The 72,089-nt window shown below is 38.7% G+C and overlaps 1 protein-coding gene across 1 annotated transcript; it reads right to left on the bottom strand.

Annotated features, from left to right (window-relative positions):
* Window positions 1–15,685: 15,685 nt before the first annotated feature.
* On the bottom strand, window positions 15,686–41,045 carry RTL4 (retrotransposon Gag like 4). The gene is made up of 3 exons (XM_019426885.2): window positions 40,949–41,045; window positions 29,211–29,259; window positions 15,686–19,763 (listed from the first exon to the last, which is right to left on the bottom strand). Exon 3 carries the CDS (start codon window positions 19,505–19,507, stop codon window positions 18,620–18,622), a length of 888 nt encoding a protein of 295 aa, XP_019282430.1. The 5' UTR covers window positions 19,508–19,763; window positions 29,211–29,259; window positions 40,949–41,045; the 3' UTR covers window positions 15,686–18,619.
* Window positions 41,046–72,089: the final 31,044 nt, after the last annotated feature.

Consider the following 72,089-nt stretch of genomic DNA (forward strand, 5'->3'; position numbering starts at 1 on the left):
TAACTAGAATCATACAGTTTTTGTCTTTTTGTGGCTCACTTATTTCACTTAGCATAACGTCCTCAAGATTGATGTGGATTGTATTTTTAAATCTTTGAAAGCCCTTCTTGTAGGTATGAATGAGAGTTGTGACTTTTTTTATTATAGTGAAATACCTAAAACATAAAATTTACCATTAGTGACATTTTGTACATTGGCAGTGTAGTACAACCATCACCACTCTTTCCAGAACATTCTCATCATTCCAAAAAGAAACCCCGTACCCATTAAGCAGCCAGTCTTTATTTTCCCCTCACTCTAGCCCCTGGCAACCACTAATCAGCTTTCTGTCTGTATGGATTTATCTATTCAGGGTATTTCATATAAATGGAATCCTGTAATATGTGGCTTTTGGAGAGTCTGGCTTCTTTCACTTGGCATAATGTCTTCAACGTTCATCCATGTTGTAGCATGTGTCAGAACTGCATTTCTTTTGTGGTTAAATAATATTCCATTGTATGGATATAACACCCATTTTGTTTGTCCATCCATCATTTGATGGACATTGAGTTGTTTTCACCTTTTGGGATACTGTGAATAGTGTTGCTATGAACACGTGTACATGTTTTTGTTTGAATACCTTTTTTCAATTCTTTGGGGTATTTATCTAAGAGTTAGGACATTTTGTTAAGGGAAATTTTTCCTGTCTTACTTGTCAGGAAGTTGTATAACTTTCTGCACCCTTTCACCTTTGAGACAGTTGCCACTGTCCCCCCCCCCCCCCACACACCGTGGGACATTCCAGAACATCATTTTTAGGAGGTAAATCTATAAGCCACAATCTAGAGAAATATTAATACTATGATTATCAATACCTACCACCTTCTAAATACTACTCTAGTCTACCAATTCCATGAATCCTCCTCTTGTAGTATTAATAAAATTCCATGCATTCTTATCCCTAAGCATAATGTATCTTTTATTTATTTATTTATTTACTTACTTATTTAAAATGTTTATTTATTTTTGTCAGAGAGAGAGACAGAGCATGAGCGGGGGTGGGGCATAGAGAGAGAGGGAGACACAGAATCGTAAGCAGGTTCCAGGCTCCGAGCTGTCAGCACAGAGCCCGACGCCGGGCTTGAACTCACAGACCGCGAGATCATGACCTTAGACGAAGTCGGACGCTCGACCGACTGAGCCACCCAGGCGCCCCCATATTTTTATTTAAATATAGCATTTGTGAATTCCTAGCTTCTCAAACTAGAAACCAATTAATTCCTTCTAGGGCCAGAACTATCTTACTTCTCGGATATCCACAGATGCACATAGACTAGTGACTATACAAAATATCCGTAAGAGCATGAGTTCTCGTCCCCGTCCCCGTTTCATCACTTACCAGCTGTGTGACCTTCGACAAGTTTTGTGCTTGTCTGGGTCTTGGTTCCTTCATCTATGAACTGAAGGTCGTAGTAGCATCTATCTTCACTGGGGTTTTGTGAGGATAATGACTTAATGCATATGCAAGTACTTAGGATAACGTCTGGAACATGGGAAGTTCTTAGCAAATATTAGATGGTAGTGGTAGTAGTATTATTTAGGATCAGGTGGAGCTGAGTTCAAACCCCAGTTCTGTCAATGAATTAATATACTTGCATGCTGTGTCATTGTGAACTCGTTGCTTGCAGGATACACACCCGTACACACAGGTGCAGGCTTCTGTGTTATATCTCTGTGACAGGTGAATTTTTTACTACCAACTGCCATCTGTGTTCTCTCGTTTGGTGTCCAGTAAAACTGGACTGGTCCTCCTCCTATTCCTTTCCCCTTGGATGCTGGTTGGATGCAGAGGCTCTAGTAGAAAGCATCAAGGCCCTAGAAGAAGACGGGAGGAGACCGGGACCCAGAAGTACCTTGCAGGAGGCTGCTTGCCAAAGACTTCATTGGATCATGGAGTAAGTGAGAAATAAACCTTTTACTATGTTAAGTCCCTATGAGGTTGGCTTATGTGTTATAGGCATTAACCTTTAAGACTAATAGTTTGCTAATTTTGCGTGCTCAGTATTCAATTAGATGAAAATTGCAGCAGCCGCCATTGAAATACACAAATTTAGGTATGAAATTCATTTCTAGGCCTTTCCTGCAGTTCTGTACAAACTGATCCATCCACGCAGGCTGGGACGATGATGAGGCAAGTGAGGTGCCTAAAGGCACTTCAATGATTCCCTGCTTCCATGACTGCTTGGCTTCTTGTTCTTCTGGTCACCCCCTGGCATCTGTGTGTACTAGGACACATGGCCACGGATTCCTTAAATGGAAGAGTTATGGCTATAAGCCCAAAGAAACTTCATTTAGAAATCCAAGCCAGTTTCAGGCCTGGCCCTTACTTGCTAAGCAGACAAAGGGAGCCTGCCTGTACTACCTCTCCACCAGCTGCTTTCCTTTGCTGAGCTGACTAACCTGCCCCAACCTCTCCATAAAGACGATCTGCTCTGCTCTGCTTCCTTGGGGAATTAACTTGCCCTTTGCTTTGGCTTACTGGCTATCTCTACCCCCAGGAACATCTGTTCAATGGCCATATTTGGCCTTGGAATGGGCTGCAGGTGCAGCATTTTGTGGCTGGTGATGAAGCAAACACAGGGAGCTCTACCAGTCCAGCACTCTCCACCCACAATATGGCCCCAACGCATACACCTACATACATGCTTATTGTGCCTGTTGTTAAAATATAACCCTCTAAGGATTCCAGTAGAGGTAGCTCCTAGGCTGAGTGTTCCAATTCTCCGAATTCATATTAGTCTAGGGGATGGGGTTCCCCCCATTTTAATTTTGAATAAGAGAAATTGGGAAGAGGAATGGAAATATGGAGGATGGAGATGCTTTGCTGCTAAAAATAATGCTGCGAGAGAGGCCGAGAAGAGAGAGGAGGAAAAGGAAGAGGAGGGAAGGGGAAGGGAAAAGAAGAGACAGAGAGATGCCAGGGGATAGGAAATCTGAAATAGAAAGGAGTGGGGGATGCTACAGGGGATGAGAACAGAAATAAAAAAGAAAAGAAAGGAAGACAAACCAGAAAAGGAAAAACTTCAGGACACAAACACAAGGGAAAAACATAAATAGAGTTGTGAGAAGGAAACAGACTGAGAAGTAGCAGTAGGGGGGTGAAAACTCCAGAGCAACTGAGCAGGGGCGGGGGGCGGGGAAAGGGGGTGTGGGAGCAGGGCTTGTACCTGAAACAGCTCAGGCAAGGCCAGATAGTGCTGAAGGAGAAAGGCGAACCCTGCTGTGGCAAGCCCTAGGGTAAGCACATTAGACTGTGAACCTTCTGTAAGGCTCTGCTGACTCACCCAGGACCATTTCCAGAGTGTTTTCAGATATCTGAGAGGCCTCATCACAAGGTTGCTGCAGCTTTATTTCATTTGGTGTCTTTTATGAACACTGGATCAAATGAAGAAATAAGAGATAACTGTCCCTGGCCACTGCTTTTTCACAGTTTTTGCTTCAGGATCCTAGATTTGGGCTCTGCTCTCAGAACAATGGTGAAGGAAAGAAGGGAACTGTGAGGAAAGCTAACAGGTAGGTAAGGGGTACTGGGTCAAATTGCCATCCATCTCAAAGTCTCCCTTGTTTCTCCAAGGGAATCAGGTAACTGTGATCATTTAGGGCAAAGCAAGAGCGTGAAGAAAAGAAGAGGAAAGGTAGAGCTGGGATACCGCCGGGAGCCATGTTGTTAGCCACTCCTCCCGGGCCTCCTCTTGTGAATGCTGGCAGTGAGGAGGAAGTACACGCCAATTCGGCAAGCCTGAGAGACCCACTCCTTCCTTAGCCTCCCAGAGTTAATGCCAATCCCTCAAGGCACAAGGGCATCTCAGGAACATGAAGCCTGGCTGAGCTCGATAATCCACCTCTTGGGGTGACTGTATATGTGGGTAGGGTTAGTGAAGAGTTGTTGGAGGCCAAAGGTGAGTGGGGAGTTTTGTAAGTTAAGTGACTATTACTCCTAAATCTTCCCAATTCTCCAACCTTACCTCTGTCTCTCTCCCTACCCCTCTCCACCTCCTCTCTCTCTTCTTCATTTTTTATACTTGGTACACACAGTTGGATTATTTACATATTTATATACATGATATAAATATATCATGATATATAACAATATATCATATCAGATATATATTAAATTATATATTGCTATATATCATGATATATTGCCATCATTGGCCTATACATGGATTTATTTATGTGTTTGTTTGCTTGTTTATTTATGTATTTACAACAACAATATGATGAACACCCGTGAACCTACTTCCCGATGAAAAAAACTAAGACATCACCAACAAACTTACATCTTCTTATGTGCTCCTTGTCTACCGTATCCCTTTGTCCCTTTTGTTGGTACCAGAGGTAACAGTTATCCTGTCTTCTGTGTTTATTGTTCCTGTTCCTGTTTATTGTTCCTATTCTGAGTTTATTCACATCTCATTTTATCACATTTGTAAGTATACACTGGCATTTTGGCCACTCAGCCATTTACCTAAATGTGTGACCAAAGGCAAATTTCTTAGTGTTTTTGAGTCTTAGTTTCCTCTAATTAAAAAAAAAAAAAATGACAATAGGGGCACCTGGGTGGCTCAGTTGCTTAAGCGTCTCTTGATTTCAGCTCAGGTCGTGATCTCACGATTTTGTGAGCTCAAGCCCTGCATCGGGCTCTGTGCACTGAGCCTGCTTGAGATTCTCCCTCTCTCCCTCTCTCTCTGCCCCTCCCCCTACTCGCACTCTGTTTCTATCAAAATTATAAATAATAAATAAAATTTAGAAAAATATTTTTTATGTTTATTTATTTTTGAGACAGAGAGAAACACAGCATGAATGGGGAGGGGCAGGGAAAGAGAGAGAGAGAGAGAGACAGAATCGGAAGTAGGCTCCAGGCTCTGAGCTGTCAGCACAGAGCCCAACACGGGGCTCGAACCCATGAACCGGGAGATCATGCCCTGAGCTGAAGTTGGACGCTTAACCGACTGAGCCACCCAGGCGCCCTGAAAAATATTTTTTTAAATGACAATAATACCTGCCTCAGAGGGCTGTTTTGACCATTTGGTGCCTTAAGGCATTTAAAGCATCTAGACAAGAACTTTGCATGTAAGTATGGGTAGTGATAGCAGTAATGTGCTGATGTTGCCTGAACTGCCCTTTCCCCCCCTGTGCTAACTCGTGCCATCTCCTCCAGGAAAACTAACCTAATGACCTCAGTTGAAACTAGTTGTTTCTTTTCTCTACATTCCCACGGTACCTATTCACACCTTCATTCTGGCCCATGTTTTGTACTAGTGCTAATAACAAGTTGTCCTTTAAGCAGAGGTTCTTAATATTATCAGCACATTAAAATCATCTGGGATCTTTAAGCGTCCTGATTCAAGCCCTACCAGTTAAATGAGCATCTCTACCAGTTAAATGACCAGTTAAATGAGCATCTCTAGGAGTGAGATCCAGACAGCAGCATTTGCTAAAGCTCTACAGGTGGTTCTAATGTGCAGCCCAGGTTAAGAACCATGCCTTAGAAGAAGACTCAGAAAACTCCCGCCCACACACCAACTCTCGCCCACTGCCCAGTTTTGTAAATAAAATTCTATTGGCCCATTTGTTTATGTGTTTTCTGTGACTAATTTCACACTACAGTGGCAGAGTTGAGTAGTTGTAACAGATACTATCTGGCCCTCAAAGTCTAAATCATTCACTATCTGAATCATTACAGAAAGTTTGTTGACCCCTGTCCTAGAAAATAATCTGAGTATAGGGACCATGTCTTATTTATCTTTGCCTTTTACGAACATGACTAACACAATGTTTTGCCCATCGTTGCTTACTGGTTGTCCAAAGAGTGGATAGAAATGAGGTGGAAGGCCCTGTCCTCCAAATTCAAATCTCAAGTTTATTTTTACAGTAGTGCTGACATCAGCCAGTATTTTGACACACGTGACTTTCAGTCTCCTTGTCGGTTGGGAGAAGTTGACCTAGAGAGAGCACTGGAGACAGAAAGCTACGAAAGCTACCTTGCCTCGCTCCCTGCATCAATTCTCATCACTGCCATCTGCTTTTACGATCTCTAATTGGTTTCCAACTCTCCCAAGTTCCTCCAGTTGGAGAAACACTTGAATTGTTTGACTTTTGGAGATCTCTTCAAGATTTCTCTTATAGGTCATGTTGTAGTTTAATTATTTACATCACAGTGGTTAAAAACTGAGGCTGGGGGGGTGCCCGGGTGGCTCAGTCGGTTGAGTGTCTGACTTCGGCTCAGGTCATGATCTTACAGTTCGTGGGTTCGAGCCCCACACCAGGCTTGCTGCTGTCAGCCTAGAGCCCACTTCAGATCTTCTGTCCCTCTCTCTCTGCCCCTCCCCCATTCTTTCTCTCTCTCCCCCTCTCTCTCTCAAAAAATAAATTAACATTTAAAAACAATTGAGGCTGTGGTGGAGTCAGGCAAATCCAGGTGGGAATCTTGGTTGTGTGACCCTGGTCTCACTACTTACTGGCTTTAAATCTGTTTCTGATTCTGCTAAATGGGCATAGTAGTCCATACCTTATAGGGTTCTTGGAGTAAATGAGATAATGCCTAGAAAGTCCTGGGTAAACAGTAAGCACTCAGTTAAAGGCCACTCTGACCTTCTTCATTATACCTATCATCACCACCAGAGGTCTCATCTACTCTGCCATGTTATAAGCCCCTTAAAGGCAGAGGCCTTGTCTTAGCCATTTCTGCCTCCCTGTCATGCCCGGCACATAGTGGGATCTCAGTATGCATTAATTGCCTGAATTGTATCTGGTCACCCCAAATAAAGCTCATGACAAGGATGCAGATATCAGGCTCCACTTTACCTCTCACTTTCCAATGCCTGCATCCCTAGGCATCTGGGTGTTAATCAAGGCCATATATCAAAAATAGGCACTGACATATGTGGTAATTCTACCAGCCTTGGGGCCATCAAAAATTAATTTGTCCACATTCTCCAAATGAACAGTACCTTTATTAAAATTCCCACCTGTGACAAATACATAGTGCATTAATTTTTCCTGGGGAAAAGAACGGCCGCTGAGGTGGTATTTCCAAAACACTTGTCTCAACAAGTCCAAATTACTAAGATAGTGCTTAGATGCAAATCTCGAGAACATATAAAAGGCCAAGCCCTCAGTGCTTGATGGGAAAAAATATATAGAAAAGGCATTCAAAGGCTGGCAACCATTTTTCCAGCTTCAACACTGAATTGGGCTCAGGGACTGCTATGTTAGCCTGGGAATAATGCCCTGTGATTTGGAAATGTAATTGTTTGTATTAATAAAATGATACTGGACAGAAGCTGCCAGGCCAGCATGTCTGGACTTGGCCACTTCCATTGATTTTCTTAACACTGTCCTCAGGAGACTAAATGGGCTAGACACCTCAGCCAGGGAGAGATCACTGTGGGTCCGCATAGAAACCCTTGTCTGTTCCATAGCAATCAGCCCAAGAGTAAAGGTCAGGTCTCTGAGTACTCAAAGCCAATGACAAAATCCTCAGATGGGGAAGTTTACTTTCCCTAGATCCTGTTTCTTCTTTCTGTGCCCTTTGCCTGGCTACCACACCAATTCCACAGTGGGTGATACATTTCTTTACACTCAGTCTTCAATTAATGACAAAGCTTATTGTAGGCTCTTCCCAGGGAGGGTTCCATTTATATAGAGGTTACTGGGTTCAGAATAAAGGATTGACACACTACTAGTAGATAAATCTAAAGAGGTTCATGCCAAGACAACTGAACATAGTTGTCCTGGGATCAAGCTCTACATCAGGCTCCACGCTGAGTGTGGAGCCTGCTTGGGATTCTCTTTCTCCCTCCCTCTACCCCTCCCCCGATCTCTCTCTCTCTCGCTCTCTTTTTCTCTCTCTCTCTCTCAGAATGAATACGCTTAAAAAACAAAGATAGAAGAAAATATTGACAACTAAAAGGGAGAAATAAAACCTGGCCCAGAGTGGACCAAAAAAAAAAAAAAACAAAAACAGTTCAGATTTCAGCAGATTTCTCATCAGAAACCATGGAGGCCAGAAGGAAGTGGCACAAGATTGTTAAAGTGCTGAAAGAAAAGATCAACCACAAGTTCCACACCCAGGAAAAATATCCTTCAGGAATCAAAAAAAATTCTTAGATGAAGGCAAACTAAGAACATTTGTCGCCAGCACACCTCCCTCAAAAGATGGCTGAAGAGGTTCTTGAAAAAGAAAGGAAATGCTAAAAGAAAAAATCTTGGAACACCAATTAGGAAGAATGCTCATGTCACACTGGATGGGAAAACAAACAAAAACAAAGAGAAAAACCCACAATTTTTGAGTCCATAGTGAACAAGGAAACAGGGGGAGGGAAGAGTAGGCAGGAATGGAAGGTCCCCTTTATAGAAATGCTAGCTAATAAGTGTAGAAGGTAAGGTAGAATAAGTCACCATGTTACATCCCCTGGTGTATTAACAAGCACAAACATAGATGATCATTGGGAGCTAAAACCATCGGGTAAAAGTGTTTGGGAGCTGATAGTCCAAAGGTCTCAGGATAATACCATGCAATTAATTTTAACTGTAAAGGAAACAAAGGTATTATTTACAATGTGGAGAGCTGGTGGACCACCCATGTAACCATGGGATCAAACACAGCATCACCATTATAGGGACAAACCAACCTTGTAGGCCTACGTGATACGGTGGGAAGTTCACAGCATTACTTATGCAGTGGTTTTTTTCCAAAATAGTAAATCTGAATATAATCAGGGAAACTACAAGTCAATTCCTCCATGTGGGATACTCTACACGATAGAACTGACTGGACTGTTTGACACTATTAATGTCAGGAAAACAAGCTAGCAACAAAAATAGCCAGCGGCTATTCAAGATTGAAAGAAACTAAAGAGACTTCACAATGCAAATGTAAATGGAGGACCTTAACTCAATCCTGAATCATAAATAAAGCCGTAAAAGACAAATTTTAGGAGAAATGAAATAGTTATGGACTAGACAGTAGATGGTACTATTGAATTAATGTTAAATTTCCTAAATGTCATGTAGAATAAATTTTTATTCTTAGGGGATGCCTGCTAAAGTATTTAGAGCTGAAGTGCCATGATATTTACAACTTTCACACACATAGAGAGGGAGGGAGGGGAGGAGGGATGAGAGAGAGAGAGGGAGAGAGAGAGAAAGAGAAAGCAAAGCTGGCAAAATGTTTAAAATTGGCAAATCTATTAAAATGTGTTGTTTAAATGGTGCAGAGGCAGGGATTGGAGTTACTTCAAGACAAGGATCACCAGGAGCTACCAGAATCCAAAAGCAGCAAAGAAAGATTCTTCCATAGAAGTGCTTGGCTCTTAAATGAACAAATCAGGAGACTATAGATGCTGGCGAGGATGTGGAGAAATGGGAACCCTCTTGCACTGTTGGTGGGAATGCAAATTGGTGCAGCCACTCTGGAAAACAGTGTGGAGGTTCCTCACAAAATTAAAAATAGACCTACCCTATGACCCAGTAATAGCACTGCTGGGAATTTACCCAAGGGATACAGGAGTACTGATGCATAGGGACACTTGTACCCCAATGTTGATAGCAGCACTCTCAACAATAGCCAAATTATGGAAAGAGCCTAAATGTCCATCAACTGATGAATGGGTAAAGGAATTGTGGTCTATGTACACAATGGAATACTACGTGGCAATGAGAAAAAATGAAATATGGCCCTTTGTAGCAACGTGGATGGAACTGGAGAGTGTGATGCTAAGTGAAATAAGCCATACAGAGAAAGACAGATACCATATGGTTTCACTCTTATGTGGATCCTGAGAAACTTAACAGAAACCCATGGGGGAGGGGAAGGAAAAAAAAAAAAAACGTTAGAGTGGGAGAGAGCCAAAGCATAAGAGACTCTTAAAAACTGAGAACAAACTGAGGGTTGATGGGGGGTGGGAAGGAGGGGAGGGTGGGTGATGGGTATTGAGGAGGGCACCTGTTGGGATGAGCCCTGGGTGTTGTATGGAAACCAATTTGACAATAAACTTCACATATTGAAAAATAAATAAAATAAAATAAAATAAAATAAAATAAAATAAAATTTGGTAAATAAGTAAAAAAAAAAAAGAAGAAGAAGAAGAAGTGCTTGGCTCTTGTCAACACCTTGATTTCAGGTTTTTGGCCTCCAGAACTGTGAGAGATTAGGTTTCTGTTGTTTTAAGCCACCACATTTGTGGTAATTTGTTGTAGCACCCTCAGGAAGCTAATATGAGGGTACATCAGGTTTCCATCATACTTTCTTTTAGGTTTTCTGTAGGTTTAATTTGTCAAAATAAAAAAAAAATTGAGGAAAAAACCACTGTGACAGGTTAAGAGAAACTATATAAGAAACAAAACGTGTTATATTTTAATGCCTTTAATGGCACTTCCTTCCACTTTTTAAGTTTTTGTTTTATTTCTAGTTAGTTAACATACAGTGTAATAATAGTGTTAGGTGTACGATATAGGGATTCAATACTTCCGTACAATATCCGGTGCTCATCATGAGAAGTGCACTCCTTAATCCCCATCGCCTATTTCTCCCATTCCCCGCCCCCACCTCCCTTCTTTCCTACTTTTTATTTATTTTTTTTAAAGTTCATTTTATGGGGCACCTGGGTGGCTCAGTCAGTTAAGCATCTGACTTCAGCTCAGGTCATGATGTCACAGTCCATGAGTTTGAGCCCCAGGTCGGGCTCTGTGCTGACAGCTCAGAGCCTGGAGCCTGCTTCAGATTCTGCATCTCCCTCTCTGTTTGTCCCTCCCCTTCCCACGCTCTCTTTCTCTCTCAAAAGTAAATAAACATTAAAAAAATGTATGTATTTATTTTGATGGGGGAGGGGCAGAGAGAGAAGGAGAGAGAGAGAATCCCACGCAGGTTCCGTACTGTCAGCACAGATGCAGTCTCACAGTTTGTGGGATCGTGACCTGAGCCTAAATCAAGAGCTGGTGGCTCAGCCAGAGTCACCCAGGCTCCCCTCCTGCTTTTTAAACCAGAGGTTCCACATCCTCCTTTCACTCTGGTCTCCACAAATTACACAGCCAGCCGTGGTGTGGACCGAACTATGGTGTTAGGATGGACCCCCTTAAACCTCTCCACTCCGTGGTCGGTGTTGAGTAGCATAAGCCTGAATATGTGAGGGCGAGGGAATCCAGCAGGGAGAGGGCCAAGAGCTGCAGTGCCTGGGAACTGGGCAAGGCCTGACAAGCGACCTTGATGGCTTGTGAGAGTTTAAAACCAAATCAGATATACACTTGCATTGTTTTCTTTGTTTCCTGCTCATGTCTTCGACCATATTTTAAGATTTTGAAGTCTTAAGACCTTGCCTTCCATTTCTTTGAGTCTCTCACAGCTGATGGCATTGTGCTAAGCATAGAGTCAGTTTTTAATTACGACCTGAATTGGGGTTTGTGGTGGACTAGAGGGAGAGTAGGGAGTGTGGGAGACAGTAGAAGAAATTTGAGCACCTCTAACCTAGTCCTTTCTAGGTTGCCGAAACAAAACAAAAGCACATCTCTGAAATTGAGACCCATGTCATTTGAGGGATTAGGTAAAGAAAAAGAAGTAGAAATGCATCCTTGGTTGGAAAGGGGATAGACTGTTATGTTTAGTTCATCCATATGTAGCCTCCAAGCAAGCCACTTCTACAACGGTCCCAACGCCTAAAAGAAGAATCGATGATACAGGATTGAGAATTTGACAATAATAACTGATTCTGAATATAGAGTTAAATATCGTTTCTCATCCAAAGATATCTGTGCTGTTGTTTCCATCATGCGTTATATGGTTTAGGACCATGTGTATTCTAACAGACCCTTTTTATATATCTTTCAAATGTCTGTGATACTTTTTGCCATTTATTAATTTTTTTGTGGTTGTTTAACAAGTACTTCTATAACTTCTGACTTATTATATGTCAGACACTCTTTTAAGTTTTTAAAAAACATTCATAATAACCTTATATAGAATAGGAAATTAGGGCACAGAGAGGTTAAGGAAATTGCAAAAGTTTATCCAGTTAGTGACACCTAGAGCAAGCGGAAGCTTCAAATCCTTTTGGAAGGTCATTAGTCTGCACATGGTCTGTATCCATCCGGTAAGCCAAACAAAACTCATGAATCCAGTAGATCTACAAAGATTTGCCTGGCATAGAAGCTGGGAGTTTCTGTATTAGAGGGTTAAAAGTGGTGCAGAGTGCTTAAGATTGCCTAATACCCTTGGGGGGGCAATGTAAGAAAATCCCCCCCCCCCCCCGTTACTAGGCATTGATTACTCAAATTGATATATTGGGCTAAAAATAGTATAGTTTCAGTAGGGAAAATCATTTTATCAGGACTCTGGGTTTCAAAACACAGAAAACTCTACCTAATGTGCCTCAATAAAAGATTTTATTAGTTTACATGGCTAAACACGCTCAGGCATGGCTAGATTCAGCGCTTCAAAAACCATCAAAAGGAATTGGTTTCTCTCTACCCCCTCAGTTCTGCTTCCTCAGGATGTCTTATTCTTAAATTGGCTCTCCTCTCGTAGTCAGACATAGCTGTCAGCACAAATCCAGACTATATCTTTCTATATCCCATTCCAGCAGAAAACAAATTAATGAGAGGACTTGTCCAACATTTCCCAAAAAAGCCATAAAATTCACTCCGATTGGATAAGTTTAGGATACAAGCCCACACCTGGAATAGTCACAGTCACCAGGCAAATGCTGTGTGACCGTTGATTTAGGCCCGGGTCTTGGAGCTGGAGGTGGAATTTCATCCAGGAAGGTCGACTGAAGTGGGAAAGAAGTTGGATCTCTGTATGAAAATTAGGGTCCACTGGCAAAAGTAGAATACTTGCTGGGGAGGCAAATAGCAAACGGCCCCCCCAACCGCATCTGGCCAATGTCTTAGAGTTGTTTGATGCAGAAAGTATGCATGTTGATAAAAGGCACCAATAAAATTCATTTGTTTAGACTACTCAAAGCACCCTAAGCAAGCCTTTACAAAATCTCATTGTTTCATCATAAATATGGGATTAATTTAGAGGCAAGAAACAAAAAAACATAGGGATAAATAGGTCATTTGAAAGGAGAAATATAAACAGTGAGATGCCCCAAAGGCTGGTCTGATTTAATACTTCACTATATTGTGGATCAGGGGTCAGGACACTTTTTCTGTAAAGGACCAGATAGTAAGCATTTTTGGTTTGGCGGGCCATACATGTCCTAGCATAAAAGCACACATGGACGACATTTAAATAAATGAGTTAGGCCAAATGCCAATAAAATTTTATTCTTAAAACCGGTAGTAGGCTGGATTTAGCCCACAGGTGGTAGTTTGTTGACTCCTGTTATAGATGGATAGTAATGTTCTATGTAGGAATATGGGCTCTGTTGTTAGATGTGTCTGTATTTGAGTCTGGCCTCTTAATTACCAGCTCTATATCCATGGATAATTTCCTTAACTACTCTAAACCTCAGTTTCCTCATCTGCAGAAGTAATAATAAGAGACATATGTGAGTCATTAAGAGAATTAAAAGAGAAAATGCACATAAATCAAAAAGCGTAATGCATGTATGTAGTAAGTAGTCAGTAAATGGTAGCTCTTTTTATTATTATTAGGAATGTCCATAAGGAAAAACTATAGGAAAACATTGTGAGAGAGAAGAGAGATGAGCTTCAGTGTTGTTTTAAGGATACACATTTATTAAAACATTCCAACTAAAGTTTTAGAGTAGTGGGGTTTGTATCATCAATACAACTCAGGAAAGCGAATTGCATCTTTCAGGGAAGGGTCCACAATGACTCTTCTCTCAAGATTCTGATGAAACTCAAAAATGCCCCAGAACTACTGGATGCTATTTGTTTAAAAGGTTATTTATGTATTTTGAGAGAGAGAAAGAGACAGAGAGCAACCAGGGGAGGGGCAGAGAGAGACAGGGAGAGAAAGAATCCCAAGGAGGTTCCATGCTGTCAGCACAGAGCCCAACATGGGGCTCTAACTCACAAACTGAACCCATGAGATCATGACCTGAGCCGAAACCAATAGTCAGAGGCTTAACTGACTGAGCCACCCAGGTATATTCCCAGATGCCATTTTTAAAAGCATCAGTAATAAAAAAAAATATTGTTCAAATTTATTTTGTGCCCACACCTGGAATTCTGCATACACTTGTAATGATTGTCCTTCACTAAAGACAGAGTAGAGTTAGAGAAAATTTGGAAAGGGCCTGCTGGATAAATTACTGGTTTACGTGGGTGGACACAAGAGGGTCCACTACGTTTAAATTGAATTTATAACACTGACTTTACAAAGGTGTGGTGAGCATTAAATGCCATAAATGGATATTCCATTTTTTAGTAATGTGAACTTGAGTATCATTTACAAATTAATGCACTCAGCACAGAGCCTGGCATAAAGTAGGCATTCACCAAGTATTAGTTGCCTTTCTTCAGATGCACACAAAGCTAGACTTTATGCATAAAGGGATGAGTCTTCCATGCATAGGGAAAACTGAATTTCTATATGACTCTCCACTAGGTTACTATGAAGCAAATGGGATTGGTGAAATACAGTTACAACCTGCTTATCACTGAACTGGACCAATAAGAGAACTAGAACCATGTTAGATATGTACTAGAAATCAGTGTTCAGGAAGCAGTTTCAAGTAAACCCAAGAATCAAAGCCAATACCAGGAAGTAATACCAAGAATTTAGTGCATAAATGCTCAAAGTTATAGTGGCAATCAATGACTATACAGCATGGTCTAGGTACCAAGATATTTCTACTGACTCTACTAAATGGTGTAACTCACTTCTGGAACTTTTGTTTTTAAAATGTGCACAGTGAATCTTGCGTGGAGATGATACTGAGGATCCATGATGCTATACTCCCTTGAAGGCTTTTCCATTCTCTTGGCCAAGTGAGACCTGAAGCTTCATAGGGAGGCAATGAAACATACCCACCAATGTAGAAGGCTTTACAGATGTGACATAAGCTCCCAGAGCTCTTCCAAGGACGTGTGGTGTTAGATTTTTGCCAAGATGCTGGTATATCCTAAATGGTCCATTTTGTTTAAAAAAAAATGACTATTGTAGTTATAGGATAGATAGTGCTGGGTGGAAAAGATCTTCCAGAGTCCAGAAAAAGGTGATACCTCTTTTACCATCCTGGATAGAGGTAAAGGCAGTGACAGCAGGGGTCCTATGTGTTGCCATCTGGACAGAATAAAGATGGTGAGTGTTAGGACAATTATATACTCCTGCCTCTCTGTACATGCTTGTAAGGGGCTCATGTCTATAGTTATACGTTAGGTCTTCATCCATGATGATATATTCTAATGGTTAGACTGAACCGTGTATTATTGTAAGAAGCAATTACTTAATAGCAGGTATCATGGTTCTGGGTGTGAGTGAAGGTAACTGCAGGAATTAAAAACCACAGGCATTTTGGAATTTTATTACAGCTGTAGACAAAATGAGAGAGATAAAGAGGAAGGATGATTGTTGATGTGAAGCTCCCAGGGAGGACAATCTTCAGTGGACTCAATACGGTTCACACTGAGGTGCTGACTTTGCATAGTGAGAATCTTATTTTTTTCCCAATGTGCTCAGTAATGATTAGGAACTGGAGGATTGATGCCATTAAAACCCACAAAAAAGATGATGTATAAGCCAAAACCAATTTATTTATTTATAATGAGAATTAACTGCTAAGTATGCTATAATACTCATGTCAGCTGGCTAGCAAATTTTCTTCCCACAACAAAGTTTATATGGGAACATAATTACAATCATATTACTTCTTAGAGCATGGGGTCACAGCAAAGGGAGTTAGGTGGCAACCTTAATGGCTAATTACACAAATTGGAATGGCCTGATGCCTCCGCTCCACTGTACATAGACCTACGAAATCAGCTCTTGGTCGATATCCCCTCTCTTAGTCTAGAGAGATTACAGATACCATATGGCTCTTTAATCCCCCCCCTTTTCTAGACTCCCTGAAGACCATTCTCTTGTTAACCATTCTTTCTTCAGACTTATCATAAAATCATTAGATTTTATCTTGCTGGATGGCAATCATGTAGCAGATCTGCCTCCCTAAAACTACAATCTTGATTGGACCTGGGGGCTCCCCAAGCCTTTGTAGTTGCAGACTACATCTTTAAGTAGGTTATAGCTCATGTGTTCTCAGTAGATTTTAATTAGTTGCACTCTCAGAGAAGTTCACTTTGGTATAAGTTTGGGGGCAAACGTCTGTAGAACTCTATGCTAAATAAAGAGTTTATTCTAGTTGAAGTGAATGGTGTCATTATAACAAATATTGAAGGGGTAAATAAAATGGTTGCTAGCTAGTAGACAGTAAAGCATTATCCCAGTATCTTATTCATATGCTCAGTATGCCTGTTGGATTGTATCACATAGAGCATAAGAATTTCTTGTCTGAGAATTCCTCAACAAGGGGCTTCTAGAAATTAGAGGTTTTATAGCCCAGAATTAATGATCTGTTCTGAGAGGCTCTGAAAACTGAAGGTTTTTTGGAGAAGAAGGTGATGTTGCTGCAGAGGGAAGGTCCAAACAAGAAATAAGGTGATGCATCTTTGTGAGAGAGCACACAATGACAAATTGTATCCCTAATATAAAGAAAGATTGTGATGAAGCCAACTGAATGCTACCATCAGCATTCTGGGGCCATACTGGGGTCAGTAAGGAAAGTGACTGGAGGCTATTGGGTTAGTTCTTTATTACAGAATTGGTGGTGCTAGATCAGGATACCTCCAGGCAATTGCAAGACACTTAAAGTTCAAAAAGATCTATTTGTCAGAGGCTTTCATACAAGCCCAGTACCACATGGGAATTTCTTGGCACAACTGGTCTCCTTGTTATGAGAGCATATGGAGTAAGGTGGATGTATAGCAAACTGTTGATAAAGGAAACCTCTTGTGAATGCAAATAAGGATTGGCACGGTGGTTAGTGAGGCATTGATGGACAAAACGATCTATTTGTTAGTGCTACAGGATGAAAACAGTAAGGCCTTAGCTGGGTTTAAGTACTGTCAAAGTTAATATCATTCTTCAGGAACAAGGCCAAAGTACAATGACGCTTCATATTCTGAGAGGTCTTGATGGTTGCTAGGAATTACTGATTTTTCTTCAGGAAATCCATTATGGGGACATACATCAGCACCAAGAAGCAAGGAACAGAGGACTGATGATTACCAGCAAACATCAATTATCACTGCACATCCTTAACATTTTAGAAAATTGTGTCTCTCCAACATGGCACTACTTTTGTTCAGAAGCATTAGGAATCCATACACAGAGCTGCTGTGTGCTAAAACCACAACACTAGCAATCAAATCCTCACTTCTTCTTAAGTTTTATGTATGGATGGTGTTAATATATTTGCCCCAGGATTTTTCAGATGGGACGGTTCAGAGAATTGTCTACCATTAATTGCTTTTCAAGATTCTCAACTAGATGAGGCTCCCCAGAGGTGGTCCATAAGGGTATAGAACTCAACATTTGGGCAGTGATCCCAAATGGTGACCACACTAAGGCCTATGGAGTCAGAAACTACTACAGGGTCTGACTCTATGTCTTTAGTGAAGATTTATTTAGTTAGGTTCCCTTCCCTGCCAGGTATAATAGACATAGTAATTATGATAAGACTCCTTCCCCAACTCTCACTAAATATTTGTCAGAGGTCATTATCCTAGACCATTTTGACTTGGCTATTAGACATACTATAACCTAAAAAAGGTTATTGAGGTAGAGGGGAGGAATCTGGAATTAATAGGGCCTTGCTAAAACATGTACCTGCCTGAAAGGCTAGTTCTCAAGGAAGTGGACCAACAGTTCCAATCAGAGTGTTCAAAAGGCCATGCCATCTGGTTAGTCAATAGCCAAGAGATCCAGTTTTTTGGGTCAGCAGAAGTCTTTAAATGGCAACAAAATACATAGCTGTATTGAAAGGTAGTAGAGCTGTGTTTCCATGAGGGTTGGTTTGTGTTGAAGCTGGCCTCTCTTCAATAGGTGGAGCAGGTTCCAGCCTCCAGTAGAAAAATGTTGGTAGGATATGAAAAAAGAAAAGAAAAGAAAAATGTTGGTAGGATATGGGATGCAATTAGGAATTCAACCAAAGGTCTTAAACCAACAGGGAACTAGAATATAGACCAATGAGGGTGAAGGTGAAAGTCTTGGGCCTAATCTTAGTCCCAGAAGACTTAGGCCAACAAACTCAACCCAGATCTCATTCACTGGAGGGAATGGAGTTCCCAGTGTACTTTCAGGGATATTTTCATTGGCTTAGACTGGCCAGTTTTGCCTACAGAGTTTCAGTACTCTTGGGTTATTGGTTCCAAATGCAGAGAGTGCCTGCGAATTGTTTTCATCATTGTTGGGTTTGGTTTGGTTTGGTGATGGGTCACCAAATGAACAAGATCTGATTATTTAAACTCCCAGAATCACATAAGTTCTTGACTGTCCATGAAGTGGTATCACAGTTCCCCACCTGTATTTGAAATGTTAATGCGGGATATAAATTAATAAGGCTGGAGGTGAGAGGGATATAAGTTTACAAAGTGACCTGCCTGGGCTCTCTTACTGGCGAGTTGGGTTATTTATCCTTGCTGGGGCCCGAGAACGTTTGGCAAGGCAATCTCTTGTGAAGTGACCAGCCTGGCTGCAGTAGAGGCACAGCTGAGCTTCTTGCTGGCGGGCTCGTTTGGCTGGGGTGAGAGGTGGCTGGCTTCCACGCAACTGTATAGGCTCTTCCTTGGCTGATACATCTGTGGGGCTGGAAAAGGGTTGGTGTTGGATCAGGGAAGCCAACACTGGGAGCTGCGTCTCTGACTGTAGGAGCTCTGGCCTGTCACTACGTTTCTTGTCCAACTGAATACACTGAGTGATCAGGTCTGGAAGGTTGCCCATCATATCTGTGTCACTCACTTCATCCTGGATGGAGTCAGCTAGTTCCTCTTGGAAGTGGTCCCTCTGAGTGGTTTCATTACAGCTCAGATTTTGAGCAAGGAGATTGAAAGTAGAAGCATTCTGCTGAGAGGAGTTGTCCTCTTTGTTCATGGGGTCTGTTTCCTGTTTTGTAGGCTCACCAAATGATTGCTGGAACTCAAAAACAAACTTTTCATATTGTTTCAGCAAAGTGCTCTGGTTAGGCCCAGATATGACTCCACAACTTTCCATCTGCTGAGCTAGGTAGTTTAAAAAGAACTTGACTTGGACATCATCTGCAGGATTGGGGATCTTGACGGTCGTCAAGAGATTGTCAGGGTCACCATGAAACTGAGAGAGATGCTCAAGTGAGCAGGGTACAGACATCAACGGGGTTGCCAGGGCAGGCATGATTTGGCCCCTCAGTTCAGGGTTCTCTTCTGTCAGATGCTGTATTTGTGGCTGCAGAAACAGATTTTCTTCCTGAAGAGAGGAATGCTCTACCTGCAAGGTAGGTGGTGTTTCTGTGTACTTCTCCATTGTACCTTCTGGAATCAAGTGAGACTAAGGAGAACTGAGTGCCAGTATTTGAAACCAATGGGCAGACAGTAGGGTTTCCTCTGTTATCAGAAAGATAGTATCAGAAGCAAGTAGCCAAACCTGCTGGCTATGAAGCAGTCACAAGGGGACACTGAGAGCTGAACTGGAGAGATGCCAAAATTGTTGTCCACTACTCAATGTTGTCTCTTCTCATGGAGAATGTCAATGTTCTGCACATTCAGAAGTGACAAATTACCTTAAGACACATAGAGGATTTGGAATTAAGAAGACGAATACAAAAGTCACAGTAGATTTCTCTCCCCACCCACCCCTTGTATACAATATAAGGTAAATTTGCCCTCAAACTAAGCCTTTGATTCTCAAGTACCTCTTTTTTATCAGTGAATCAAAGAATTTTACAACACAAAGTGATCTTAGAGGTTATCCAGGGCAAACTCAGAATTTCATGAATGAGAAAACAGAGACCCAGAAAGGTAAAGATGTTTACCCAAGGTCACACAAGTACATAATATCAGAGCTGCATGCTCATCAGTACTGCTGTGTGAAACAGCACTTCCTCCAGGACCACAAATGTGTTCATTTGTACAAGCTACTTGGGCATGATGAGGGCTCATGCCCCTTGCTATATAAAATGTGATCTGGAAACCAGTACCATAAGCATCACCAGGGAGACCGTTAGAAATGCAGGCTCTTAGGTCCCACCCCAGACCTACTGAATTAGTATTCCACTTAAACCGATTTGCCAGGTGATTCAAATGTGCATTGAAATTTGAGAGAAAAGCTTCTCTAGAGAGGATTTAGTCCTCATTAGAATAATCACTGGTTGGACTTGAACCTCAACACCCCAATCCTGCATTGCTGTGGCGATCTGATTGCTGTGGCGATTTGATTGCTGCGGCGATCTGATTGCTGCAGTGGCAGTTAATCCATATTTTTCTAGATTCCTAGTCCTTATCTAAGGTCACATTTGGTTGTCATGGAGATGATTAAGCCACCACAGGCAAGATGAAGAGGTGAAGTTGGAAACTTAGTAAACAAGAACAGAGTATTCATAGAAGTATAAAGATCAAAATGTTTAGCAGTTATCCTTGCATTGATAATAAGAATAAAGCAACCCATTAAAGTTAAAAACTAACCCCAAACATATGGCATATCAGTTGAACTATTGTGCAGCATAATTCCTCTCATGGTCCTTCCCTTGTGTAGCACACCATTTAATTGTATCAAAATCGGCCACTAGAGGGCAAAAATGTGTATCCTTGAATGTAAAACTTGATTCTTTAGGCTTGATGGCTTCTCCTGTCTCGATCTATGGAAGAGATTATTGGAAGACTGAAATTGTGTAAGATTGGTGGCCAGAAACTTAAGCAAAGACTAGCATTAATCAGTTGGATGACACAGAAGAACTCATTTGGGTCTTCATTTCCTCTTTCATCTAATGAGGATGACTATCTTGTCTATTTCAGAAGGGTGTGGTGAATATCAATGAGACAGTAGATAGGTACTCTGAGTGGCAGAGAGAAAGAGAGAGACAGAGAGAGAGAGACAGATGCTCCCCCAATTTTTTCAATGCAGGTAACAATACCGTTGGTGAGGCTCTTCCTTTATCGCATATTGCAAAAGTAGGGAGATACTGTCATATTCTTTCCTTCTTTCTTTCCATAACTCAACAATCTAGTCTTTCTATTTTCCAGGTGCCCATCCATGAGTTTATTGCTGCCAGTCTAGCTAGGTGTCAATTGAAAGGTAAGATGTTAGTTAATTAATTAATGAGGGTTAATGATTGGCCTTTCTCAAGGCATTCCCTTTGTCCTCAAATTTTAATGTGCATAAGAATCAACTTGGTCTTAATCCCCAACAATTCCTATTCGATGGTCTTCTATTCAATAGGTCTGGGGTAGGTACCAGGAATCTGTACTTTAACAAGCTGTCCAGAGGATTTCTGGTGTTGGTAGTCCCTGTGAGAAAAGCCACCCAGATGAACCTCAAGGAATAAATCCATATTATAGCATCATAGAAGAGTAAGAATGGGGAGAGGACACATTTGGAAGTAGGAGGCATTCAAATGACATAGAATAGGTGGTAACCTATTGTACTTCTGCAAAAAGCCCATAGAGCTCACACTGTTCTTTACAACTGTTCCTCTCTCTCAGACAGTAGACTGCAAGAGTTTAGCATGTAGGTTCTAGAGTTAGACTGACCTGGGTCCAAATCCTGGCTTGGCCAAAAGTTGCGTGGCTCTGGAATGTTATTTAACCTCTCTGAGAATCCATTTCCAAACTTTAAAATGGAGGTGATTTTGGGGTGCCTGGGTGGCTCAGTCAGTTAAGTGGCTGACTTCGGCTCAGGTCATGATCTCACGGTCCGTGAGTTCGAGCCCCGCGTCGGGCTCTGTGCTGACAGCTCAGAGCCTGGAGCCTGTTTCAGATTCTGTGTCTCCCTCTCTCTGACCCTCCCCCGTTCATGCTCTGTCTCTCTCTGTCTCAAAAATAAATAAACGTTAAAAAAAATTAAAAAACTAAAATAAAATGGAGGTGATTTTAATACCTTCCTCACAGTGTTGTAAGTATTAAATGAGATGAAAAGAGATTAGCACAGCTTCGTGCAGATGGCACGGGCTTCATAAATGTTAGCTATCATTTTTCTAGGTCCGCAGTCTGTTATCTGACTGTGTTTTAGAATTTAATTTTTTTTGAATTTTTGAAAGGTAACACGGAATATGTACTGCTTATTATATAACACTCCCAGTTGTATCTGGGAAAACATCCCGTAATTAGGCAATTAACATTTCTGCAGGAAAATAAATGTCTAAATATTCATACTAAAAGAGATCAAGACTAGGTTTATGTCAGTTTAGGTCAGATTTGACACCAAATTAATGAAAAAATATCTTCCATTTTACAGAGCTTTTTGATTTCAGAATTGAAGATAAGGGATATGGCTCTCTCTACCAAGCTCCCCTGTTGGTTGGAAAGTATGACTATAACTTCTCTGTTCCTGCTTTCTGCCCTTTCCTTTGACCCTCAGCAGTTCCAGACTATCTGTCGAGCTCTCCTGTTTCTTTACAGAATTATGTATTCAAGGTGGCAGAGCATTAATTTTTCTAATTATGTAACATTGGTGAAACACTTGCTAAAATTGTAAGCATTTGCCCAATGCAAATTCTACAACGGCGCTGTTGTCAATGGCAATTGCTTAATCCCTCTAAGAAAATCTATCTTGTCTTATCATTTTGGAAATTGCTCTCCTTTTAGAGGTCAGTGGCCTTCTATTAGATTGTCCCAGCAGATCATGGGGTAAAGCATGCCAGTCTGGAGATAAAGCAGACTGAGCTGGGACCTCAAATGCACAGACTTCAGAAATCAGACTAGTGAGCCTGGACCAGATCTGACACAAAACTGCATACGTTTAAGCTTTTACTTGATTGGTATGTATTTCACCTACAAAAACAACAACACAAAAATAGGTCTAGTAAACTTCTACAGGCAGGCCATTTTGGTGTTTGTGTTCCATTTGGCTCAAAGACACGGTTGACAGTTTCCTTGCATATGAAACTATCCGTACTGGAGTCCCTTGAAACTCCATTTGGAGAAGAGCCTGAAGTACCTTGCTGCTTATAATAGAGCATTGTGACCTTACAATACCTTATTTTCAAGCTGTTCTACCCAATACTTTGGAGAAGTTTTGACCTATTGCCATACAACTACCCAGAGCACTTGCATTTTTCCCCTTGAACTCCAGACTTTATAAGTAAGGGAACTTGTGGCCATGCGAGCTAAACTGAGACATAAACAATCCTCAAGAGGTAACCACAGGGACATACTGTTTAGACTTGTCTGGAGACTTGGATGTGACCCTAGCTCTGCCACCATCTAGACTGACAACCTTGGGCAAGTCACTTCCTCTCTCTGGGCCAGTTCCTGTATCTGTACAATGAAGGAATTGGGTTTCTCAAATTTTATCACACATAAGAAATTCTGATTCAGAAGAGTTAAGAAGAGACCCAGAAATCTGAATTTTCTATAGGCACTTCAAATGATTCTGTGGTAAGAGGTCTTCAGATTTTACCTTGGGAATCTTGGGTGACTGACCACACAGAGCTCTGACATTTGTCAGAGGTTCTCAAGTTTCAGGGTACATAAAAATCTCTTGGGAGTTTAACATGCAGCTTCTTGGGCTTCACCCCTAGACAGTGTAATTAAGTGGGTCTGGGATGGGAACAGATAATCTGCATTTTAATCAAGCTCCACAGATGATGCTGATGCAGAAGTTTCTCTGGTAACACTTGAGAAACCCTAGGTTTAATACTCTCAAAAGATCCTTTCTGCTTGAGCACTATCTACACTTTTGAAGGTAGAAAATATTTGGCTGCAAAAGTGGCCCCTGAGGTGTGTGATATGTGGATTGCTTCCTTCCAAGGCTCTGCCTGAGTCTGTATGGTCACATGCAAACAGTGGGCTAGTGCGGGGCTGGCTCGGGCAAGGTGAAAAGTAACTGGCTTGGGGGCAAGAGAGAGGGTCACAATTGAGCTGACCCTGCTCTCAGTCTCTATGGTTCCTGCTGGGAGGTTTGTAATGCTCTGCTCTGCCTGGGGGTGGGGGCAGAAAAGCTGTCCATGTATCCCCATATTAGAGAGAGAGCAGCAGCCCAGCTGGGGTCAATCTGGCCATTGCTATGACTCAGACCTCATACCTTCCTTTAACCTTCAACCTTTCTTCTGGCTCTGCTGGACCCATGGCCTAGCTGCTTGTGAAGTTACACATGTCATGAACGCTCCCTACAAGTATCCCCTGTTAGTTTCCCAGTTTTCCTTTCTAATGGGCATAACTCCATTAAGGAGCCACACTTGCTCCAGCAGCCTTCCAGCTCCATGAGCCTATTTAACATTCCTCCTAAGATCATGTTTCCCTGTCTCCTCCTTCCCCCGCCTACTCCGCTTTGCCTACTGTCCCTGCTGGCAGCCATAACACATGGCTGAATGTCCCTGTTTAGTCACCGGCCAGAACTCTAACTGATCGTCCAAGCAGTACATGACCCATTTGCACCATTCATTTCTCTCAGTGCAGCAGAGAAGAAGACCTAGAAGGAACGGGTGAGTTTTTTTTTATATGAAGGAAAAGACCTGGAGGCTGGTGGAGGGCAAGATGAGCCACTGGGCAGGTATCATAACACTGTCACAGAGTATTACAAATAGTTATCAAAATATAAAAGAGCATTACATGGAGTCAAAGAAAAACCCCAAAGAGAGACTCCATTTTGCCTCTTTATTGTACTTGCCTGTTTAATTTGGCCCCTGAGTGGTACTGACATTATACGGGTGGTGAAATGATGACTTCAGTGGAAGTAGGAGGTTTGCAAACTCCTGAAGATCAAGTGCGCTTAGAACTTGCAGCTCACAAGAGATGTTACACATATGGCAGATAACCTCTACAGCAGGACTGGCTCTGAGTCTCATTCAAACCTTCATGGTGGGCCCCTGACATACCGGGAATGCAGAGGTTTTGCATTTGTATTTGATAGGAATGGAAAGGACAAGTTGTTTTTATCCGGTCGTACCGGACATTGTGTGGGTATTTGCGGTAATAATACGTGTCGTTTCTTCAGTGACTAATTCATGTCAGCTTATAGACTCTAATTGGTACTAGCTGTCTGGAGCCTTATTTAAAAGTGTCCTGGACCTGGGGCCGGGCTCACTGGTAGAATGCCGTAAAGCACTGCCAGTGTTCGCCACAGACAATGGAGGAATAAATGCAACATGCTGAACAGGTATTTGCCATCTCTCTACCAGACCACATAATCCTCACAGCAGTCTTGTGTAGTAGGTATAATGATTTGCGTTTTACACATAAGGAAATGAAGCCCCTACTTCCACTTCTAAACATGTAATCCTGCTCACTTCTGCTTTCAAGCTCTCTCCCCTCACCGGAAAGCCAATTACTTTCTTCTTCCTATGCCCAGCTCGCATTCAGCCTCCTTGATGCGGCTTCCTCTCACTACCCGGGTCCTTATTAATATCTCCCTTTCCTGAGCTGTGGAAGGACACATTGTTTGAGCCCTCCAGGAAGAAGTCTCTTTCCTGTGAACCCCCATACACTTTGCACAGTGCTGGGCCCGCGAGCCTTATATAAATGTGTGTTCATAGGTGGGGCTAGGAGAAAGACAAACAAAAGAATCTCTATGAGTAGTCTGACATGAAATTAGGATAAGAAAAATAAGATCGAATCTAGTCATGAAAATCTTGTCAAAACAAGAGGAGGCTGAATAAGCAAGCAGGGGCATCGAGTCTCAGTAGAAGTGGTCTGGACTTGAGAGAAGGGCCGGCAGGCCTTGCTATCACGAGTTCTTAGCTTTTCATTCCCCTATTTTCCCTTCTTCCTTAAGCCCCATACATTTGGTAATCTTGTTATTTTGCAATCAAAAATAAATGATGGGGACTGGTAAAGACTTCTCTGCTACTTCTAGGTTCAAGAAAGCAGTCTGAGGTGAAATAGGTAATGGGGATTAAGGAGGGCGCTTGTTGTGATGAGCACTGGGTGATGTATAGAATTGTTGAATCACTATATTGTACACCTGAAACTAATATAACATTTTATTCTAACTGTACTGGAATTAAAATAAAACATGGACAAGTGTTCAGGATGGTTTGGATTATTAAATATCACAGCTGTCACATAATGTAGGAATTAAGCTACTGTTGAAGCTCTGAAACTGAAATTCAGCAAGTATGTAATTATTATATTTTATATTTTATTTTGCTAAATATATATAACATAAAAGTTAAAAAAAAATAAAGCAGTCTGAGAGGATGTTTTGCATAACTGAATGTGCACCTTGCTATGTTTTACAAGAACAATGTGATAAAACATTTTAAATTGGGACAATCTCAATAAAGCTAGGTTGAGCTGTTATCATACCCATCTAAGCACCATCTAATCAATATGTGAAGATATTAAAAGAGCAACCAAAAAGGAATTATTAGTTTCCCAGTCCCATTCAGCTTCACTCTCTATGTGTACAAAGATTCAAATATCTTAACCACTTTACGTTCATTATTTCATTCAATATTGACTGCAATTCTGCCATTTTCCAGGTCAGAAAACCAAGGCACTAAGATACTAAGTTAAATCAAGGGGCAAGGAGGAAATGGGATACATGTATAACTGTCTCCGAAAGACTCTCATGTAGAATACTTATCCTCAAGGACAAGGAAGGAGCTAACTGAAAATGCACTTGGGAGGGTGGGGGTGGAGATGGGATGAGTGTCTCCATAAAGTAATTTATGAGTTCCACATCATTGGAGGAATGTAAGCAGAGTTAGGATTACCACCTGGTGAGGAGTTAGAGTGGGGAGAATAAGAAGGCATCGTAAGGATGATCTAGTCCTTTCAAAGCTATAGATTCTATAACTTGCTTGAGGACACAGCTGAAATGTGGGCAATGACACTAAGAGTTGTTTGCAATCTAGAATCTGATCCTCAAATTCACAGTCAACCTGAACCTAACCCATCTTGCCTATCTGCAAGCTCCTATTCCTGGAGAGGACTCAGTGGCTAACGTATGGTAGGACTTGTTTATCAATTTGAGGGATTAGCTCGGTTTCTCTGTCCATTCCCAATGCCCCCGTCATTTCAAATAGTACATGCCGTTTGAGTAAACAATTAGGGGAAGAGTGGAAAAATTCTGATCTGCAGATCTCAAATAGTCATAAAATTAGCCCTTTAAATTTGAAATGAAAGGTCTTCTCCTGCATTCGTGCTCCCTGCTGTCTCTTTCATCTTTAATTCATTAAATGCAATTCACTTAGTGCTGAATACCACTTACAACTGATGAGCTGACAGAGTTTAGCCCACTTAGATTTAAACATTTTTTGCATTTCCAGGTCCTTGTGGTGTGCATGCAAACTGCAGCCCTATTCAAGGTGGAGAAAACTTAATATAAGCAATTTAGTATATATCATGTTTTTGAATTACAAGAAGCCTCCTAATAGTCAATAGTTAGAGAAAAGTATCAACTTTAGAGATGAAGAATTTGAGTCTCAAGAAATGGAAAATGATTTGGGTCATGGTCATGTTTACGAGTCTTATCGCTAAGTTCCAATCCCAAACCCCAGTCAAGCTTTCTCTCCCTCCTAGCCTTGACGATGAGTAAACAAGAAATACAGGGATTATATAGTGCAGAGGCAACCTTTTAATGTCATTCAATAATCCATAACATCTAGGGGCACCTGGGTGGCTCAGTTAAGCATCCGACTTTAGCTAAGGTCATGATCTCACGGTTCGTGAGTTGAAGCCCCAAATGAGGCTCTGTGCTGAAAGCTCAGAGCCTGAAGCCTGCTTCGGATTCTGTGTCTCCTTATCTCTCTGCCCCTCCCCTGCTCATGCTCTGTCTCTCAAAAATAAATAAGCATTAAAAAATAATAATAATCGGTAATATCCCACATACAAGCAGAGAACTGTATGTGATCTAAGTATTCTTCTCCTATCTCATTGTCATTTTGATAAACTATGAAGTAAGCAAGGTGTGTATTTAACACCTCCTCCAACAGATAAGGAAAGAGTTGTCTAAGTACATACAACTGTTTAGTATTAGATCTTAGACTAGAATCCTCAACTCTTGCTCATAACATTATGTCCTGGAAATAGATTGAACCAATAGAAAAAAATCATTCACTCTGGATTTAGACAAAATTTAGATTAAAATCCCAATCTGAATTCAAAGCCAAAGATGTGAGACCTTGGGCAAGTTACCTCTTTGAGCCTCAGTTTCTACATCTGTAAAACCTGTATTGCAATGTAGCTGTGATGAGTTATCTTGCATACAGCAGACATTGGTGATAGAAGCCACCCAATATCATATTTTCTGCAAACACTGCCCCTAGATGTTATGGATATAACATGGGTACCGAATATCCTTCTTACCAGTTCCAGTTTCCAACTGGGTATTTTGCGGAAGGTAATTCTACCCAAGTCTCTTGGTGTGGAACAAATGGCTTAAGCTAAAGCTAACTCACTTAACATATAACTTGCCTTAGTGTTTCTTCTTTGCAACACTCATATCACTTGTAATTAATTGTTATATGCCTGTTTTCCTTACTAGACTATGAGCTAATTAAGATAGGAATTAACCAATTTCATTTCTGTGTCCACAAGTGCTAACATATTTCCTTACATATAGAGGTGCTCAGTAACCCTTTGTTGGATTTATAATATCTGCCTATGACAGCCATAGTTAAAACTAGATATTAGCAAAGGTAGTCTTACTTTTCCCCACTCCCTATATATCACTTCTATTATTTTTCTCTGATGTGAGTGCAAAACCCAGCCCTGCTCCAGTGTATCTCAGCATGTTTTTGCTGAGATGCTTGAGTTAACCAGATAGAAATATAGGCAAAGATTTATGTCTATGGGACTAATGCTCTGCAGGCAATACTTCAGTCCCAGTCCTGCACTTCAATGACCTTAGCCAGAGCACTGAGAAGACTGAGAGATCCTCGAGAATGTACTTTGCTTGGATGAATGGGTTGTTTAGTTTCTTAGAAGAGCTTCAGTTTAGCTCAGGCCCTAGGTCAAGACAATTATCTAGCAAACTTAGAAAGAAAACGGATGCAAAATAATCCAAACAAGAGTTGTTTAAAATATGATATTTTCAACCACTCTTATGTGAAGACAGGAGAATCACTTACCTCTCAGATGTTGGGCTCCAAGTGGAATCAGGCCACAGTGGGACAGATCCTAGGGGATGGGAAAAGGAAAGTAAGAAGAGATGGGATTCTTTAGCATCCCAAACAGCATAAGCAACCTTAATTCTGTGCTCTTACTGTTAGAGTGCTCTGTTTTCACTGGCTGACACTCTCCAACCCTCTGACACTGGAACAGACACAGTCTGGTAGAGCTTTGGACTCTGCCAGTTGAGAGCTGTATGACCTTAGGTGTACTCATCTCTTTGAGCTTCATTTTCTTTCTTTCTTTTTTTTTTTTAGCCTCCTTTTCTTTATCATAAGATGGGGCCAATGATATCTACCACCATTGGCTATTCATTTATTCATATAATAAATTTTGACTGAATGTCTATTATATGCCAGACACTCCGCTGTAGTAAGCCCACATAGGCATGGGGATTCAAGAATTACTAAAGTAAGGTATGAAAAGTGCTTGTTGCAGTACCTGGCTCATAACAATGATTTAATCAATGATAGCGATTGTTTTAAGAATATGAGTTAGAAGGGTTTGGCAGTTAACAGCCCAAGCTCTGGAGTCAGACCTGGGTTGTAGTTACAGTATCGAGTATTAGCTTCACGTATTAGGAGAACTTGGGCAAGTTTTTTAACCTCACATACTTAAATTTTCTCACCTGTAAAATAAGTAATAATGATCATAACTGTTTTATAAGCTTGGGAAGATCAAATAAACATGAATGTGAAACATCCAGCAAGTCTTCTTCCCTCTCAAGGCTAATGACTTGAGACCAAAACAAGTCTACTTGGATCAAAAATAAAAAGCTTTTCAAGGAGAGTGTCTCCCTAGCTGCCTGAAATTTGTCTAGAGCAAAAAAAAAAAAAAAAAAAAAAAAAAGTGAAAGGAAGAACTATTGTTAGAAGGGCTGACTTGGGAACACCCAAATATATAAATCAATTAATAACAAACATAAAGAAGCTCATTGATAATAATACCATAATAGTAGGGGACTTCAACATTCCATTTACAGCAATAGACAGATCATCAGAGCAGAAAATCAACAAGGAAACAATGGCTTTGAGTGACACACTGGACCAGATGGACTTAACAGATACATTCAGAACATTTCACCCTAAAGCAGCAGAATATACATTCTTCTTCAGTGCACATGGAACATTCTCCAGAATAGATCACATACAGGATCACAAATCAGCCCTAAATAGGTACAAAAAGATCAAGATCATACCATGAATGTTTTCAGAGCACCATGCTATGAAACTTGAAATCAACCACAAGAAAAAATTTGGAAAGTCCTTAAGTACATGGAGACTAAAGAACATCTTAATAAAGAATGAATGGGTTAACCAGGAAATTAAAGAAGAAATAAAAAATGAATGAAAGCCAATGAAAATGGAAACACGACAGTCCAAACTCTCTGGAGGCAAAAAAGGCAGTTCTAGGAGGAAAGTACATTGCAATTCAGGCCTATATTAAGAAGCAATAAGGGTCCCAAATACACAGCCTAACTTTACACCTAAAGGAGCTAGAAAAGGAGCAGCAAATAAAGCCTAAAGCCAGCAAAAGAGGGTAAATAATAAAGATAAGAGCAGAAATAAATGATATAGAAACCAAAAAAGGAAAAAAGAAAAGAAAACACACACACACACACACACACACAGAACAGATCAATGAAACTAAAAGCTGGTTTTTTGAAAGAATAAACAAAATTGATAACCCTCCTAGCCAGACTTATCAAAAAGAAAAGAGAAAGGACTCAAATAGACAAAATCGTGAATAAAAGAAGAGAGATCACAACCAACACCACGGATATACAAACAATTATAAGAGAATACTATGAAAAATTATGTGCCAACAAACTGGGCAATCTGGAAGAAATGGAAAAATTCCTAGAAACTCACACTCCACCAAAACTGAAACAGGAAGAAATAGAAATTTTGAACAATCCAATAACCAGCAAGGAAATTGAATCAGTTATCAAAAATCTCCCAACAAACAAGAGTCTTGGGCCAGATGACTTCCCAGGGTAATTCCACCAGACGTTTAAAGAAGAGTTAATATCTATTCTTATCAAACTGTTCCAAAAAAATAGAAATGGAAGGAAAGATTCCAAATTCATTCTTATGAAGCTAGCATTACCTTGGTTCCAAGATCAGACAAAGACCCAGTAAAAAGGAGAATTACAGGCCAATATCCCTGATGAACCTAGATGCAAAAGTTCTCAACAAGATAATAGAAAATTGAATTCAATAGTACATTAAAGGAATTATTCACCATAATCAAGTGGGATTTATTCCTGGGCTACAGAGCTGGTTCAATAGTCACAAATCAATCAATGTAATACACCACATTAGTGAAGGAAAGGATAACCATATGATCCTCTCAATAGGTGCAGAAAAAGCGTTTAACAAAATACAGCATCCTTTCTTGATAAAATCCCTCAAGAAAGTAGGGATAGAAGGAATATGCCTCGACAGCATAAAGGCCATATATAAAAGACCCACATCTAATATCATCCTCAATGGGGAAAAATAGAGCTTTCCCTCTAAGGTCAGGAACACGACAAGGATGCCCACTCTCACCACTGTTGTTAAACACAGCACTGGAAGTCCTAGACTCAGCAATCAGACAACAAAAAAAATAAAAAGGCATCCAAATGGGCAAAGAAGAAGTCAAATTTTCACTCTTCCCAGATGACATGATTCTCTATATGGAAACCCCAAAAGACTCCACCAAAAAACTGCTAGAACTGATATATGAATTCAGCAAAGTTGTAGGATATAAAATCCACATATAGAAACCAGTTGCATTTCTCTACACCAATAATGAAGCGGGAGGAAGAGAAATCAAGGAATTGATGCCATTCACAACTGCACCAAAAACCATAAGATACCTAGGAATAAATCTAACCAAAGGGGTAAAAGACCCAGGGGCACCTGGGTGACTCAGTTGGTTATGCACCCAACTTCAGCTCAGGTCATGATCCTGTGGTCCGTGAGTTCAAGCCCCGTGTTGGGCTCTGTGTTAACAGCTCGGAGCCTGGTGCCTGCTTTGGACTCTGTGTGTGTGTCTCTCTCTCTGCCCTTCCCCTGCTCATGCTCTGTCTCTGCCTCTCAAAATAATAAATAAACATTTAAAATTTTTCAAAAAAAGAGGTAAAACATCTGTATACTGAAAACTATAGAAAGCTTATGAAAGAAATTGAAGAAGACACAAAGAAATGGAAAAACATTCCATGCTCATAGATTGGGAGAACAAATATTGTTTGAAAGCAATCTACACATTCAATGAAATCCCTATCAAAATAACACCAACATTCTTCACAGAGCTAGAACAAACAATTCTAAAATTTACATGGAACCAGAAAAGATCCCAAATAGCCAAATAATGTTGAAAAACAAAGCCAAAGCTGGAGGCATCACAATTCTGGACTTCAAACTGTATTACTTAGCTATAATCTTCAAGACAGTATGGTACTGGCACAAAAAAAAGACACATAGATCAATGGAACAGAAAAGAGAACCCAGAAATGGACCCACAGATGTATGCCCAACTAATCTTCAACAAAGAAGGAAAAAATATCCAATGGATATTCAGCAAATGGTGTTGGGAAAACTGGACAGTGACATGCAGAAAAATGACCCTGGACCACTTTCTTACACCATACACAAAAATAAATTCAAAATGGATGAAGCCTAAATGTGAGACAGGAAATCATCAAAATCCTAGAGGAGAACACAGGCAGCAACCTCTTTGACCTCGGCCGCAGCCACTTCTTATTTGACATGCTTCCAGAGGCAAGGGAAATAAAAGCAAAAATGAACTATTGGGACCTCATCAAGATAAAAAAGATTCTGGGGTGCCTGGATGGCTCAGTCAGTTAAGCATCTGACTTTGGCTCAGGTCATTATCTCACAGTTTGTGGGTTTGAGCCCCACATTGGGCTCTGTACAGACCACTCAGAGCCTGGAGCCTGCTTTGGATTCTGTGTCTTCCTCTCTCTCTGCCCCTCCCCCTACCCATGCTTTGTCTTTCTCTCTCTCTTTCTCAAAAATAAATAAACATGAAAAAAAAGATAAAAAAAAAACCTCTTGCACAGTGAAGGAACAATCAGCAAAACTAAAAGGCAACCAACAGAATGGGAGAAGATATTTGCAAATGACATATTGGATAAAGGGTTAGTATCCAAAATCTATAAAGAACTTATCAAACTCAACACCCAAAAACAAATAATCCAGTGAAGAAATGGGCAGAAGACATGAATAGACACTTTTCCAACGAAGACATCCAGATGGCTAATAGACATATGAAAAGATGCTCAATATTACTCATCATCAGCGAGTGACAGATCAAACCACAATGAGACACTACCTCACACCTGTCAGAATGGCTAAAATGAACAACTCAGGCAACAACAGATGTTGGCAACGATGCAGAAAAAAGGGAACTTTCTTACACTGTTGGTGGGAATGCAAACTGGTGCAGTCACGCTGGAAAACAGTAAGGAGGTTCCTCAAAAAATTAAAAATAGAACTACGTTATGACCTAGCAATTGCACTACTAGGTATTTATCCAAAGGATACAAAAATGCTGATTCGAAGGGGCACATGCAGCCCAATGTTGATAGCAGCACTATCCACAATAGCCAAAGTATGGAAAGAGCCCAAATGTCCATCAGTGGATGAATGGATAAAGAAGATGTATATATATCACAATGAAATATTACTTGGTGATCAAAAAGAAAGAAATATTGCCATTTACCACAAAGTGGATAGAACGAGAGGTTATTATGCTGAGTGAAATAAGATAACAGAGAAGGAAGCAAACCATAAGAGACTCTTAAATATGGAGAACAAACTGCAGGTTGCTGGATGGGAGATGGGTGGGGGGATGGGCTAAATGGGTGATGGGCATTAAGGTTGGGATGGACACTGGGTGTCCTATGGAAGTGATGAATCATTGAGTTCTACTTCTGAAACCACTACTACACTGTATTTTAACTAACTTGTATTTAATTAAATACATTAAATTAATTAAGAAAAAAGAAGGGCTGATAACTCTGATGACATTCTAAGTACAGATATGGTAGGGAAATAGTTTATAGGTGACATAAACAATTCCCTTCTTCACATTCATCACAGGTGAGAACATACTCTCATTGTATGTGTGGCCCCTTCTTATAATACACTCAAAATAGCTCCTTTGCAAAGCCCTTCTGTCTTCAGTCCCAGATTTCAGCAAAGTCACGTCTACTTCTCTCATATTTCTAATAGGTCGTATTTCCAATAAGGCTTAGTTCTTTCCACTTGTGTTTCTGTGTTCTTGATGAACTCGGTATCTAAGATGCTGCTGCCATTGACACTTGGACTGACCAAAGAATAACTGGGGATGCAAAGGGACCAGAAGTCACATGACTTTGCAGAAATCTAGCCTCTGCTTGGCTTTAAAGAAAATCTGGGGGGATATTGGGGGTATAACTCATGCACGATAAAATTCATCAATTTAAAATATACAGCTAATGAGTTTTGATAAATACATACATCTGTGTAAACACCACAACATTTGAAATATATATAGTTTCAATATATATAGATTTGTCTTTTCTGGGTATTCCATATAAATGTAATAATACAATAAGTGGTCTTTTGTGATTGGCTTCTTTCACTTAGCATAGTTTTGAGGTTCATTCATGATCATGGATATATCAGTACTTCATTTCCTTTTATTTACTTTTTTATATTAAATATAATTTATTGTCAAATTGGTTTCCATACAACACCCAGTGCTCATCCCAGCAGGTGCCCTCCTCAGTGCCCATCACCCACTTTCCCCTCTCCCCCACCCCCCATCAACCCTCAGTTTGTTCTCAGCATTCAAGAGTGTCTTACGGTTTGTCTCTCTCCCTCTCTGTAACTTCCAAAAATATTTTATTGTATTGATCCACTACATCATGTCTCACTTTGCTGATGAACATTTGGGTTGTTTCCAGATTGGGAACATTACAAATAAAGCTGCTGTAAACATTAGTGTACAAGTTTGTGTGCATACATATATTTTCACTTTTTATTGGGTTACCTAGGAGTAAGTCATGTGGTAAGACTCTTTACAAGATACTGAAAACTATTTCCTAAAGTGGTTATACCATTTTACATTCCCATCAGCAGTGTATGAGTATTTCGGTAATGAACTTTTGCCAACACTTGACATTGTCAAGTGTTTTACATTTTATTTGTGTGGTTTTTTATGGGAGATTCTGAAGGGCCATGAGCCATTTGTTCTTTCTCCTGTTGGCTGCTCACTATTATCCCTATCCCTATTTCCTTTAAAGAATATCGTAATGGGAGAAGAAGTTGTATTAGGGGTAAGGCATCAAGAAAGCTACTGTTACCTTTCCAAAGAGCCTTCATGGGAATAAGGAAGCAGTGTAATTCTGTGAAGAACAAACATTAATAGTATGGAAGCTTGAGGCAGATCTGGGATTCTTACAGCACAGAACTTTCTACAATTTAGAACTGCCTAACAACAAAGTCAATTTCATTAAAAAAAAAAAAAAAAGAGCTTTCTATCGCTGGAGGTATTCAAGTGGTTGGACAAACTACTTGTAGGGGATGTTCTGAAACAGATTCATGTACCAGACAAAGGTTGGATGAATGTCCTCAAATGTTTCTATGAGAGTGTGAAGTAGACAATATTGAAATTTTGTGACTTCTGACTCTCTGCTTTCTGCCTTTTTACCTGGACTTCTGGCTGACCCACAATCCTTAATGCCCTGAAATCATAAATGTCTGAAAATCAATCCTCACTCAAATAAGCTGAAGGTTTTTCTTTCCCAGTGTCTGAGTTGTAGTACATTCTCCAAACAAGAAGTTCTAATGGTAGAATTTCAGGCAAAGTAACAACAGTGAGTAATATATTTTGGCTAGAATCTCCTGCCTGTCATCACTCACATTAGACATAGCACCCCTAGATCATGATCCAGTCTACCTACTGGCTAATAATGTGGGGCTTGAGAGAAGTCAAAGAGAAAGAAAGCTAATGCTTCCAAATATGATTTTCAAAGCAGGGCAATGGATGAAGACTAACAAACTCCTTCTCAGCTTGGTTTTCACATCCACATAGACCTATCAAAAATTGTCCATCTGCCAACTCTTTTTTTATATCCAACACCCTCTAGCACTGATATGGTACTGCATGTTTTTAGAATAGTGCTTACATCGACTGACAGCTTTTTTTTACATATATATACCCATCAGGAGTGATGTATCTTTTATTCATCTTCACACTTTAAGTGTCTGTCAGACTGTCAAGTCACCCTATCTTCTGTAAGGATATATCACCACAAAGGAAACTGGTTGTGACCTGCCACCAGGCCTCAGGGATTCACTCTTCAGGGAGACTTTGAAGATCCACACCACAGTAAAAGATCTCCAAGCTGCAGGATCCCCTTCTTCATAAAAACAAACCAAGAAAGAAATAGGATGAAATTGCATCAAGAAAATGTTTATTTAAAACTGAAGATGAAGTTGTGTATATGAGTAAGCAAAAACAATGGAATCAGTATACTCAGGGATGGCTAAAACACCAGCTCTGAAATGGATTTGAGTTGACCTATAGTGGAGGCAGGGCATTGGGCTAAGTGGCCTCAAGCGTATTTGTCATTGATAGTGGCAGCTGTATAGAGGACGCTTTGCGTTCCTCTTCCTTCCATCCTTTATTTTCTTTTCTGCTGCCCAGATGGCTTTTAATTATTCTCATATGTAAATATCATTTATAAGTGTATTGGCAGATTATTTTTCAAAATCAAAAGAGAATATACTGTGGGTAGCATCATCTTGAAATTTGAAGTCTCCCTCTTCTGGGTCATTCCAGGAAGCTAATTGAGACACAGAGAGGGAATATGATCAACTCTCAGTGTTTCTAGGAGAAAGAAATGGAACTCTTAACTTACCATATCCAACCAGGGCCCCAGAGAGAGGACTGAAAGCCTAAATATCAATAGTGGGGAAGCCATGGTTTTAACTCGGTCAACTTTGGCCATCATTGCAGAGGATAAAGGAATGTTTGGCCACTAACTTTACTATGGATATAGTGTTTTGAACTCAAGACTGCATTCCAGTTCTCCAAAAGCCTACCCTTGATTTGGTGGTATAGATGAGGGGTTAATCTGCTGAAAGCCCTCATGACCCTACCAGTATTGGCTCAAGAACCAGTGTGAGTTGAGGTCTACCAATAAAGCCTCTAAGAAGATGGAGCTATGGAAAGCTGGAGAAAGCTGATGGGTTAACTTCCCTGATTCTGGATTCTATATGGACATTGGCTCCCACACTGTTCATTATATTAAAGCTTCATAGCTTCCATGATCTCCCAAGCAACTGAACTTTGCTGAGTTCAGAACCCACACTTCATGTCACAGGTATTACTACTTAGTGAAAGATGGGCAACACAAGCTCAGTTCAATGTAATTGAATGGCTTCTCTGGCTCTATCAGCAGATTAGTCAGGAAGGAACCTTTGCTCAAAGTTCTGGGTAGTTAGTATGACAACCAGCTAATCATGACCTAAAATAAATCTATGTATTAAACCTCTGGGAAATCTATAAGATCCAGGGTCATGACTCCAAATCAACTTGTGTTCATAAAGATGAGTAGGAACTTTACAAAGACAAAAATCATTTTTGAAAAATAATGAAAATAGGCGTTTCGTTGCTGCAGACCCATAGCCTTTTGTACCAGCTTACACAATGGGCACTGGGCCCACCCCCAACAATGTTAAAAGAAATAAAACACGTGATGGATATGAGTTCCAAAGAGAGACAACCAATAACTCCGCCACCACCACCACCACCACTCAGAGAGTACTTATTTGGGGATGAATGCGGCATTCCTGTTCTATTACTAATTTCATTTAATCATGAAAATAAGCTAACAAAGGCATTCTTAGCCTCATTTCACTGATAAATTGAACCTGAAAGAATAGATGGCTTGCCTGAGACCCCACAGTAAGTAAGTGGAAGAGCCTAGATTCAAACCTAAATCTATCTGACACAAAAGCCTAGTTTTATAAACTAATCATGCTGAACTGCCTGGTAGAGATGATCTAGTAACAAATATGCTGGCATTGAGGGAAGAATCAATTTTTTAATTGGTGGAAACTCTGAAGTTCCTAATTTGTTCCCTCTCCATCCCTCCATTCATTATCTGCCATTCCACTTTTCCCAGGGAAAAGATACAGAAATCTGGGATAGCTGAGTTAGGAAAGCAGGCAGAAGCCAATGACCAACATAAGTTTGGAGGGATTTCTGTGGAATTTGTTCATAATTTCCATATATTATAATTAATATGTGAAAGAGACCATTTCTGTTTTATAGATGGTGAATCCAAAGGGTATAATATCTACTATGGGGCCCCAAAACCCTCAACACTAGTCCAATGTTTCTTATTTAATAGGCTATCCTGTGACTGTCATTAGGGCTTCCTACTGACTGCTGCCTTTTTCTGAGTGATGAGGAGATGACCCATGCAGCAGAATTAGTGTTTGGGGCCTGTTCTGTGTCTAGCCCAGAGGGACAGACTGAAAGTTATACTGAACAACAGAGCTTGGGTTATACTTCTTACATCTGGGGTGCTAGAGAAGCCAGTGGAAATTTACTCTGGAAGTTCTACAATGAGAAATAAATTCCTCCTTTCACAATTGGAGGAAAAGTGATTTATCAGGGACTGCAAAGGAATTCTCTGGTTATTCTACATCTCTCATCAATCTCTATAAATATACATATAGAACAGAGCAACAAATCATATTTTCTTTCAGAAACACTGTTCTGTGTTCATGAGGAGACTGGTAATTTTATGAGACCTATTGATTTTTCCTAAAATAATATGATTTAGTCTTGAACTCCCATGCTCACAGATGAGGAGACGAGGGGTTGGCACTTTCAAGTATCGAGAAGATTTTTTTTTCCATTGTGAGGCAGAGGTTAAGGTTTTTTTTCAAATATCTGTGGCTTCTCCATCCCGCTTTCACATTTTCCCCATGAAATATCCATAGCAAATCAGCTTTGCTAAAGAGGAAATGATGCCAAGTTAATTTAGAAGAAAAAACTCTAGTATCGTATTTATAATAAAATAACATACAAACCATGACATGTTTTTTGCACAGATATTAAATTTATTATATAATTCAAAGAAAATACATTTTTGAAATCAAGCTAATATTTTCAAAATTTGGGTGAAATAGCATGAAAAGGTTAAACCTGACTATCTGATCACTATCTTTCCTAAAGGGGTAAAAGAGAGAAATAAAGTGTGTGTATTTGGATTTAATAATCTAATGGATTATCATAGCCTTAAGAAATAAATGGGGGTGGGGGAATAGGTTAAACAGGCGTTAAGGATTAAGGAGGGCACTTTTTGCGAGCAGTGGGTGTTGTATGTAAGTGATGAATCACTAAATTCTATACCTGAAACTAATATTGCACCGTATGTTAACTAGCTGGAATTTAAATAAAACCTTGGGGGGGGGGGAAGAAATAAATGCTTAAAAAAGAAATTTTAAAAGTCTTTATTCATGCTTTGTCAATAGTTCTCAAGACAACATTGTTTGGCTCATTTTGGATTCTTTCTAGCTTCCTCCTCACATTGGGTTTTCTTCAGCCTCCTCTCTGGCACCTTCTAAACCTTCTGCTTTCCTTCCACCTCCATCTCTCCTACCAAAAATGAGCTCAAATCCAAAGGAAGCCAATTACTGGAGATGTGTCATGAGTGCATGGAGAGTTTGTTAGCAATCACTTCTTTCAAAATTGTTTCCTTTACAAAATATATTTTCCAAAAATGAAAAAAAATCTCCCCGAAGACTGTAATACGTTTTCATAAAACTCTCAAGGAGATCAGAATAGTAACTGCTTAAAGTTGTACATAAATTATAAACAATCACACAGAGGTGCCAAACACAAAAAAAATCAAATGGATACACAGCTGGTATTCAATCTGAGTATGTTCTGAAGAAGAACTCAAACGTGGGATTATGAGTATTATAGGATGCTTGGTAGTGTAGGTGGGGGGGTGAGTATTGGTGTGGATTTACCTATGGACTCAGCTGATACACGAGATATATGGTAGACCTGGAGGGGCCAAAAGACAACAATAATTTTGTATCTAAAATTTCCAGCTTTACTTCCAATTTCTGGTCTGGCATTTAAGGGATTTAGAAGTTCCCACTATATTTTAACTACAAGTAAAAAGCTGAACAAACTGAAGGAAAAAAAAAGCCTCTTTTTAGGTCTGGTAAAGAAGTGAGGTCACAGGGCAAATCACTGCCCCATCCCAAGTTGGAGAGATACATGGAGGATGCAGAGAATCACCATTTACTAAAGCAAAAACCTCCATGGGAGCCAGTTCTGGGTAAAAACAACAACAACAACAACAACAACAACAACAACAACAAAAAGCAACCCTGGATTATAACTGACAAATTGCTGGGAGTTCAGTGTATACAACTGAGAAGTAAAAATTCCAGTGGAACCAATCATAGGAGAGACCACATTTATCTCTAGGAGTTCAATTTGACTCTCACAGTGGATAAAGGAGGAAAATCCCACTATGCTCCCAGCTGGAGGGAAAAAGAAAGATTATGAAATATTTCAGAGCATTCTATTCTTCTTAACAAGTTCTGCACTCAAGAGGAACTATTTTACAGAACCCAATCTCTGGGGGTTTTATCAAAGTCTAACCTACCTGGGAACAGTGAAATAACCAATGTCAGCCCCTCTAGTTTTCCACACAGAGGAAGGGAAATACACAACTCCAGGTCCCTCCAGCCATTCTGTCCCACCTAAGAGAAGAAAAACAAACAAACAAACAAACAAACAAAACAAAACAAAACAAAAACCTGAAAAGCACTGGTAAATTTCACAGTCCAGACGCATAGGGCCTTCAAAACCATAGGACTAGAGAACACTTTCCTCCTCCTGACAGTTTACCACCACATTACTAAAATCCTATTTACTGCAGTTTCTTTTACCGAGTACATCATGTCTACTTTCAACAAAAAACTATAAACCATACTAAAGGGCAAACAAAACAAAACAAACAAAAAAAACACAGTTTGAAGACATTGAACAAGCATCATACCTAAAGTCAGATGGCAGGAAATTTAGAATTATCAGAACAAGAATTTTTAATTCTTCTGATTTCTACATTTAAATTTTTTAGGGGCACCCGGTGGCTCAGTTGGTTAAGCGTCACTCTTTGGCTGAGGTCATGATCTTGTGCTTTGTGGGCTTCAGCCCCACGTGGGGCTCTGTGCTGACAGCTCAGAGCCTGGAGCCCGCTTCTGATTCTGTGTGTGTCTCTCTCTCTCTCACTCCGCTACTCCCCCACTCACACTCTGTCTCTCTGTCTCAAAAATAAATAAATATTAAAAAATTTTAAATTTTAAATTTTAAATTCTTTAACTGCTAAGGACTTTAATTGAAAAAAGTAGATAACATACAAAAAACTGGATAGTGTAGGCAGAGAGATGGAAATTCTAAGAATCAAATAGAAATGTTAGAGATCAAAAGCACTGTAACAGAAATAAAGTATGTTTTTGATGGCCTCGTTAATAGGCTAAATGGGGCTACGGAAAGAGAATCCCTGAGATTGAGATTGAGATTATGGTGATAGAAACTTTCAAACTTCCAAAACTGAAAAGCAAAGAAAAAAACCTGAAAAAAAACCCAGAACAGAATGTCCAAGAACTGTGCAACAATTACAAAAGATGTAACATATGCATAATGGGAATATCAGGAGAAGAAAGAGAAAAAGGAAAAGAAGCAGTATTTGCAGCAGTACTGACTTAGAATTTCCCCCAAATTAATGTCAGACACCAAACTAAAGATCCAGAAAGCTCAGCAAACACTAGCCAAGATGAATGCAATGCCTTCCCCAAAATTCTACACCTAGACATACCATTTTCAAACATCAGAAGTCAGAGACAAGAAATTTTGAAAGAAGCCAGAGAAAAAAACACTTTACCTATAGAGGAACTAGGATAAGAATTACATCTGCCTTCTCAGAAACCATGCAAACAAGAAGAAAATACAGTGAAATATTTAAGTGTTGAGAGAAAAAAATCAACCTAGAATTTTGTATCCTGTGAAATTATTCTTCAAAAGTGAAGAAATAACGACTTTTTCAAAGAAAAACTGAGGGGATTTATGGCCAGCAGAACTGCCTTACAAGAAATGGTAAAAGAAGTTATTTAAAGAGAAGAAAAAGAATGATACAGGTCAGAAACTCAGATCTACATAAAGAATATCAGAAAATGAATGTGAGAGCAAAATGAAATTTTTAATTTTTCTGATCCTTAATTGTTCTAACAAATAACAACTTATTCAAAATAATAACAACAATGTATTCAACATTGCATGCTTACATATATTTGCATATACACTTGCATATATATATATATACATAAATGAATGACAACAATGACACAAGGGATGGGAGGAAGGAATTAGGAGTATTTGGTTATTATAAGGTACTTGCACTACCAATGAAGTGGTATAGTCTTATTTGAAAGTGGACTTGGATTTATTGTAAATGAATATTGCAAACTCTAGATAAATTGACATACTTAGAAAGGAAAGAAAATGCAGTCATATATAATACTCAAAACCACAAAATGCAGAAAAAGTGTGTGGAAGAAAATAAGAGCAAAGAACAAGGACAACAAATAGAAAACAATAACAAATGTGATAACTAATAATCTCAGTAGATTAATATAATAATATAGGTTAATATAATTAATATAGTTTAATATAACTTATTGTCACATTGGCTTCCATACAACACCCAGTGCTCATCCCAACAAGTGCCCTCCTCAGTGCCCATCACCCACTTTCCCCTCCCCCCCATCAGCCCTCAGTTTGTTCTCTGTATCCAAAAGTCTATTATGGTTTGCCTCCCTCCCTCTCTGTTTGTAACTTTTTTTCCTCTTCCTCTCCCCCATGGTCTTCTGTTAAGTTCCTCAAGATTCATGTATGAGTGAAAACATATGGTATCTGTCTTTCTCTGCCTGACATTTCACTTAGCATAATACCCTCCAGTTCCATCCATGTTGTTGCAAATGGCAGGATTTCATTCTTTCTCATTGCCAAGTAATATTCCATTGTGTATATAAACCACATCTTTATCCATTCATCGGTTGATGGACATTTAGACTCTTTCCATAATTTGGCTTTGTTGAAAGTGCTGCTATAAACATTGGGGTATAAGTGCCCCTACGCATCAGCACTCCTATATCCTTTGAGTAAATTCCTAGCAGTGCTATTGCTGGGTCATAGGGTAGTTCTATTTTTCATTTTTTGAGGAACCTCCACAGTTTTCCAGAGCGGCTGCACCTGTTTGCATTCCCACCAACAGTGCAAGAGGGTTCCCGTTTCTCCACATCCTCACCAGCATCTATAGCCTCCTGATTTGTTCATTTTAGCCACTCTGACTGGCGTGAGGTGGATTATATAAATGGTCACCTTAAAGGTCAATGGTCTAAATGTACCAATCAAAAGACAGAGATGGTCATAGTGTGTTAAAAAAAAACAAGACGTGGGGCGCCTGGGTGGCTCAGTCGGTTAAGCATCCTCCTTCAGCTCAGGTCATGATCTCACGGTTTGTTAGTTCGAGCCTCGCGTCAGGCTCTGGGCTGACAGCTCAGAGCCTGGAGCCTGCTTCAGATTCTGTGTCTCCCTCTCTCTCTGCCCCTCCCCCACTCACGCTCTCTCTCTGTCTCTCAAAAGTAAATAAATGTTAAAAAAAATTATAAAAAAAACCAAACAAGATGCAACTATCTGTTGTTTATAAGAAACTCAATTTAAATATAAAGGTTCATATAGATTAAAAGCAAATGGCCGGAGAAAGATATACATGCTAACCCTAATCAAAAGAATGCAGGAATAGCAATATTAATTTTGGTCAGAAAATTATCAAGGATAATTATGTAACAATAAAGAGGGCAATTCTCCAAGAAGACACAACAATCATTAACATGTGTGCACCTAAAAACTGAGCATCCAAATATGTGAGTCAAAAACTGATAGAAATATAAGGAGAAATAGATGAATCCACCATAAAGTTTGAAGGGTTCATTACTCCTCTATAAGAAATGGACTGATCCAGCAGATGGAAAATCAAAAAGACATAAGTGAACTCAGCCACACCATCAATTAGCTGGGTATAATGGACATCTATAGATTACTTTACTCAACAACAGCTGAGTACACATTCTCAAATGCACATGAAACATTCACCAAGGCAGACGACACTCTGGACCATAAAACACTAACAAATCTAAAAGAATAGAACTCAAATAATGTCTTCTTTCAGACCACAATGAAATTAAACTAAAAATCAATAATTAAAAGATAGTCAGAAAATCCCTTCCAAATACTTCGAAATTAAACAACACATTTCTAAATAACACATAGATTGAATTTAAAAATTGAAAGTAGCTGAGTGAAAATGAAAACACAATTTATCAAAATTTGTGGGATGCAAACAAAAAAAGTAGTGCTTAGAGGAAAACTTACAGCATCGAATGCATCCAAAATGCATCCAAAAAAACATCTAAACTCAATCATCTAAGCTTCTAGTTTAGACAAATAGAAACAGAAGAGAAAATTAAATCCAAAGTGAGTAAAAGAAAACAAATAGCAAGAATTAGAGCAGAAATCAATAAAATTAAAAACAGGAAATCAATACAAAAAATCAACAGAATGAAAAGTTGTATCTTTGACAAGATCAATAAAATCAATAACCTTCTAGGTAGGCTAACGAAGAAAGAAGAGAGCAAATACTAAGAGAACTAAAAGGAGAAATAAACAGCAATAAAATAGTAGTTGGAGACGTTAGTACTCTGCTCAACAATGGGCAGGTCATCCAGACAAAATCAATAAGAAAACAGTGGATTTGAACAACACGATAGACAAAGTACACCTAACATATATAGAACATTCCATTCAACAGAAGCAGAATACACAATCTTTTCAAGCACACAGGGTACCTTTTCTAGGATAGAGCACATGGGGCCACATAACAAGTGTTAGAAAATTAGGGAAGGTTGAAATCACATGGATTATCTTTTCTGACCACAGTGATATAAAATTAGAAATTAATAACAGGAGGAAAATTTACAAATACATAGAAGTTAAACAACACACTCTTGTATCACCAATGGATAAAAGAAAACAAAAGGGAAATTTTAAAAATGCCTGGAAACAAAAATGAAACAAAATATATCCAAATTTATGGGATACAGCAAAAGCAGTTCTAAGAAGGAATTTTATAGCAATAAATGCATATGTTAAGAAAATTAAAATATCTCAAATAAACAACCTAACTTTAAACCTTAAGGAACTAGAAAAAAAAGAAGAAACGGAAACCAGTTAGTGGAAGGAATGAAATAACAAAGATTAGAGAAAAAATGAATGGAACAGAAAAAAAACAATAGAAAAAGATTAATACAACTAAAAAATGATTTCTTGAAAAAATAAAATCGACAAACCTTTAGCTAGCCTAACCAAGAAAAAAAAAGAGAGGACCCAAATAAATAACATTATAAATGAAAGAGGAGATATTACAACTGATACCATAGAAATACAAAGGATCGTAAGAGACTATTATGAACAACTACCTGTACCTCAACAAAGTGGACAATGTAGAAAACTGGATAAATCCTAGAAACATATTACCTACCAAGATTAAATCATGAAGAAATAGAAAATCTTTACAGACAAATAATGAGTAAGTCAATTGAATCAGTAACCAGAAACCTCCCAACAAAGAAAAGCCTAAGACCAGATGGTTTCATTCAAATTTTACCAAACATTTAAAGGATAATTAATGCCAATCCTACTCAAACTCTTTCAAAAATTTCAAGAGGAGGGAACACTCCTAAATTCATTTTACAAGGCCAGCATTGCCCTGATACTAAAGGCAGATGAGGGCACTATAAGAAAAGAAAACTACAGACCAATATCACTGATGAATATAGAGGCAAAAATTCTTAACAATATACAGCAAAATGAATTCAACAGCACATTAAAAAGATCATACACCCACAATCAAATGGGATTCAACCCTGGGGTGCAAGGATAATTCAAAATATGCAAACAAATAAGTGTGATACATCACATTAATAGAATGACAGATAAAAATCATATCATCATCTCGATGGATGCAGAGACACCATTTGACAAAACTCAACATCCATCCATAATAAAAACTACCAACAAATTGGGTATAGAAGAAATAACCTTACCAGAATAAAGGCCATATGTGACAAGTCCAAAGCTAACATCATACTTCATGGTAAAAGACTAAAAGCTAAGATCAGAATCAAGACAAGGGTGCCCACTCTCACCACTCCTATTTAACACAGTACTGGAAGTCCTACTAGAGAAATGAAGCAGAAAAAGGAAATAAAAGTCATCTGAATCAGAACAAAAAGAAGCAAAATTATTGGTAGGTGACATGATTTTATACGTAGAAAATCCTAAAGACTCCACCTAAAAACTGTTGAATCTAATAAAAAATTCAGTTATGTTTCAGGATACAAAATTAACATACAAAAATCAGTTACATTTCTATACACTAACAATGAACTATCTTGAAAAGTTTTAGAAAAAACAATCCCACTTACAATAGCATCAAGAACAATAAAATACCAAGGAATAAATCTAACCAAGGAAGTTAAAGATTTGTACACTGAAAACTCTATGATATTGATGAAAAAATTGAAGAAGTCACAAATAAATGGAAATATATCTGGTGTTCATGGACTGGATGAATTAATATTGTCATAATGTCCACAAAACCCAAAGCCAACCAGAGATTCAATGCAATCCCTATCAAGAATCCAATGTCATTTTTTTTTACTGAAATAGAAGAAACAATCCTAAAATTGGTTTAGAATCACAAAAGATCCTGAAAAGTTAAATCAATCCTGAGAAAGAAGAACAAAACTGGAGGCATCACATTTTCTGATTTCAAACTATATTACAAAGCTATAGTAATCAAATAGTATGATACTGGCATAAAAACTGACAGATAGACCAAGGGAACATAAAAGATATCACTTTATACTGTTACAATGGCTATTATCAAAAAGATAGAGATAAATGCTGGTAAGGATGTGGATAAAAAGGAACACTTGTGCACTGTTGGTAGAAATATAAATTGGTATATTCATTATGGAAAACAGTATGGAGCTTCCTCAGAAAATTAAAAATAGAAGTACCATATGATCCAACAATCCCACTTTTGGGTATATATCCAAAGAAGATGAAATTGGGTATATATCCAAAGAAGATGAAATTATTAGTTCAAGGACATATCTGTGATCCCATGTTCATTGCAGCATTATTCACAATAGCTAAGGCATAGAAACAACTTAAGTGTCCACTGACAGATGAATGGATAAAGAAGATGTGGTATATACATAACACACACACACACACACACACACACACACACATATATATATATATATATATATATATATATATATATACATACATACATATATTAGATTCTTTTTCAGCCACAAAATAGAAGAAAATCCCTGCCATTTGCAACAACATGAACCGACCTTGAGGGCATTATGCTAAGTGAAATAAGTCGGACACACAAAAAAGCAAATACTGTATGATATCACTTATACGTGGAATCTAAAAACATCAGACTCATGCAAACAGAGCAGAATGATGGTTATCAGGGGCTTGGGAGCAGGAAAAATGGGGAGATGTTATTGATAAGGTACAGACATTCAATTATAAGATGAATAAGTTCCAGTGATCTAATGTATAATATGCTGTTACCAAAACTGTATTATATTCTTGAAAGTTTCTATGAATATAGTTCTTTAATGTGCTCACCATAACAACAACAAAATGATAATTATGTAATGTGAAGGATGTGTTAACTAACCTTATTATGGTGAACATTTCACAATATATACATGTATAAAATCATCACATTGCACACCTTAAACTTATACAGTGTTATATGTCGGGTATATCTCAATAAAACTGGAAGAAAAAACATAGCACCATTTACATTTGCTTCCCAAAATGAAATAGTTATACATTTTACAAAATATGTTCAAGATATATGTGAAGAAAACTCTGATGAAGGATATCAAGAAATAAATAAAGGTATTCCATGATAGGGAGACTAAGTATTTTCAAGTTGTCAGTTTTTTCCTAATTTTGTATGTAAAAATTTATTGAAATCCCAATCAAAATCCCATCAAGTTATTTTGTGTATATTGACAAACTGATCCTAAAGTTTATATGGAGGGAAAAAAGACCCAGAATATAGCCAAGTCAATATTGAAGGAGTAGAAAAAAGTTGAAGGTCTGACATTATTCAAATATAACATTTATTATAAAGCTACAGTAATCAAGATAGTATGGTACCAGTGAAAGAAGAGACAAACAGATTGATAGAACAGAATAGAAAGCCCAAAATAGACACACATATAGTCCACTGATCTTTGATAACAAGGAAATACAATACAATGGAGCAAAGTTAGTCTCTTCAACAACTAATGGTGGAATAACTGGACATCCATATGCAAAACAAATGAATATAAACTCTGACCTTTTTCCCCTTGCAAAATTTAACTCAAAATGGATCATAGACCTGAATACAAAACACAAAACTGAAAAACTCCTAGAAGATATCTAGGAGAAAAATCTAAATGACTTTGGGTACGGGGATTACTTTTTAGATAAAACACCAAAGGCATGGTCCATTGAAGAAATAATTGGTAGGCTGGATTTCATTATAACTAAAAATTTCTGCTCTATGAAAGAAAATGTCAAGAGAATAAGAAGACAAACCTCGGACTGGGAAAAATATTTGCAAAACACACATCTGATAAAGGACTCTTATCCAAGATATACAAAGAACCCTTAAACTCAACAGTGAGGACACAAACAATCTCATTTAAAAAATGGCCTAAAGATCTAAACAGATATCTCAACAATGGAAACATACACATAGCAAGTAAGTATGAAAAGATATTTAATGTCATGTATCATTAGGGAATTGTGAATTAAAACAAAAATTAGATATTACTCACACATCTATCAGAATAGCCCCAAATCCAAAACCCTGACAACACCAAATGCTAGCAAGGATGTGGAGCAACAGGAACTTTCTTTCATTGCCGGTAGAAATGCAAAATGGTATATAGCCACTTTGGAAGAGAATTTGGCAAGTTCTTATAAAACTAAATATAGTCTTACCATACAATCCAGCAAACATGCTGCTTAGTATTTACCCAAATGAATCGAAAACTTATGTCCATAAAAAGCTATACATGGATGTTTATAGCAGGTTTGCTCATAATTGTCCAAACTTGGAAGCAACCAAGATATCCTTCAGTAGGTGAATGGATAAATAAATTACGGTAAATCAGACAATGGAATATTATTCAGCACTGAAAAAGAAATGAGCTATCAAGCCATGAAAAGATATGGAAGAAGCTTAAATGCATATTACTAAGTAAAAAAAGCCAATGTGAAAAGGCAGCATATTATATGATTCTAGCCATGTGTAAAAGGCAAAACTATGGGGACAGTAAAAAGATTAGTGATTCCAGGGGTTAGGAGGTGAGAGAGATGAAAAGACAGGGGACAGAGCATTTCTAGGACAGTGAAATTATTCTTTATGATTCTCTAATGACGGATACATGTCATTTTACACTTGTCAAAACCCACAGAATATACAATACCAAGAGTAATCCCTGATGTAAACTGTGGATGTTGGGTGATAATAATGTATCAAGGTACATTCATACTGGAACAAATAAACCAGAGTGGTATGTTGATAGTGGGAGATGCAGTGTGTGTGTGTGTGTGTGTGTGTGTGTGTGTGTGTACAGGGGATATCTGGAAAATCTCTGTATATCCCATTCAATTTTGCTGTGAACCTAAAGCTGTTCTAAAAATAAAGTTTATTAATTAAAAAATCAGTAATATTTTTTAAATTACCAGCTTTATTTTTTCCCTATATGCCCCATACATCAGGGAAAAATCGCTAAGGCTGGTGAGAAGCTCTCTCCCAGGTAGACATGATGACACTAATGCTTTTAAACTGCCTCTCACACTGGGCCATTTTATTCGATTGCTAGCTTGCTTGCTTCAGACTGGTTGCAACCTTAGCAGAGCCATGCACAAGGTAGATTGGTGTCCTGGCACTGATCCAAAAAGGTCATTAACTGCAAGCCCAGATGTAGCAGTTGCCAAAAGATTTATTTTCAACCTCCTCACACAATGATAATCAACCTTTATGTTTTCAATGAGTGTTTTTGCAATGCCTGTGAACTTTTCTATAACTCAAAGTCCAGAAGATAAATCAGATTTAATGTAGCTAGACCAAAGAGAATTTCTAAATGGAAGTAATTCTGTCAAAGCAAGGCTCTCCAAAGATATTAACCAACTCCATGTATCTGCTCCATTATAAATGGCATATTTGTTAAATATTTTTTCGACACACTTCCTAGCATGTTGAAGTGTTGTTACATGTATAATTGAGCTAATTTGAGTATTTTTATTTATATTAAATCTAGAATTATCAAGCCCCAACTGGAAAGAACTCTCCTTTTGAATTTACAAGGCTGATTTTCATTAATTCATGAGTGGAGTTTACAAAATCATCCCAGATATTGTATTCATGAGTTACAGACAGGTTACAGCAATGGGTATTGAGTGAGCATCAAGATTTGAAAAAGGAACCTAGAAAAAGAGAGAAAAGATGGGAAAGTCAAAGCCAAGTAAGTTAAGTCATAGTTCTGGGTTTTAAGATATTAGATAATGGGAATATCAGATAACCACAGCCCCAGAGCCTGGGCAGGATGCCAATCAATGATTATACTAGTCTGAATCAAATAGGGATCTGAAAGCAGAGAAGGTTAGCCATGTACTATATTTTCCACATTTGGCATTCACTCATTCATAGCAAGATAGTTTTTTAAAAGCATATAAAGAAGCCCCTGAGGCATCCCTGTGCAGAACTAGGAAACTGAAAGCTGCAGTTGAAAACAACTGGGCTAGGGGTGCCTGGGTTGCTGTCGCTTAAGCATCCGACTTCAGCTCAGGTCATGATCTCAACGGTTTGTGGGTTCGAGCCTCACATCAGGCTCTGTGCTGACAGCTCAGAGCCTGGAGCCTGCTTCAGATTCTGTGTCTCCTCCTGTCTCTGCCCCTCCCATGCTCATGTTCTGTCTCTCTCTGTCTTTCTCTCTCTCTCTCTCTCTCAAAAATAAATAAACATTAAAAAATTAAATTAAAAAAAAAAAGGAAACAACTGAGCTAGATGACCAAGGAAGGCACTGTTGGGAGGTAGTGTTGACCGGTAAGTTCTAAGAATCTCTGCTTCCTTTTATGTCAAGGATTGAACATGTTTGAGCTAAGGACTTGGGCCAGTCAGTAAGCTGTTTTGTTTTTATAATTCTGTGATTTACATGCATTGACCAAGTTCTGACCAAGCCAGACACAGAGCTGAGGAGTAAGTCAATCCATTCTCCTGTCACTTATGAAAATGGAGGGTTTTAGTGAACAAGTAAGAGAACCTCCACACACACATATACAAGTGAAACACGATGAGACAAAAACATGTTTTTAAAATTATTAACACCCAAAGTATTTTTTCAAGTATTCTTTTGAGTTAAATCCAATCCTACCTAAAAATGTGAGGCAAAATACTTGAGGAATAGTGACATAAAATGAAATAATCAAAAAGAGGAAATGAATGGTTTAACACTTTCACAGTAAGTCAGTTGATAGATAAGGCAGGTATTACAATTTCCATTTTACAGATGGGAAAACTGAGACTCAGGGAGGAAAACCATAACTAAAGATGCAGAGGCAGGACTAGAAGCCAGGTCATCTTATTTATAATTCAATGCTTTTAACTACATCTCAGCTCACTCTATATAGGAAATAACTAAAACTAAATGGGCATTATACAAGCAGAATCTAAGCTCTTAGAAGTTTGTATTGAACATCATATTCCTAAAGCTTTTGAGGGTTGGGACGGACAAGTAGCAGGATCGATCTTGGTCATTAAAGTCCTCCTAAAGGTTCCTGATGCCCGGCAAGCTTATTTCTGTTATCAAAAAAAAAAAAAAAATGGTTGCTAGTGGGTCAGGGATGACTAGAGCAGCACTGGAAGATAAAACCAAGGCAGGAAGCATCCATTGCTTAGTAACATTGGGTTAGTAAAGACATACTCATTATTAGTGTTTGCTGTCTATGATGTCAGCTATCTCTCAGCTTGCAAATAATCTGTATACTCTGGGGCATAGATGACAAATAGGTTTCATTTCACATGCCAAATCCAATTGATTGGTAGTTGCCATCTGCAATGCTGTATCAAGAATGAGTCTGAGGTTGATTCCAAATGAGAAAGAGTGCCATGATTTATTTATAATGTCTGCCATGGGCACAGGAATGGGAGGGGCAGCATCCGTGCCAAGCATTTGCAATTTTGGAAGGAGCATGAGGCCATGCAAAAAGATCACATAGTAAAGCAGTTTTACAGAAGAGCCAACCCTTCTGACAGTTCAGACAGTCAGGCTGAACTGAAAAAAGGGATTCTTTAAGAAAGAGTTCAGGGCTATCACCTTAAAATGGCCCCTTTACCTCTAAGTGAAGCTCTCATCACAATAAGCATACAAATTTGTGCTTTATCAGTCCCATACTGAACACCTACTTACTTTACATCTTGTGTTTTGACTTCTTGTTTTGGTCTTTCTAAAAATTCTTGTTTTAACAGGGGACCCATGTTTTTTCTATAAAGTTCTCCTCTCAAGATCCACACAAAGACCTATCATCTCTCTGCCTATCATGTTTATATGGAAAATATACTTTCAGAGTGTGAGGCTATTGCTTTGAATCCAATATGCCATTTAAATTTTGGATTAGTTTTTGTTAGCCAAGACATTATCATTCTGTTTATTCCATTGTGAGTTGGTAATGTTTCTCCCTTCACAAATGGTTTTCTAGATATATGGATATAAAGAGTCTTCTGAAACAGCTCTGTCTAGCTCCTCTTAAGGTAGAACTTTCTTGCAGGTTCATTGAACCAGTCTTTTTGGTGAAGACTCATCTTCTGCCAGTTACTAGCTATGCGATTGGGGCAAATGAATTCATGTAAGCCTCAGTTTTTCATCTATAAAATGGAAATAATGGCCATACTTCCTCCACAGGGTTATTGAGGGGATTAAATAAGAGAATACATGGAAAGCAATTACAATTATGCTTATTTTATCGTAGTTTCTAAGTGTTATTTTTTTGCTATTCCATCCTCTAGGAGTAATATGTTTCACTGTAATTATTTATTTGACAGGTAAACACCAGAGTATCTGTGTCTACTCAGATTTGCTATTTTGACAGAAAGAGTATATGAGAGCACTTCATAAATGACAAAGCGTTATAAAAATGTTCCCAGTAATAAAATTTTTATATTATACTCTATTGGATAAAATTCATTCTGAGATTGATCCACCTATGTATTTAATGTATTTCTTGGGTCTAAAACTACCTTTAAATATATTTATTCTATGTACTAACTTCTTTACAGATTTCCCTAAATTCAGTTAAATTCAACCACTACTTACAAGAATTCTCAATGCTTCCAGCAACTATGCTAAGCACAGTTGTGGATAACATATAGATAGAAGACCAAGTCCCTGAACTCAGACAGCTAATGGAATCAAAGGCAAGATCAGACTCATGAACAGACAGGAATTACAGTATATACTCCAGAAGGATCACCCTTACGTCATTCAAGGCATCGTGTCAGCCTTTACTATGGATGCTGATGGTAGTTACGTTGCTAATTTTCCCCCTCTTTTTTCTTTTATACGTCAAAGATCCATTTTTCCAGAGTGGTTGGGGATTGTGGTTTCTTGATCTAACAAAACTATCTTCCCAGTTACATAAGAAAACTACAGTCATGTGGTCCATAAATTCTCAAAAGACTAAAGAAACAGAACACATCTTTTATAAAAGTTCACGATAATTCAGAAGGCACTTCATGAGCTGGAAATGCATTAGGGCCATTCATATATATATATATATATATATATATATATATATATATATATACTAATTATCATTTGATAGCACTAGGAAAGGATTCTATTTATTTAAACTCTCTAATTTGAATTCTGGGTAATCTATTCCTCCCATTTGTATAATACTTCACATTATTTTAGTGCTTTCATATATGTCTGTACACTTTTATGTCATGGCAACTTATTATGAAATAGATGGAATACATGTTCATGAGCCCCTTAAGTAAAACTCAGTTCTAGTCAATGAAATTCAATGACGACCCACTATGTGCCAGTTACTATGCTGGTGATGTAACAATACATATAATAAAGCCATTGTTTTCACAAGGTCGTAGGGATTACTAAAACATGTACACTTGTTGAAAAGGCTAGCCTGGCACTTCAACCATGGAAATAAAAAATGTAATGGAAATACAAAAAAAGGAAGCTTTAGTTCTGCCTAGATTAAAGGAATGGGAAAGCCTCACAAAAGTGGTGGAATACTGGGCCCTGCGGGGAAAGTAAGATTTTTAACTGGGTAGAAAAGAGGGAAAGGGCATACTAGGCGGAAAAAAATTGTGTAGGCAAAGAAGGGAAAATATGGACATGTACGATGAGATCGGGGACTGCTGAATACTCTTGTGGTCCTGTGCGCCCAGGCATAAGGTATGTAGCAGAGTGATGGGAAATGAAGCTAGAAATATACACTTGGGTTAAATTGGGAAGGGCTTTGAATGCCATGCTGAAGAGCACAGAATAAAAACTACTTTTAATTTTAGCATTTCCTATGTGCCAGGTAAGTGTGCAACCTCATAAGGGCTGCACATGACCAGTATTGTTTTCACCCCATTTGATATTTACATCAGAATATAAGTAGCAGGGCCAGGATATAAATCAGCTGTGGCTGATCCCATAGCCTATCCTCTTAACCACTCTGCAACACTGCCTGACATACTTATTTCCCTATTGGCAGGATACTCTTCCCTTCCTGTCAAGTTGCGTGAATACTTTCACCTCATTCTCCCTCTCTCCACTCCCTCTTTTGACTCTTTCATATCAAAATCTCTCTCGAGAACAAATTGAGTTAGAAGATGCTGCTTGAGGCTGCTTCCTTAGTCCACAGCTTCCAACTGGAAGAATTTGGAGGGGGGAGGGGGGCGGCATTAGAGGTCAGCTAGTCCCTCAAGCCTGAGTAAGGATCTTGCCTTTGGGTCAACAGGGCTACTACAACTGTTTCATTGGCAAAATGCCCCTGCCTATCCCACCTCCACTGGATGAAGTATCTGAAGTTATCTGGACATCTCTGTGTGTCTGGGGGAGATATAAGAGGGTTAATCAATTTCTAAATCTTTCTTAGAATTTTATGGAGATTCATAAAGAACTTTAGAAGAAAAAAAGTCACAGCCACCTACCTACTTTCCTAATGACAGCTTAGCTCTTCCCAGAGAAGAAATTTCCCATTTCTGGGTGTGAATGTAATTTTGTCTGCTTTGGAGCCATACCCTGTAATCTAGGGAAGTTGACATTTTCAATTCTGTAATAGGGTGAAGACATTGGTTTGATGATTTTCCTTTGCCAGAAGCTCTTTTTTTCTTTTATGGCATATGGTGGCCCAGGCTGCATCTGTTCTGATTGCCAAGAGTTTCACCGTCCTCTGGTGAATCTTTACAAAGACAATGGGTCTAAAACTATAAAACCATCCCCAAGGCCCTCTCTTATTACAAGAATCTCAGCCCCATTAGCCTTTCTGTGGGAGTTAGCTTGTCACCTGATTGGGATCACTGATTTACATACATAAATAAACATGTCTTATACTATATGTAACTTTGTATCCTTCCAAGTAGCTTCATGCTCTTTTTTTTTTTTTTTAATGTGGTCTTACGTGGTAAAGTAACAGGGTAAATACCATCGTCCTCCAATATATGATGAAAATAAAGCATAGGAAAATTTAGTATTCTTTAAAGGAAATTCCATTTGGAGTGGAAGTAAAATTAGAATCCAGGTCTCCTTACTCTCAGCATTGCGGGGACTTGACTACATCACCTTGCTTGAATAGGCTTGGAAAGTTTGACTCCACTTCCCTAGACGCTTCAGTATTTGTATGCTATTTTTCTTTATCGCTTAAACGTCTATGAGGCTCCTAGAGTTCTGGATGAGAATCTGTAGCCACCTAGAACCATCTAGGCATTTGGAGAGGCTCCAGGAAGAGCTGTTCCAGGGGTTAGCATACAGTTTCAGCGCTGTTGGGTTAAGTGTTGGTAAGTCTCTGCTGTGCCATACCGGCCAAGAACCCCTGGTACTTATTTATTGTTGACCATGTACCAGGCAGAGTCATATAAGCTTTGAAGGGATTACCTCTGTTTCTTCTCCTAACCCTATGTGCTATTTTGAATCTTTATTTTTCATGATTTTAGCCACTCAAGTCTTAGGGACCTTCGAAGAGTCTGACAACAAACAGTACAACTGAGAAGTTAATTCATCGTGGGTTTTTCTCCCTAACTCTTGTCTGGTTTATATTTTTAACGGCTTTATTGATCCATAAGTCATACCATATAATTCAGCCATTTAATGTGTACGAGTCAGTGTTTTTTAAAGTAAATCCACAAGGTTGTAAAGCTATCACCACAATCAATTTTAGAGAATTTCCATCACATCCAAGAGAAGTGAGCTCTCAGTTTTGGCGCTGCTTTGTTTTACTTGCATGGGGCCTGGTTCTAAATCTATCCTGGCCAAAGATCTAGAGCAACGGTCACAAACTCAAAGGTTACAGGGAGCAAGAAGATAATATCAAAGGGTGACCCAGGAGGAGCCTGCCTTCCAAATGGGAGCAGCTGCAACGGAGTCATTTTGAAACGTGGACTCAAAAATAAGCCCGAAATACGGCATTTTGTATAAAATTTTCTGATTTGTTTTTGCTTGACAGCAACAGAAATGAAAATTTAAAAAATCCTATGTGGGCAAAACAAAGAATATTTGTGGGTTGTATTCAAATCCTAAGTTACTGCTTTGCGATCTCTGCAATCTACCAAACTAGAATTAGAGTTCTCTGGTCTTAGGGCTTTGGTTTGGGTATGGCTTTGCCCTAACATAAGGGTATGGTACTTGATAGCTGCTTGGGAGGCCACAATAATAACCCTTCCTTCATACTGATCTTAGATCTATGCTCATATCTCTCAAAAGAGACCTGAATGGTATATCCCTTGTGATATTAAAGAGATACTAACAAATTTACCTGACTGGGGATTCAACCCTGGTACCCAGACTCGAGATGTCCCCAGGAGTCATTCTGAAGCAAAGTGCTTCTAGCTCTTTCCTCTTCTGATTGTATCCCTAACATCAGGACAATTTGGTTTGCTACAGAGCATCCAGCACTGACAGATGTCCTCCTCCTTTGGACCACACTGTCAAACAGGTGCTTTTGCCTCCTTTCACCATCAGGGCTAATTCTAAGGGCTGCACTTGTATGAATATCTACTTAAAGGTTGTGTTAAGAATTACAAGTAATGTGCACAATATCCCTGGGACAGCGTGTGGCCCTTAGCAGGTGCTCATTAAAAAACACAAGTACTGATTACGATTCTGCTGGGGTTTGAGAGAAAACAGGGATTTCTGGCGAGAGGGAAAAAATAGCAGCTCTTGGCCAGCCTACCTTGCCAACAATAGAAATGCAAGCTTTCTTAGATGTTGGAGCCCATCTGCAGAAATAAATGAGTAGGCATAGCCTTTCCTCAATGTGGGCCTCACCTTGACCCTACATCCCCTTTTCCTAGGGCAAACAAGAATACATGGCTCCAGTTATAATACTAGCTAGTGCTATAGATATTTGTTTGGGTTACTAAGTCCACCAGGTAAAAGGAACATTTGCCTGACACTGAACACAGCCCAGCCACAGCATCTATCCTCTTGGCAAGTCACATAGAAGTGCTGTTCCTGCAGCCGCACACCTCACAGGCATCAGCTTTACAGTGATAAACACTGTAACTTTAAAAAACTACATCGCACCTTCTTACCCCCTATGTGCAATGCTGAATGGCTTGAAATAAAAGACAGGTAGGAAGGTGTGGAGGGTTAAATTGTGTCCCCTCCCCCCCCCAAAAAAAAAGATAGATTGAAGTCTTAGCCCCTGGTATCTGGGAATGCAACCTTATTTTGAAATAGGGTCTTGGCAGATGTAATCATAATCAATGTAAAATGAGGTCATATCCGAGTAGGGTGGGCCCGTAATCCAGTATGACTGGTGCCCTTGTAAGAAAAGGAGAAAACACAGGGATGCCTGAGTGGTTTAGCCAGTTAAGTGTCCAGCGTCGGCTTAGGTCATGATCTCATGACTCCTGAGTTTGAGTCCCGTGTCGGACTCTGTGCTGACAGCTCGGAGCCTGGAGCCTGCTCCGGATCCTGTATCTCCCTCTCTCTCTGTCCCTCCCCCACTCACACTCTGTCTCACTCTCTCTTAAAAATAAATAAACATTAAAAAAAAGATAGAAGGAGAAAAGACATAGAGACAGACAGACACAGAGAAGACACTGGCATTTTGCAACTGCAAGCTAAGGAATGCTAAGGACTGCCAGTAACAGGTGGAAGCTGGGAGACAGAGCCTGGCCCTGCCAGCACCTTGATTTTGGACTTCTAACTTCCAGAACTGCAAGAGAATAAATTTCTATTGTTTAAGCCATGCAGTTTGTGATGCCTTGTAGGAAACTAACACAGGATGTATGGCAGAAGGAGCATGCCCTTGGAAGCCAGACAAATCTGAGTTGAAATCCCGGCTCTACCATTTTCTAAATGTGGCCTTGCACAGATTATTTAACATCTCTGTAAATAGTTCTGTTTGCTTGTCAATAGAAAAGAATAACACTAACTACCCCATAGGGCTATTATGAGCAGTAAATAAAATATTTGAAGTCAGAAGTGACTATCACGTAAGAGTGGTGATTGTGGGGCATGTGGATGGCTCATTTGGTTGGTTGAGCGTCCGATTTTGGCTCAGGTCATGATCTCACTGGTTCGTGGGATCGGGCCCCACATCGGGCCCTGTGTTGGGCGTGGAGCCTGCTTGAGATTGTTTCTCCCTCTGCCCCTCTCCCCAACTCATACTAGTTCTCTGTCTCTCAAATAAAAAATAAAATTAAAAAGTAAAGGGGCGCCTGAGTGGCTGAGCTGGCTGTCTGATTTTGGCTTAGGTCGTGATCTTGCAGTTCATGGGTTCGAGTCCTGCATCAGGCTCTGTACTGACAGCTCAGAGCCTGTAGCCTGCTTCGGATTCTGTGTCTCCCTCCCTCTCTCTCTCTGCCCCTCCCCTGCTCACACTCTGCCTCTTTCTCTCTCTCTGTCTCTCAAAAATAAACATTTTTTTAAAAAAAGAGCGGTGATTGTTGTCCATAATTAGAAACATGTTTCTGCAAAGCAATTTTGTACAAAGATACATAAAAGCTTTACATGTGCATAGCCTATGATCCACTAATTATAACAGTAATTTCTAAGGTATACACCTACACCTAAGTATATACCTGACAGAAATGCATACACTACAATGTTCATAGTAGCAACATTCGTGATAGTAAAAAAGTCACATGCCCAGTAAGAATAAAGTGAATAAATAGATTGTGGTATATTCATTCAATGAAATACTATATAGCAATTAAGACAAATGTCCTATAATGATAAATACTGTAAACATAGTAAACAAGAGATGTCAAAAACAACATAACTGTATACTCTATGATTCCAAATATATACAAACTTCAAAAATCTGGCAAAACTAATGTATATGTTAGAAATCCTGATAGTGCTTAGCCATGGAAATTGTGATTGTATGAGGCATGAGGGAGACTTCTGAGGTGCTGGTAACATCTTGTTTCCAAATATGTGTTGGTTATATAGGTGTGTTCACTTTGTGAAAATTTTTCAAGCCGTGCACTTACGATATGTGCATTTTTCTCTATGCACGGTATATTTTCAGAAAAACTTTAAAAAGTTCACACCATTTGACCTAATAATTCCACATTTAAAAAGATGTCTTGAAAGAAAACCAAATAAATGTCTGAGAATAGTCGGCATAGTAATATATGTATGGATAGTACAGAGAAATTTATGCAAATATCCAACAGGAAAGACATGGTTTAATTATTTATGATATACTCATATAATAGAATATTAGGTGAAAAAGGGTTTTTTTATACCCATTCCTTCAAATAGGGAGTTTTTATTTTAAACAACTCTAATTGACTGTTAGTTAAAGGGATCTCAAAGATTGGTGTAACCCCTTTATGCCTCTGTTTTGTTATTTGTTTTCATTTATAAGAAGGGATGTGTCTGCCCAAGTCAACTTGTATTCATATCAGAACCAGAAGAAAATGAAAGGAATAAATTATGATTGGGCCACACACTGTTTCAATTTGAAGAACAATTCAACATCCAGTTATCTGGGAGATAGCAAGCGTTTTAACTGACAGAATATTCAATATACAGTGCTGAAACAATGGGCTAGCCATTGGGAAGAGAAACAAAAGTAGACCACCATTTTATGTTTTATATAAGAATAAAGCCCAGATGGACCAGAGTAACTGGAAAAGCAGCAGAAGAGAACATGGGAGAATTTTTAAAGAAAAAAATGTGGATTATAGAAGGTTGTTCTAAGCAAAACTCAAACCTCTGAAGCCCTAAAGGCAAAGACTGATAAATAGGACTATAAAACATTCAAAATTTTTTCATGGGAAAATTAATATTATGAGAAAAAATTCATAGAAAAAAATGAAAGCTGAGGATAAGAAAGGTTTCAAAATATGGTAAAGGAAAAATTTCCTTAATAGGTAAGAAGCTTTCCCAAATTAAACAAAAAACAAAAAACAAAAAAAACAAAAAAACCCAAACCCTATAACTCAACAAAAAAAATGAGGAATGGAAATCAATGAGAAATTCACAGAAAAATACAAATGGCACATGAAAATCACTAAACTTTTTTATTTCTTAAATAGGCCAAGTACTATTCTAAATGATTTATACATTGTTTCTCTCAGCAACCCAAAAAGTAGATGCTGACATGATTTTCATAGCCACAGAGAGGTTAAGTGACCTGCCAAAGGTCATACAATTGATAAACAGCAGTTCTGGAGTTTTAACTTGTATTTTATTGTATATATCCTTGTACTATTTGAATATTTTTACCATGTGCATGCATGTATTATTTTTGAATTAAAAATAATGCCAACTCTTAAATCTAGAGAACAAAGTAGGAATTGCCAGAGGGGAGGTGGGTGGTGGGATGGGTGAAATAGGTGAAGGGGATTAAGAGCACACATTATTGGGGCACCTGGGTGGCTCAGTCGTTGAGCGACCAGCTTGGGCTCAGATCATGATCTCACGGTCTGTGAGTTCAGGCCCCTTGTCGGGCTCTGTGCTGACAGCTCAGAGCTTGGAGCCTGCTTCCGATTCTGGGTCCCCTCCTCTCTCTCTGCCCCTCCCCCACTCACTCATGCTCTGTCTCTGTCTCAGAAATAAATAAACATTAAAGAAAATTTTTTTTAAAAAAGAGCACACATTGTGAAGAGCACTGAGTAATGGATAGAAGTCCTGAATCACGATATTGTACACCTGAAACTAATATAACATATTTTTTAATTATACTTGAATGAAAAAAATTAAAAATTAAAAAAAATAGTGCCAACAACAAAAATACTTACGTGGAATACTGAAATATTCAATATGGGCTAAATGAATGTGTCCAGATTCAGATTCAACTAATATTTATTAGGGCATAATATGAACCAGATGTTATTCTAAGTACTATCACAAACATCTCTTCTATGAACCCACTGGGTGAAGTGGGAAGGCAGAGACACAGTAAAGTGCATTTTTCTGTCTTTTGCTTGAGAATTATAGGGGAAAGCCCACACTGACTTTCTTATTTGCTACTAGACTGCAGATGAGTGACACAGTTTTTGTTGTTGACACAACCCTCTATATCTTTATTTTCCCCTCAACAATTAGAACAACTACCATTTACTGATTTCCTATTATGTATCAAAGGCTGCTATTTATAATTCCTATTTCATACTCACAACCCTATGAGGCAGACATTATTCTAACCTTCATGCAAAAAGAGAGTTCTAAGCCTCAGAGAAATTAACTAACTTACTCAAGGTTAAGTAACTTAAGTAACTTACAGCCCAGGTCTGTTTGTTTATAAAGCCCTGATCATAACTAGTATATTATTTTACCTTTCTAATTTTAGTAAAAATAAATAATAGCCACCATTTCATGGGAGCTTACTATGTTCTTGGAATGGTACTAAACACTTTACATGAATTACTGCATTTAATGCTCACAACAACCCCATGAGGTAGCATAACAACTGTTGTTACTCCTTTTGAAAGGTGAGTGAATTGACATAGAGGGGGTATATAACATGTGTAAGATTATTCAGCTGATAAGTGAAATAGTCAGGGTTTGAATGGGGTTATCTGTATGGCTTCAGAGCCTATGTTCTTTACTCCAAATCACACAGCCTAATAGGCTGGGTGAATAAAAAACTACAAGACCAACCTGTATGCTGCCTAAGGGATATTTCAACTTCAAGGACACACATAGGCTCAAAGTGAAGAGATGGAAAAAGATATTCCACACACATGGAAGGCAAGAGAGCAAAGGTATCTATACTCATTTTAGACAAAGTAGAATTTAAGTCAAAACCTCTAGCAAGAGACAAAGAAGATAATTAAATAATGATAAAATGGTCAATTCATCAAGAAGACGTAACAATTATAAATATATATGCATTCAGCATTGCAGAACCTAAATACATTCAGCATATAATAATAACAGATCTGCCAGGAGTAATAGACAATATAATAGTAGGGGACTTCAATACCCCACTTTCAACAATGGATAGATCATTTAGACAGAAGATTAATAAGAAACTAAAATTAGAACAAAAGGACCTAGCAGAGATAAACAGAGTATTCCATCCAAGAGTAGCAGAATATACATTCTTCTCTAGTGCACGTAGAACATTCTCCAAGATAGATCAAATGTTAGTTACAAAACAAATCTCAGCAACCTTAAGATATTTGAGATTATACCAATTATCTTTTCCAACCACAATGTTATAAAACTAAGAATCAATAACGGGAGGGCAATGGGAATATTCATAATTATCTGGGTATTAAATAACACACTCTTGAACAACCAATAGGTCGAAAAATAAACCAAAAGAGAAAATTTTTTAAATGTATTGCAACAAACAAAAACGTAAATGCAACATACCAAAACTCATCAATTGCAGCGAAAGCAGTGCTAAGAAGGAAGTTTATAGCAATAAATGTTCTACACTAAAAAAAGAAAAAACAGGGGTGCCTGGTGGGTCAGTTGGTTAAGTGTCTGACTTCAGCTCAGGTCATGATCTCGCGGTTCGTGAGTTCAAGCCCCACATCAGGCTCTGTACTGACAGCTCAGAGCCTGGACCCTGCTTCAGATTCTGTGTCTCCCTCTCTCTCTGCTCCTCCCCCACTCACACTCTGCCTCTCCCTCTCTCTCAAAAATAAACAAACATTAAAAAAAAGAAAAAAAGAAAAATTTCAAATAAGTAACCTAACTTTACACCTCAAAAAACTAGCAAAATAAGAATAAACTTAGCCCACAGTTAGCAGAAGGAAGGAGGTAACCAACATCAGACCAGAAATAAATGAAATAGAAGATAGAAAAACAGTATAAAAGATAAACAAAACTAAGAGTTAGGGTTTTTTGAGAAGGTAAACAAAATTGACAAATCTTTAATTAGACTACCAATAAAAAGAGAGAGAGAGAGAGGACCCAAGTAAACTAATAAATTAAAGAAATTACAATTGATATCACAAAAATACAAAGGATCATAAGAGGCTACTATAAGCAACTGTATGTGAACTAACTGGACAACCTAAATGAAATGGGTACATTCCTAGAAACATACAATCTGCCAAGTGTGACTCATGAAGAAATAAGAAAATCTGAACAGACCAATAACAAGGAAGGAGATTGAATCAGTAATCAGAACAAAGAAAAAGATGAAGATCAGATGGCTTCATGGGTCAATTCTAACATTTAAAGAATTAATGTCAAGCCTTCTGAAACTCTTCCGAAACCATTGAAGAAGAGGGAATACTTGCAAACTCATTATATGAGACTAGTATTACCCTGCTATCAAAGATAAAGATAGTCTAAGAAAATAAAACTACAAGTCAATATCCCTGATGAATATAGATGCGAAAATTCTCCACCAAATATCAGCAAACCAAATTTAATGGCACATTAAAAGGGTCATGTACCATGATCAAGTAGAATTTATTCTCGGGATGCAAGGATGTTTCAACATATGTAAAGCAATAAATGTGATCCATGACAATAGAATGGAAGACAAAAATCATATGGTTATCTCCATAGGTATGGACAGAGCATGTAAGAAAACTCAACATCCTTTCATGATAAAAATTCAACAAATATAGTATAAAAGTAACATACCTCAACATAATAAAAAATATATATATGACAAACCCATAGCTAACATTATACTCAACAGTAAAAAGTTGAAAGCTTTCCCTCTAAAATCAGGAACAAGAGAAGGGTGCCAATCTCGCCAAAACTATTCAACATAGTACTGTAAGTCCTAACCAGAGCAATTACAAAGAAAAAGAAAAAGAAAGAAAGAAAGAAAGAAAGAAAGAAAGAAAGAAAGAGCCATCCAAATAAAAAAAAGAGGATGTAGAATTTTCTGTTTGCTGATGACATGATCTTATGTTTAAAAAATCCTACAGACTCCAGCAAAAAAAACTGTTAGACCTAATAAATGATTTCAGTAAAGTTTCAGGATACAAAATCAACTTACAAAAATCAGTTGCATTTCTACGCACTAACAATGAACTATCTGAAAAAGAAATAAAGTAATCCCATTTACAATAGCATCAAAAACAATAAAATAATTACGAATAAATTGAACCAAAGAAGTGGAAGATTTATATACCAAAAACTGTAAGACATTGAAAAAGTAAATTGAAAGACACACAAATAAATGGAAAGATATCTTGTGTTTATGGACCAGAAGAGTTAATACTGTTAATTAAAATGCTTATATTATCCAAAGTCATCTACAGATTTAATGCAATCCCTATCAAAATTCCAATGGCAGTTTTTACAGAAATAGAAAAAAAATCCTAAAATTTTTATGGAACTATAAAAGACCCTGAATAGCCAAAGCAATCTTAAGGAAGAACAAAGCTGGAATCATCATACTTCCTTATTTCAAACTATATTACAAAGCTATAGTAAGCAAAACAGTATGGTAATGACATAAAACAGATAGACCAATGGAACAGAATCAATAACCCAGAAATAAATCCATGCATATATAGCCAACTAATATTCAACAGAGAAGCCAATAATACTCAATGGGGAAAGGATAGTGTCTTCAATCAGTGGATACCCATATAAAAAGAATGACCCCTATTTTACACCACTCATGAAAATTTACACAAAATGAATTAAGGACTTAAACACAAGACCTGACACCTTTAAACTCCTAGAAGAAAACATCGGGTAGAGAAGCTCTTTTGTATTTGTCTTGGCAATAAATTTTTGGATATGACACCAACATCACAAGCAACGAAAGCAAAAAATCAACAAGGGGACTACATTAAACTAAACAGTTTCTGCACAGCAAAAGCAACTATTAATACAATGAAAAGGCAACCTATGCAATGGAAGAAAATATTTGCAAACCACATATCTAATAAGTGGCTATTATCTAAAATATATAAAGAACTCATACAACTGAATAGCAAAACAATAAAAAATCCAACTGAAAATGGGCAAAGGAGGTGAATAAACATTTTTCCAAAGAAGATATTCAAGTGGCCAACTGGTTCGTGAAAAGAGGCTCCACATCAGTAATCATGAGAGAAATGCAAATCAAAATCACAGTGAGTTATCATCTCACATCTGTTAGAATGGCTATTCCCAAAAAGAGAACAGATAACAGGTGTTGGCAAAAATGTGGGGAAAGGGGAACCCTCATGCAGTATTGGTGGGAATATAAATTAATACAAACACTATGGAAAAAGTATGGAGTATCATCAAAATTTAAAAATAGAAGTACCATATGCTCCAGCAATCCCACTTATGACTATATAGTCAAAGAATATTCAATCACTCTCTCAGAGTTATCTACACTCACATGTTCCTTGTAGCATTATTCATAATAGCCAAGACATGGAAACTACCTAAGTGTTCACTGACGGATGAATGGATGAAGAAAATGTGATACACACACAGACGTGTGTGCGTGTGTATTTACACATACACACATGCATGCACCCAATGGAATATTACTCAGCCATAAAATAGAAGAAAATCCCTGCCATTTGCAACAGCATGGATGGACCTTGAGGGTATTATGCTAATTGAAGTAAGTCAGACAGAAAAAGGAAAATACTGTATATGATCTCATATGTAAAATCTAAAAACACCCTACTCAGAAACAGAGAACAGAATAGTGTTTGCCAGGGGCTGAGTGGTGGGGGAAATGGGGAGATGTTATTCATAGGGTACAAATGTTCAGTTATAAGATGAATAAATTCCAGGGATCTAATGTACAAAATGTTGAGTATAGTTATCAATACTGTATTGTATACTGGAAAGTTGCTATGAGAGTAGAACTTTACCATTCTCAACACAAAAGGTAATGAAGTGGTAATTATACACGTAAAGGATGTGTGAACGAACTTCTACTCATAAGCATTTTGTGATACATACATTTAGCAAATTGTCGCACTGGACACCTTAAACTTAGACAATGTCACATGTCACTTATATCTCAATAAAGCTGGAAAAAAATCATACGGGCTACAGTTCAAGAGGAGGACCTTTCAAACCAAACAGTAACTACTTTCCAACATCAAGATCTTTCCCGGCCCTGTGCTTGGACCTTTAGGAAACAAGAAAAGAATAATACCTTGACCAGGTAAGGTGGCAGGATAAACTCTCCAAAACAAGGGAATACTACACAGTGTGAACTGAATGCTTGATAGGACTTCAGGGAAGACAGAGAAGTGAGACCACCTGAAGCCTTATAGAGGAGGCTACGTTCAAGGAGGAATGGGATTTGGTAGGTGGAAGAGGGAAAGGGAAAGCATTATGATTGGCATGAGCAAAGACTGAAAGGTACGATAAGATAAGTGTTTAGGGCTCACATTATCCCTAAATTGGAGGAAATTATGTTCACCAATCCACAAAAATTCTAGAGAGGTAAGCAAGCTAATGCTGGCACTTTGCCTGTAGGCAAAAAGTGATGAGACTTATTCTTATTCTAGAAAAATGGAGCCAGGAAGAATTATTTGGAGGGGATTTTTTGAAAATACTGAGATTGCTAGATCACATTCTATCTCTAAGTCACAGCTTGTCTTGTGGTGAATTACTGGTGCGTCTGGCAAATCTGCCTCCAGTCTAATTGCCACAATCCACTCAAAAGCCATTGTGTATGGATTTCTGGATTATCCACTTCTGTAAGCATCTATAAACATATGAACCCTCCCCCCCCCCCCCCGCCCCTCCCCACACCTATACTGCTATTAACGTTAATACTTGAGTGAACTGGAGGGTTGCTGTTCAGGTCAAGTGATACAATAAAGATTAAAGTGTTTTGTAAACCATATAGCCAAATATGAAGTATTGTTAACATAAATGACAAAGCTCCTAAAATGTTTGCATATAAGTCTTCAAGGTCACAGAGATATTTTATTTTATTTTATTTTATTTTATTTTATTTTATTTTATTTTATTTTATTTTATTTTTTAATGTTTATTTTTAAGAGAGAGACAAAGTGCGAGCAGAGGAGGGGCAGAGAGAGAGGGAGACACAGAATCTGAAGCAGGATCCAGGTTCTGAGCTGCCAGCACAGATCCCTATGCGGGGCTCGAACCCACAAACCGTGAGATCATGACCTGAGCCGAAGTCGGACGCTTAACCAACTGAGCCACCCAGGCGCCCCCACAGAGATTTTTTAGAAGAAGAAATCGTGCTGGCTATATCTTGAAAACATAACAAAACTAAAGTGCTTTTGCTTTTTCAAGAAAGGACTCTCTCATCCATTCTCTCACTTGATCCACAAAAGAACCCTGTAGGCTAAGTAGGTATTAACCTTTGGAAGTATCACTTTCTTCTTTTTGAAAACAAGGATTAGTAACTTGTCTGAGGGAACACATTGTATTGGAAGCAGCCACAGATCTAAAACTCAGGACTCTAGACCCCTAAATCCAGCCACACTGAATTAGAATCTCTAGGCGTTTTGTACTACTTTCCTATTACCTCAATAACAAATTACCACAAACCCAGTGACTGAAGCCAACACAAATTTATTATCTTATAGTTCTGAAGGTCAGAGTGTGAAACAGGTCTCAGTGGGCTAAAATCAAGGTGTCAGGAAGGGCTGTGTTCCTTTTGGAGGCACTAAGGGAGAATCCTTTTTCTTGCCTATTCCAGCTTAGAGAGACTACCTACATTTCTTGGCTCATGGCCCCTTCCTGCAACTTCAAAGCCAGAAATTGCATTACTCTGATCTCTGATTCCATCATCACATATTCTGTGCTTTTAAGTCTCTTGCCTCCTTTTTTTACTTTCAAAGGACCCCTGTGATTACATTGGGCTCACTTGGATAATCCTTTTCTCAAATCTTTAATCATATATGCAAAGTCCCTTTTACCACATAAGGTAACATAGTCACAGGTTCTGGGGTTAGGATGTAGACATCTTTGAGTGGCGGGGGGGGACATCATTCTGCCTACCACAGATAGGTCCCAATCATCTGCAGTTTTAAAAATTTTTTCAGTGTCTATTTATTTTTGAGACAGAGAGAGAGGGAGAGAGGAGGAGAGGCAGAGAGAGGGAGACACAGAATCTGAAGTAGGATCCAGGCTCTGAGCTGTCAGCATAGAGCCTGACACAAGGCTTGAACTTACAGATCACAAGATCATGACCTGAGCCGAAATCGGACGCTTAACCAACTGGAGCCACCCAGGCAGCCCTCAAGAATCTGCATTTTAACATTCTTCAGATGATTCTGTTGTAGGACCACAACTGCAGACCAGTAGCTGCTGAACTTCATGCATGATGTACGCATATCTATAAACCAACTTAGTACTTTTAACACTAAAATACATTTTACACACTAAATACAAAAAGAGAAGTAAAAAAAGAATGAAATGAAAGAAAATTAACCAGAGAAGTTCTAAACTTTCTTTCTCTATCCCAAATCATTGTCTTGTGTACTTCTTGGTTTGCCCACTGCTTTGGAAAATAGTGCTGTAGGTGAGGGTCGGCAAACTTTTCCTATAAAAAGCCATACAGTAAATATCTTGGACTTTGTACGCTATACTGTCATATTGCAGCTATGTAAGTCTGCCTTTTTAGTGCAAAAGCAGCCATGGATAATATGTAAACAAATGGGCATGGCTGCTATAATGAAGCTATTTATAAAACCAAACAGCAGGCTGGTTTTGGCCTGGACCATAGTTTGCCACAGGCTATTAGCTGTGTTATTCTTTTGTGTCTTTCCTTTTGTGTACTGAGAATTCATTTCTGCTATGATCCTTTCCTATGGGGGTGCATATTTTCCCAAGGCCATCTCCCCAGTCATGACTATGAGTCTGAAGAGGTGTCAGTGGAGACTGGCAATTGTAGTCCAACCGCTGCTCCTCACCCACTGCCCATCCTGTCCTAGATATTTGGATGCACAGCCAGATAGACCTGAAAGCTGGTGTAGCCCCAGGAGTTATTTTTTGAGTTTGAACTAAAGAGAAATAGCCATTATTTTATCCTACTGAAAACAGTGCTTCCCCCCCGCCCCCGCTTTTCAAAAGCTGCCTATTTTACCGTAGGTACAGATGTAACCACAGGATAAGAGTCAACCAACAAGAAAAATGAAAAGAATGATGGAGTGTGTAATCACCATTTGAGAGCTTAGGAACACGTATTATACAGAATATTAGTGAGATGCTATCCTCTTGTTTTCTGCTGAAGACTGTGTCTGCAATGGTTTCACACTTAAGGAAGAGGAATCTAATAGCAAGAAAGTACAACGGTAGGCTCTTTGTAAAAAATGGGATTATTTATGGTACATTGGTCTGGTAGGATCAAGAGACTCTTGCCTCAAAGTGGACTATCTTCTCAGGGTCAAAGAGATCTCAGACAGCTTCTTCCCCGTTGGAGAAATCTTTATGTCATCAGCCTTGACAGAGGTCTTTTACTATCTCCTGTGATGAGGGACTCAATACTTCATTGGGTATCCCATACTACTCTTCTTGCAAGATTTTTCTGGTTTACATTGAGCCAGAATATGCCTCCTGTAACCTCTTTACCCTCTGACAATTGACCCTCGTTGTTTCTTATGGAACCACACAGAATGAGCACAATTCCTCTTCTTCAATGAAAAAATGTCTCCAAAAAATTGTACCATATCTTTCCTGTTTTCTCTCCTCTGGACTAAAGATTATGTTTCTGCAATCACTCTTCACATGAAATGGTTTCTAGTTCCTTTCCAGTCCTGGCTGTGTTCACATTTGTTAGTGTCCCTCTTATGATTTGGTGTGTAGAATTAGTTATTGTATTCTAGGTGGCATGAAATTACCAATTGCTGATATTGTTTTTAGTGTTACTATGTGTCTGATATAGTGTTAAGCCCCATAAATGCATTATTTGACTTAATCTTCCAGCATTTCTATGTGATAGGTGCTATTAGTACATGACTTTACACATGAAGAAACGAGGCACAGCAGAAAAGTGTTGGGGGACCTGGGTGGCTCAGTCAGTTAAGTGTCGAACTTCAGCTCAGGTCAATTCTCGCAGTTCAGAGATTGAGCCCGGAATTTGGCTCTCTGCTGTCAGCACAGAGCCCACTTCGGATTCTCTGTCTCCCTTTCTCTCCACCCTTCCCCTCTTGTGCTACCTCTGTCTCTCTCAAAATAAAGAAACAAACTTAAAGAAAAGTGTCTGTGTAGGGTAGACTATGACATTGTCATGCATCTCTGGGCTGTTGTAAACACAGTCCATGGAATCATAAGTACTATAGAAAGATGTGCCAACAATGGGCCAAGGAGGACTCGAGAGAGTACAACCTGTGGCTATCATATTTCAATTCACTCTGTCACTTACTTAGCTCTGAGAGCATAAACAAATCACTTAACTCTCCTGAAAATTAGTATTTTCATCTTTAAAATGGAGATAAGAATACCCAGGGATCATTCTGTGTAATTTTTTAAAGTATTCTAAGATCCTTGCATCGTCTGCTAAAAATTAGAAGAGCTAATTAATATTAGACTTTGATAAGTCAAGGAAAAAATCTAATTTCTAGGTGAACCATTAAAAAATATAACAATAGAGCTAGAGGGGAAAAAGAAAGGAACACAACAGCTACAAAAAAAAAAAAAAACACCTTGAAACAGATTAGACATAAGGAAGAAAAATTGAAATAATAGATTTATACCCAAATAATTCACATTATCGTGCCAAATACAAATGGACTAAGTGATCCAACTAAAATAGAATTGTCAAATTGGATTTGAAGGAATACAAAACAAGTATAACTTTCTGACAAGAATCCCATCTAAATAATAATGATACAGAAATGTTCAAAGTTAAATGAGAGAACAAGCGATAGCTTGAAAACATTAGCCAAACAAAATTTGGTTAGCTAGAGTAATGTTACAGAAGTAAACTTCAAGGAAATGAAAATTGTTAGAGATACAGCTGCATTTCAA

This window comes from Panthera pardus, unplaced genomic scaffold, assembly GCF_024362965.1.
Source record: "Panthera pardus isolate Hobbes unplaced genomic scaffold, ASM2436296v1 HiC_scaffold_27, whole genome shotgun sequence".
Lineage (NCBI taxonomy): Eukaryota > Metazoa > Chordata > Mammalia > Carnivora > Felidae > Panthera > Panthera pardus.

Excerpts from the sequence above, each read along its gene's own strand:
- RTL4 (XM_019426885.2), bottom strand. The coding sequence starts at position 19,507 with ATGGAGAAGTACACAGAAACACCACCTACCTTGCAGGTAGAGCATTCC.